Source organism: Vigna unguiculata, chromosome 8, assembly GCF_004118075.2.
Source record: "Vigna unguiculata cultivar IT97K-499-35 chromosome 8, ASM411807v1, whole genome shotgun sequence".
Lineage (NCBI taxonomy): Eukaryota > Viridiplantae > Streptophyta > Magnoliopsida > Fabales > Fabaceae > Vigna > Vigna unguiculata.
The window spans coordinates 8794791-8866879 of NC_040286.1; the positions used below are offsets into that span (position 1 = coordinate 8794791).

The window sequence follows — 72089 nt, forward strand, 5'->3', positions numbered from 1 at the left end:
CTAACTTGACTCGGTACCAATAATGGATTTATTATCTTTGAAAGAAACTAATATTTCTCAAATTTATCCTGATTTAACTTTCTTCAAGTAGAACAGATTTTATTGCAGATTTCTTTTTTTTTAATAAATGTAAAATGTATATTAGAGAGAGAAAGATGTCAAGGGATTATATATTATTCTATTAAGTCAGAAGAAAATACAAAGAATGCTCTACCAATGAAATACATCATTATATTTAATAATTCCTGTTGAATGTACGACAGGGGTACTTCTTTGAAATGATCATAGGTCAAAGTATCACGCAGAACAGGAAAAGTAAAATAGGCAATTTTATTTCATAAAAGAAAAATATGCAATAATTTCGGCTCTAATATCTGCTGTTGCATTATGTAAGAACAGGACTAATTGATTGGTTTCTGTCTTGTGAGTGCTTCAAAATCAAATGAATTAACCCCTGAAGCATAAGTTGCAATCAATTGAAGATCCTTGCCTAGCAAGACCCTAGACCTTAACCAAGTACAAATACAAGTATAAACTACGTGCATTTACCCTGTGGTCTTTGACATGTGTAGTTCATATATTTTTGACAAGTTTCAATGCTTCTGTTATTGGTTACATGAGAAGGGTTTGTGTGGATATGTTTATGGGACCCAACTGAAATGTCGCACATACCCCCAGTGGATACACATTTTACCTTATGTTTTGCTTCGGTTGATTTTCTGTTCACTAAGATGTATTTAAAGGGAAAGTGCAAACAAAACACAAAAACCGAAAAGAATATTAAACATTAAACTTTCTGCGCTGTATTTTTTTTATTATATTATTGTTATATTTTTATATTATAATAAAATAAAATAAAATAATTTAATATTTTATTAACAAACACATATATATTTATATTACAGTAAAATAAATAATTAAAATAAAAATAATAAAATTATAAATAAAACTAATTAATTTAAATTTTGATATTTTCTGAAATAATTTCTTTTAATATATGTTTGTTTTGAAATATAACTTTTGATTTGATAATGATTTTTTATTTATTTTAATTTAAAATTTATTTTATGTCTAATTGATATTTTTTTAAAATTATCTTACAAATTATTATTTTAAATATATACCAAAAATTTATTTTATTACATTAATCGTGTCACGTCTACAACCATTTCACTCAATTTAAATAACCTCACTTCCTACTTCTTTCATTTTCTTTTCCACTTCCCCTTTAAGGATCTATTGTGCGGGAAAATATTTTTCTTTTAGGATGGCTTCCATTATAGTCTTGAGCATGGAATTTCCTTTGATTCGTTCTTCATGCTTGTTTTTTTGGCTGACATGTTGATCTGCTTCCATTTCTTCAGCAAAATAAACAGATCTTAATTGATGCTGTTGTCCACGCTGTGAATGAGGACTATGCTGAAATGGCTAATGATTTCACCAGATTAGGCTTCCTGTCACCAGGGACTGATGTCACTCCCATAATTCCTGCTTTGGAAGCAATTTGGCAGAACTCAGCCGGAAAAGGACTGTCAGATTTTAATTTTCGTAGTGTCACTGGTAGGCATTTTCCTTTATTATTTAATATAAATAGCCATTACTATAATGTGACCATTCAACCTAACTTCCAATGCTTAATGGAATAAATTTTCTAATTTGATATTGAATTGTCTTCTGTTGTTAAATGGGGTAGTTAAAGTAAAAAGCCACAATGAATACTTTCGGAACATGACGTATGGACTCGTAGTTACAAGTTGTTTGGCTATGCCGTTCCATCTTATTCTTATCATTTTCCCTCTGTGGAATTGATGGAGGTTGTCAACATATTTGTGGAGGACTAAATCTGTTTCTTATACAGGAATGACAAACTAATTACTTTTTATTTATTCTGAAGTACATGTTTGGTTTGGCAATTTAGCTTCGTATCGATTTTGGATGTAGAAAAAGGAAGTTCCTCAAAGTGGTTTTAATTCACACACACGCGCACACACACACATATCATGGATCCACATTTAGTTTGTTTCAACGTTAAACCAAACATGAACTCAAAAACACTTGTATCTCTATTGTGATTTAGTTTGGTGTTTCGAATTTCTTGTAATCTAGGAACACGTTATTTGCATTTAGACTTCAATTTTTTTCACGCCCTGATCAAATTTTAATGAAATATACTGCAGGAAAGTTTAACCAGTTGGTTTACAATTATCCCATTCGAATTCCAGAAAGGTTTTCACTTGTAATTCGATCCTTATTGACCCAAGAAGGCATCTGTTTTACGCTGAAACCTGACTTCAAATTTCTTGAGGTAAAGACTCCATTTTTCTGACTTGTCCAGATTTGAAGTTCATTTGATAACTGCATGCTATTTATTTTTAGAAGGCAACTTTTTTTTAAGTTGCATTAGAAGAAAGAAAACTGTATTATATGGTATCAAAAGTAATAAAGTTCTAAATACTTTTGTAGTTCATTATTGTAAATGAATCAGTTTGAGAAACTGTCAAAACTGTCGTCCTTTATCATTCCTTATTTTCCAGTCTAATATGATCACCAGTATTTTAAATAGGTTGCGTATCCTTATGTGGCTAAGCGACTATTGACAGACCCAAATCCAGCTCTGCGTGAACGCCTCATACAGGTTAGTAATTATGTTCAAAATTATGCACATAAATTTTATTCTGAATAATTTACAATCCTCAAATTAAAAGAGACTTATTTGTGCCAATTTATATTTAAAATTTTGAAACAATTTCAAGTATCATGAGGTAAGAAGGTTGGAGATGAAAGATGAAAAAGGGGTCCCATAGTGACATACTTCCATGAAGTAAAACCATTTTAATTTCTATATTTGAATTCATAAGCTAACGATATTGCCTTATAACGGCCATTGGAGAAAAGGGTAGTAGACACGACGAATTCAATTTTGAAGCAGATAGCTAGATTTGTACACTGTAGCATAATGTCTTTTGGTGTCTTTAGTCTGTTATCTTACATCATCTGTGTTATAGTGGTGAAAGGTGACTTTGTTATATTGGCTTATGGAATAGTGAGTCTTTTGGTATTGTATTCTCTGTTACACATACTTTATCTGTGGGCTAGGGCCCAATCTCTAGCTGCTATGATGAACTACCTAGATGAATGGAATGAAATAGGTTAGCTAGCCACGTATGATGCCCGCTGATCTACTGGAAGATATTTTACCTTGATCACTAGTCAAATTAAAGGGAGGTATAAGAGTCTTGATTTGAAGTAATAGCCTTATCGTGAGTATCTAGACTCTGTGGTATCCCGATTCAAAGACGTTGAGTTCCACTACACTACCTATAAAAAACTGTTTTTAAGTCGCTTTAGCTACTCTAGCCTCTATTGTGGATATGCTTCTGGGCACTGATTTGCAATCCTTTCCTTGATAGTGCAGAAAAGAGAAATACCAACTTTATCATTTTTATGGATCTATTGGCATAATTTATTGGAACAGAATCAATAAATCTTTCTTTCTTTCACCCTTCTCATTAAATTTTAATACAATTGAGTCAACTATTCTAGAAGCTTGATTTGCTGTAAAGTTCTGTCCATTTTCTCTCTTCTCTTTGCTACCTGGGTCAAAGCACAGTAGACCCCTATGTGAAATTTTCAGTCAGTATATGAGAGATAGAAAAATACCAACTGTATCCCTTTTATGAATTTTACCGCATAATATATTTGAACAGAATAAAAAAATCTTTCTTTTTCCACCTTTTTCTTTAAATGTCAATACAATTCAGTAAGCTATGCTAGAAGCATGTTTTGCGGCAAAGTTTTGTCCATCTTCTTTCTTCCCTTTCTCTGCTACCTGGGTCAAAGCACATAGGACCTCCATGTAAAATTTTCAGTACACTATCTAAGAGATATCTTTAGCAAGTATTAAGTAGCAACCAATAATTAATCCAAATTTCAATCGAAGTATTTTTGTGATTCTGTCTTGTTCTAAGACTGAATACTAAATCATACCTGCTATGCAATTGTAAACTTATGTTGCTCCTCATTTGATATACTTTGTTGTTTCAGGTTCTATTCAAAGATGGTCTTTTCCAGTGGAAACGGCTTGAAAACCTTATTGTTCTTGCAAAGGAAAATGTGGCGAAAATGAGTAACAATCCAGCATTGAAAGTGAAAGACACGTTCGTATTTCTTAAAACATTATCATTGACAAAAGAACACCCGCATGTTTGTTTTACTTTTAAGTCATTCAGTAATACTCATTAGAGGCACATCCATGCAGGCAAATCCAGAGAAACTGGAAAGTTGAAAGAAAATTGGACCTCACTGACACAATCAAAGATGGGGCTCGCCTCTTCTTTGTTGATGAAGGAATACGTAGACAGCTTCTTCTTGCTTTGACTGAGGATTCAAAGCTTCATATTGAAGAGGTTTGTGTTAATAGTATGACCCTTTCCACTTCCTTAAAGGTCCTTAATTTTGTTCTGGACATTTCTGACTCGTATTCTATACAGCTCGTCGATGTGTATAGGTTGGTTGAAGATCAGATAGACATCCCATCTGTGGCCGTAGAAGTAGCTAGAGGTAAAGATCTAGTGAAACTTGAAATTGACTTAATTCAACTACACTTAATTATGCCTCAAAATATAACGATTTTATCATTTGCTCCCTCATTGATCTTGTAGCTTTTGTCGTGATATTTAAAGTGACTTGAGAGAATAAATTTAATTTCTTTTCACCATTGTTAAGATTTCACTCTCACTCAACCTATCAGAAATTAGGGTAAAAACTTTTTGAGATGGTCATTTTAAAGGTCATGACAATATGTGATTAAAGATTTACATTGTAAATATATAAAAAGTCATGATAGATATAACGTTTAAGATAACTATTTTAAAATCTGACAAATTTAAACGTGATAATTTGTGACCAAATGACATTGTAAAAACTCTTGTGCTTTACTTTTTTCTCCAGACAAAAGAATTTTAATATTCAATGTATGGACAAACTGACAAAAGCCTAATAAAAAGTTGTATGAAAAAAATTCTTCGAAGACTGGATTATACTTTTAACACAATTAATCCACCAATACTGTATGAGTGCAAGATGCATGCTTAATGTGATATCTTTTTGGTGCAGACTTACCAACAGTTGTGAGGGATCTCCTACTTTCATGGAGTGAGTCAGTCTTGTCTGATAGATAGCTTAATCTCTGAGCTGCCTGCACATAGCTAATACAATACTACTGTTTTAGTCAGATGAGTATACTTTACACATCTTCTATATTTTCTTTCAATTCTTTCTTATATATAGGTCCCAAGGTTTACTATATATAAAATTTTGAATGAATGTGTAGAAAATCAGTACTACATTTGTCTAGGGAACAATATTTTGTTCAGTAAATATTAAGTTGTAATTTCACTGAGAAAAGTCCAACAAATTGATACAATCGTTTAGCCTCCTTCAGCGTTATTTATTGTATAAATCTAGCTTCTGTTTGATTTTAATACTATTGGTGAAAGAAATGTAACATCAGTGAATAAAAATCATTATAATTATGAATATGATTTTAATGTTCATCCACTGCTAAAACAATTTTATATGGCGTGACAGTCAAGTAACAGTGTTCACATGTATACCCATGAACCTAAATTGACCAACTCAAATGCTTTCCTTAAATATTTTAAGTGACCAGTTCAAATCAAACTTAACTTAATCAATTTTATTATCTATTTGAGTTAGGAATTCTAACCTAATTAAACTCATTATCGATTGAGTTGGCACTGAATCAGCATGAAACCCTGCCTTTCACCATACCGGTGAGTTTTGTAACAGTTGGATGTTTTTAATTTTATTCTTTGCTTTTTAAAATTGATTGAGTCACCATAGGAGTATTTAATTATTTACCTTTATTACTAGTATTTTGTCATGTATGATGCAAATGATAGATATTAGTTTTTATATAATTAAATTCTATACAGTAAATATTTCATATAAAATGATACTATAATTAAAATTGTACGAAATAAACACTTTTAACATGTAAATTATATTTTTAATTAATGGTAAAAAATTTAAATTGAAATACTATTTTTTAAAAATTTATCATTAAAATTTAATTTAGTAATAAAAACGAAAATGTTAAATTGAATTTGAAATAGATAAATGGAGAGGAAAATCAAGTATGTAAATAGGTAAAAGGAGAGCTATTTCAAATAATTGAGAAACAAAATTTGGACTCGTCCAATTAAATTTAAAATTTATATTACAAGTATATTTGAAAAGTATTAAAAATTAAAATTGATCGTCCAAAATATATGATTAGGATAAGATGCACGGTTCAGTGAGAGATAAATATCTTAAAATTGTTATTATTTAAGAATAATTTTAATTTTCTTTTAAAATAACTCCCTGAATTGTTATTTGGAACTGCTAATTAAGGTTTATTCTAGTCTCAGTAGTATTTTAGGTCCTTATATTTTTAATAAGGATTTAATATTTTTTCTTTATTTATTTTTTATTCAATGTGTTTTTTATGTTTTTTTAAAAAGATTCAACATAGTTCATTCTTTATGTTATATCAGTATTAACCACACATATATCTATTAATATATCTACTATTTTTACGTGGTTATTGTCTAATGCAGAGACAAAATGAAAAAAAAAATGACGTGATATAAAAAAAGTCACATTAAACTTTAAAAAATATAAAAATCGCATTAAATTAAAAATAAATAAATGAATATTAAATTATTGCTATAAATTTAAAAAAAAAATTGCCAAACCTTTATTCTATATAAGAATATAGAATTCAGTGCAGCCTCACTTTCTATTAGACTTTTTTTTCGGGTTAAATATGTTTTTAGTCAGTGAATTTTAGATTTAGTCATTTTTGAAATTTTAGATTAATTTAGTCCTTCATTTCTCAAAATACGTGGATCTAATCTTTTTAATCAAATATTGTTAAGTTTATTTGATATTTTAAGTGTGTTTCATAATAATATTTGACTTAAAATTAAAACAAAAATGTGTCAAACAATATAAACAACTCAAATACAATTGTGAAATGCGTACGAAACATCAAATAAACCTAACAAAATTTGATTAACAGGATTAAATCCACGTATTTCAAAAGATGAATGACTAAATTAATCCGAAGTTTCGAGATAAACTAATTTTAAAATTTACTGAAAGTTAACGGACTAAAAATATATTTAACTTCTTTTTTCTTCTTTGTTTTAAAATGCTAACAAGTTAAAACTGAGACAAACACTTCGTTACAGGAATTTGTTCCTGTATCCTGTGCCTTCTTCATACATCAATGAACATGTTGGAAAAGTTTTGGTTTTTATGGTGTATGATTTATGATTTAAGGTTTAAATTTTTACATTACAGAATTTGAATTCTTTTTTATTGTACAATGCAAAATGTATTTAAAATTTAAAATTTGAATATAATTTTGAATTTAGAAGTACATTTTAGATTTGTAATTCAAAAATGTATTTTGGATTTTTGAATTTCACAGTCTGGAAATGTATTTTTTTTTCAGATTACAAAATGTTAATGTATTTATAAAATGCGTAGTTGGGAAATACATTTTGAATTTTACAGTTCTTAATACATTTAAAAATTATATAAATATATTTATAAATTACACAATCCAAAATAAATTTCTAAATTACATAATTTAAATATATATTGGAAATTAAACAATTTGAAAATATATTTTGAATTATACAATTCGAATACATCTTTAAATTATGTAATCCGGTATATATTTATGAATTTTCGGATTGCACAAGGAATGAATTTTCGTGTTACACAATCTAAAATGTTTGTGACTCATACCTAATCTGGACTTTTTTCTAGATACACGAAGAAATATGGAATTTCAAAAGACATGGTCCTCAACTTTTTAGGTTTTTGCTTATTGTACTCCCTCTCTTTCTCTAATGCACCTTCAATACTACGAGAATCTCAAAAATACCCTTTCTTACAGTTTTATTAGGTGGTTTTGTCAAAAAAAGTGAAGAAAAGAAGGGCAGAAAATTATTTAAAAAGAAGGCATACATAGCATGGGAAGACAATGCCTCAAGCTCATCAAATTCTAGCGATTCTGATAATGAAGAAGCAAATATATGTTTGATGGCTAATCATGATGATTCTGACTTTGAGGTAAATTCTACTTGCAATGAAAATGACTATGATGATATGTATGATGTTTTTCAACAATTACTTGTTAAATATAGTAAATTGGATACTGCTCATAAAAAGTTAAAATCTGATTTTAAAGATTTGCAAAGTAAATTTGAAAAATCTTTTAAAGAAGAAGAATTTCTGAAAAATAAAATTTCAATATTAGAAAATGAAGAAAAAGAAACTGTTGAATGTGCTTCATGTAAAAGTTACATGTTTGATATATGTATTTTGGAAAAAACATCTTGAAGATGCCTTAGAAAATAAAAACTGTGAAAAATTTGATCTCAAGAAAAATCCAAATAAGACCAAGCATGCTCATAATCATAATTTTAAAAATAAAACTAAAAGAACTCGTAGAGTTTGGGTAGAAAAAGGAACGTCTCGTTCTATGAATACATATGCATGTACTGCTACATGTTTTTATTGCATGAAAAAGAGTCATACTTCAAATAAATGCAATATTAAACATTTTGGTGTTCCAAATGGGAAGTATCATTGGGTGCTTGTTCATAAGTAGATATTTTTCTTCTAACCCCAAGGACCCAAACAAGTTGTTGGGGACCTAAATGAATTGTTTCCTTATTTTGCAGATGACTTCTAAATCCATAAGATCAGTGTGGTATCTTGACAGTGGTTGTTCAAGACACATGACTGGAGACAAAAAGAAGTTTAAGAACTTTAAAAGAAAGGAACAAGGATTTGTTACATATGAGGATAACAACAAGGGAAAAATACTTGGAACGGGAGATGTAGGTGGAGGAAATACTTTAGAGATCAAGGATGTACTGTATGTTGAAGGACTAAAGCACAATCTTCTCAACATAAGCCAATTATGTGATAAAGGACTCAAAGTAATATTTGAGAGTGACTTTTGCACTCATCAAAAGGACTCCAAAGAAGTATCCTTAAAAGGTATGAGACACAATAACATTTACTTGATTGATCTTGATACTGCATCATCTAGTGATATAACTTGTTTGGTTGTTAAAGAAGAAAATCCTTGGTTGTGGCATAAACAAGCTGCTCATATTCACATGCAACAATTAAACAAACTAATTTCTAAAGAATTAGTAATTGGATTGCCAAAAATAAAGTTTGAAAAATATAAACTATGTGATGCATGTCAAAAAGGAAAACAAGTAAAATCATCATTTCATTCAAAAAATGTGATTTCTGCATCAAAGCCTTTAGAATTGTTGCATATGGATTTGTTTGGTCCTTTAAGGACAAAAAGTTTTGGGGGAAATTATTATGCTCTTGTTATTGTTGATGATTACTCAAGATATACATGGACCTTCTTTCTCACACTAAAAAGTGAGGCCTTTAAAGCTTTTAAGAAATTTACAAAAGTGATTCAAAATGAAAAAGATTTGAAAATTAAAGTTTTGAGAAGTGATCATGGTGGAGAATTTCAAAATAAATTATTTGAAAACTTTTGTGAAGAAAACGACATTATGCATAATTTTTCTGCACCTAGAACTCCTCAACAAAATGGAGTTGTAGAAAGGAAAAATAGATCCTTAGAAGAATTAGCTTGCACAATGTTGAACGAATATGATGTGCCTAAATATTTTTGGGCTGATATTGTGAGCACGACTTGTTATGTATTAAATAGAATGCTCATTAGACCAATTTTGAAAATTACCCTCTATGAATTGTTTAAAGGAAGAAAGCCTAATGTAGGACATTTAAAAATATTTGGATGCAAATGTTTTGTCCTAAACAATGGAAAAGAAAATCTGGGTAAATTTGACTCTAAAGCAGATGAAACTATTTTCTTAGGATATTCATTAACTAGTAAATCCTATAGAGTTTTTAATAGAAGAACTTTGAATGTAGAAGAATCTATGCATGTTGTTTTTTATGAAATTGTGGACCTTGAAGAGAACCCTCTTGAGTCAATTAAAACAAATGCAGGTGATGAAGAATATTTTAAAGAAGCTCTTGATGAGATGTACCTAAATGAGAATCCATTGGCCGAACCTGAAGATCTTGCCAAAAGATGGAAATCACCTAGAGGATTGTCTTTGGAAAATGTCATTGGAGATATATCAAAGGGAGTAGTAACTAGAAATATGTCAAATTTTTGTATGACTATTGCTTTTGTTTCACAGATAGAACCCAAAAATGTAGAAGAAGCTCTTCAAGATGATCAATGGTGTATAGCAATGCAAGAACAGTTGAATCAATTTGAAAGGAATGAAGTTTGGCAACTCATTCCTAGGGATGATTCACACCAAGTCATAGGAACAAAGTGGGTGTTCAGAAACAAGCTGGATGAAGATGGAAACATCACTAAAAACAAAGACAGACTTGTAGTAAAGGGATACAAACAAGAAGAAGGTATAGATTATGATGAGACATATGCTCCAGTTGCCAAGTTAGAAGCTATACGTTTACTTCTTACTTATGTTTCTCTCATGAAATTTAAACTGTATCAGATGGATGTCAAAAGTGCTTTCTTAAATGGATTTATTAAAGAAAATGTGTATGTTGAACAGCCACCTGGCTTTGAAGACTATAAGTTTCCTAATCACATTTATAAATTGAAGAAAGCAATGTATGGATTAAAACAAGCACCTAGATCTTGGTATGAACGATTAAGTACATTTTTGTTAGAAAATAATTTTGAAAGAGGTAAAATTGATCTAACTTTATTTATTAAAAGAGTATATGAGCATATTTTGCTAGTTCAGATTTATGTAGATGACATAATATTTAGGTCTACTGATAGTTCTCTATGTAAGGGCTTTGCAAGTATAATGCAGGGAGAATTTGAAATGTCAATGATGGGAGAATTGACATTCTTTTTAGGTCTACAAATTAAGCAAATGGAAAATGGAACTTTCATTTCTCAATCTAAGTATTGTAAAGAAGTACTTAAGAAATTTGGAATGGATACTGCTAAGGAAGCAAGTACTCCTATGGGAACCTCATGCTATTTAGACAAAGATGAATCAAGAATAGAGGTAAATCAGACTATGTTTAGAAGCATGATAGGTTCTTTGTTATATCTTACTGCAAGTAGGCCTAACATTATGCAATCTGTATGTGTGTGTGCTCGTTTTCAAGCCAATCCAAAAGAATCACATCTTACTGCTGTGAAAAGAATCTTAAAATATTTAAAAGGAACTGTATGCTTTGGACTTTGGTACCCTTCAGGAGCATCTCCTAGTTTGATAGGCTATTCAGATGCTGATTATGGTGGTTGTAAAATAGATAGAAAAAGTACTAGTGGTACTTGTCACCTCTTAGGAAGTTCATTAGTATCTTGGCACTCTAAGAAACAAGCTTGTGTGGCTTTGTCAACTACAGAGGCTGGATACATAGCAGTTGGAAACTGCTGTGCTCAAATTCTTTGGATGAAACAACAATTAGAAGACTATAATATCTTTCTAAATCATATACCTCTGAAATATGATAATACCAGTGCTATTAACTTAACCAAAAAATCCCATAATGCACTCTAGGACAAAGCACATTGAAATAAGACATCACTTCCTAAGAGATCATATAAATAAAGGGAACTGTGAGATAGAATACGTAGATACAAAGCATCAATTAGCTGATATCCTTACCAAACCATTAGCTAAAGATAGATTTTATGAACTAAGAAGAGACTTAGGCATATTAGAGATCTCTTAAAGTGCCAAAAACTCAATTTCCCTCAAAAATACGAAAAACATCATCAATAATCAATTATCAATGTCAAATAATCGATTATCAGTCTCTCTTAAAATCCCAAACAATTATGGAATAATCGATTATCATTAATTTTGAGCCAAGTATCAAAACAACTCTGGAATAATCGATTATCACTTAGGATAATCGATTATCAGTTCGTCAGGATTCATGTTTTACACAGCTTTTGAAACAATAATCGATTATCACTTTCAGATAATCGATTATTACACGTCGTTGGACCAATTTATTTCAAAAACTAGCCATTGTAACGACTAGATTTACATTAAAATTCGTGTATATGGTCGTTAGAGACATTTCTCTATAAATATAAGCCATTTTGGTCTCTGGTACTCTCTTTTCTCACCTCACAAACTCAAGAACCTCTCATTTTTTCAAAAACTCTCAAAGCTTTCTTCTCCTCCACTTAAACAATGGTTGAAGCTTCTCGTAGGAAGATTCCTACCCGCAGAAGAACTGCATCTCGTGCCCCTCAACCCTCAACCCTCAACCCTCAACTGCACCTAGGACTGCCTCCATTGAAGGCTGGATTTCAGATGAAGATATGATATCTGAATTCATCACTCTATGGAAAGACAAGCCTCTTATCACTCCAAAATTCATCAAATCTCAATGGTTTGTAAATCGGCGTTTTACAATCCCTGCCTTTCTTGCTGAACAAAGGGTCAAATTCTTCACAGAGATGCAGGGCACCTATTACCCTGATCTGGTACGGGCCTTCTACTTCAACTACAAATTCAGAGATGGAGTGGGGTTTACAAAAGTGAAAGGTGTCGACATCATTCTGGATGATGATATTTGGGAAAATGTTGCTCAATTTCCCATTCATGATGACACATCTCCAATCCCCATTGTTGGCATTGAAGGATTCAACAGAATATTTGCCTATAGATCATTTATGCGAAGACCAGATCAAGAAATAGGCCGACAATTGCTAGCAGGACCTCTCAAGGTTGATGAGCGTCTACTTCACTATCTTATTGTCTGGATTCTATGTCCACATGGTACAAATCATGCACAATGCAGTGAAGTTGATCTCATGATTATTTATGCTATGCTCAATCACATTCCTATCCATTGGCCAAACATTATCCTTGACACAATGCTCAAAGCCAAGCGATTGCCTCAATATCCACTCCCATATTCTTTGCTAATCTCTCGCATTTGTGAGTACAAGGGCATCAACGTCTCCGATGAACAATCTCATAACACCACTAATGCAAACAAAATTGCAGAAAATTCCTTGAAGCAAATGAAATTTATTCCTTTTGGGAATACTTACATTCACAAGGATGATATGCCTCCCTCGGACCATGAAGAAGAAGAGAATCCTCCCACTGCTCATATCCCTCCTGTTGACAGCAATATTGGCTCATCAAGTGGGGTTGGTGGCTCATCCTTTTCTTTAGAGGATCACATTTTAAACCTAAACCAGAGACTTGAAGAATTCTTTCTCATCTCCATTACCCGACATGAAGAAGTCATTGGTTTAATTAGAGGACTAGATTCTAGGACTTCTAATCTAGAACATGAGTTTGACAAATATGATGAAGAACATGACATGAGTCAAGAATTTTAAATGTCTACATCATTGTTATTATTTTTATTGCTATTGTAAAGTGTTTACCATTGTTATTATTTCTCAATAAAAGTCATTTTATTTACCATTGTCTAATTGAGGGGGAGCTTTTCTCTTAAACTTTTTTCAAATGATCAAAACAGGGGGAGAAAAAGTTTAAAAGTTTAAACCAAACAGTGCTACTAACAAATCTATTTGTGAGATTTTTTGATTACAGATACTTTAAACATATTGTTTTGATCATCATCAAAAAGGGAGAGATTGTTGGCAAAAGCAAATACAAGTCTAATGCTGAAGCAAGATTTTGATGATGATAAAAGAAGCCTAAAAGCCATCTAGAAGTCAATTTGAAGAACATGTATTTTTATGTTTAAAGCTATCTTGTAAATAGTAATTAGATTAGTTAGAATCAACATGCAAAGATCAAAAATCTATAATTTCTCGAAAAACCAATGTGATAATCGATTATCACTTAGGATAATCGATTATCCTGAGCTGAGTCAATTTTTTTAGGATAGCACTGGAATAATCGATTATCACCTCTGATAATCGATTATCTGCTCAAAACCTTGTTTTCAGAAAATGCACTAGAATAATCGATTATCACTAGTGATAATCGATTATCTTGATCAGTTGAGCGCGACTGTTCAGTTTTTAACCTAATTTTTGGAACCCCTATTTAAGGAACATCAGAGTTACTTCTAACTTACCTTTTTGAGAAGCTAGAGTGCTAGTGTTGTGACTGCAAAGAAAGTTCTTTGAGTGTTCTCAAAAGAAGCTTTGAAAAACCTAGTGTGGGTAGAGCGATAACTTTTCTTGAGAGGTTTTCTGGGAGATTGAGTGCTGCTGCTATTGCTAGGAAGGCTAAGGTCAAGGTTCTCTATGTGATTCAGAGAAAGGTGTTCCTCTCTTGTGTGTTCAAGAGAGGTGTTTTCTTTCCTTACTCTTTCATTATCCTATTGTAATCTGATATTTGTTAGTGATTTAGTTAATCTCTTTATTTGAAGAGATTAACAACTGGACGTAGGATCTTTTGATCTGAACCAGTATAAATACTTGTGTTCAATCTTCTTCTCTATCTCTTATTTCATCTATTATTGTGTTTAAAGAAATTAATATTTAATTTAATCGATAAAATTTTGGAAAAGTTTTAAAGTATTAATTTTATTAATTAAAACCAATTCACTCCCTCTTGATTTTTGTCCAAACACTTAAACATTCCAGTGCGCGATACCAACATTACAATGATTAAATGATCTAAGGGTATATTTAGAATTTAAAATTTTTGAGGTGCAGAAAAAATCTTCTGCAATATTCTAATATGATTCAAAATATATTTTTATTCCCAAAAAGAAAAAAATTTGGATGGTGCAATTTTACATTAAGATCAAGTTATAATTTTTTATTTATTTAAAAAGTAATTAAATTTATTTTGCATAATGATGGTTACTAATAATAAATAAAACATCTGAACTTAAATGTTTGTTTCCTTTTAAAGTATGAGATAGATATTTCTAAATTTATTTTAATTCTATTATCCATTCAAATAGAAGTATCGTGCTAGGGTGAACAAGCTTGTTAAGGACAATTGAATTTTAAGGAACAGTTACAATAATTATTTTGTACTGTTCTAAAGACATGTACCCTTTTATAGGGTCAAGTGGGAAAAACATTAAGATTCACGTTGACAAAAAGGGAAATAATTGCATACAAAGTGCAACGTTATTCATGAGATTAGGTGTTATATTAATCATTGTTTCAAAGATATATTTAGCAAAAAATAAATAAAACTAACACACATTCACATGGTAGCAAAATTGACCAACACAAAGTCAACAAAAAACCAATTCATGCATGCCTTTATAGCCACGTCAATACTTCACTACTATGTCTATACATTTCATACTAAATCAACTAAAAAATTCACTAGTACACACCTACCAACAAAAATTTCCAAGTTTATTTTTTTAGTAAAAGGAGGGCATGATAAGTAGAGGAATTTTGACTTTCTAATTTTTTAAGTTTTTTTATTTATTTTCTGTTAGTTTTTAGTTTTTTTATTTTACATTTTTTTTCAAGTGGTTTAATTGACTCTTTACAAGAACATGGTTTGGGTAATGTAGACTGGAATTTAAAATTAGCGGGAGAACTAATCTTTGGATATTTAAAAGAAAATTAAAACACGTTTGAATGAATTTAGTGTCCTTACATAAGATTTCGAGTTTAAGTTTAATATATAAGAAAAAATAATTAAAATGTGGTATTCTATTAAAGGTAATTTTGGTAAAAAATAATCACGAGCTAAATTGATAAATTTTCTCTACCAATAATCTAGTATAGAAAAACTATAGTAAATAACCCACATTTTCTAATTGATTTGACGCTATGTTAGTTTTTTTTTTTTTTACAAAATAACAAACTCTAACTAAGAATAGCTTTTGGAGCTTTTCAAATCTTGCCTACCATAAACCAATAACAATTATTCTTTAACTTTTTCAGTTAAATATTTTATTTGAATTTTACTTTTTCAAAACCTATATTAAAATAGACAGTTTATATTATAAATTGCGTGAGACTTGCATTAGGTAAAATAAAATTGAATTAAATTAAATCAGTTATCAAACTCTTGAATGTGTCAAATGCAAAACTCGTTAATTGATTTGATACTTAACTAATGGATTATATGAGGATACTGCACTTATGCAGTGAAAATACACCCATGATAATCTATTAGGTAAATTCCTAATCTACTAATTACAACAGCATAACTCTGATATAAAAACAATTTTGAAATCATTTTTAATAAAGAAGAAATAACTGAATTACTGAGAGACGAACTGAGAAATTTCTTTATGAGATTAAGATTCACAGAGTTCTTGTTTTCTTGGAGATCATTCATTTGGATATTCAAGAGGATTGATGATGAACTCAATCTTGGAGGGTCAAGCTTGGATCTAGTATCAAGTGATAAATCTGCACATCCATTAGGTGTATTCGTTCCTTGCTTCTTTGTCTAGGTGCAATTGTGTGGATGCATTGCATCTAGGGAAAGTTCTTGATTTGTAGATCAAGCTCCTTAGTCTTTAGGGTCTTGAATTATATAGATGTTCTTGTAATTCTTGTAACTCTATTGATTTAATGGAATCCTCATAAGTGGGTTACTTAGGAGAAGACTGGACGTAGATTCATCTTGAATCGAACCAGTATAAAAATTATTGTGTTCTTTGTTTCTCTCATCTTTTATGCCTTTCCTAATTTTTTTAATCAGTCCATTAATACAGAACTGGAAAATTGGTTATTTGGAGTTATAAATATTAAAGAAACTTTCAAGATTCATTCAAAATCAGTAAAAAATTGAATAACCAATTCACCCCCTCTTAGTTGGGTTATATTAGATAGATCTGTTTTAACAAAGATTTTTGGATTCTATGAAATTTATTTTCGTGATAATACTATTAACCCAACTACTTATATCCTTGGAAGCCATTTCCATTAGACTTGTTCAACAAGTGTATCGTCTAAAGTTTTCTAAAGTTTAAATTTTTTACTCTCGCTTAATGGATGATGGCTTCCCTAACAAATTTATCATCCATATATATCTCTGAAATTTCAATTTTTAACTTTCAACAGCTAGCTTATTTACTTAGTGTATTGTCCAGTAAGTGTTTCATCTACATAACTTATAAATATGATGGATTTATTGATATGATATATTGGTCTCAATTGGTGTCTTATCCTTTTTTTTTTCAAGTCTCAGTAGATGCTTTTTATTTTTAAAATATAGTACATGAGTCAATTTACCAAACTAATATACCTATCAACAAATTATTCATCAATCAAATATAATCATTCAACTCACATATAAATTCATTCTCAACAAAACAATCAACAATACTACACATGATAAATTATTAGAGATATATTTCACATCATCAACTCAGTCAATCACAACATAATAAAATAATTAAATTAAATAGTTAGTTTTCCTTATCTGAATTTGAACTATTTTCTCATAAAGTTCCACAAATTTATCTCACACAAGATAATGTATTTGTACAAAGAAAACTCTGATAAAAGATTTGAACACACCTTCATAATCCTAATTGAATAAAAGTTCATGTTGAACCCCTTTTTGACACATGTATCAATCCAACATCCCTTACAAGCTGATTCTCAAAAAGGCTCAAGGAAAAGGCAAAAGGTAAACTTATTATGATTAAGATTTGATCGGATAAGATTATAATATTCTCTAACAATACTCTTATGATGCACTTTGATCTTCAAATTGATGGATGTATTGATCAAAATCTTAAAAAATGTATAGAGAAAGGAAGAAAATGGTACTTTTTAAAGAGAAGTTAGCTTTTATGAAATGAACTTCACTTAATTGATTTTATATTTATAACTCAAACTTTTAATAATACCATAATTGAACATCATTTATAAAACCTACTTCTACTATTAGATATTTACTAGTTACTTGCATCTATAATTTAAATCACATATAAAAAATTATATTATTTTGAAGTTATTTAATACCAATGCATATATATATATATATATATATATATATATATATATATATATATATATATATATATATATATATATAATATGTATATTTATTAAAAAGTATTTAATATAAATTATTTCATCATTTTGTAATTATTCTTAAATTTTAATAAAATTTGATATGAATAATTATAACAATTTAAACCTATAATTTAATAGTTGAATGTTAAAATTTTACCTTTTATACAAATTTATTAACATGACCATGTTTTAAATTAGACTAGTCCCGTAATACATGTATTTGAGACCATCTCGACTTATACATGTGTTTAAGACCATCTTGGCCTATACAGTGGCGAATTATATATGGAGCAGGGAGGGATCGTGGCCCTCCCAAAATATTTTTTATTTATTTTTTAATTATGTATATACTTTTGATTTTTTTTAATTATATGTATTTTTTAAATTTTGAAATTTTTTAAATTATAAGTAATGTATTTTAAAAATTGATAGAAATTTAAATTGTCTTTTTAATTTTTTTATAAAGCATAATACTTAATAAATAATAAAATATAAAATTAAATATAATAAAGAGTAAAAATATTTAGGTTTAATTATTTTTTATCTTTGTTTTTGTAAAAAATATGTCAAATTTCGACTAAAAAATCGGAACCAATTGAGAATAAATCAACTTGAGGACCAACTTACATTTTTGGAAACAAAAACCAAAATATTAATTAAAACAAATATTTATTAAGATATTTTTTTATTTTATTTCTCATTGTCCTTTTAGGTTTTCACAAATTTGTACTCATCTTTCAGTCTCATATGTTTTCTTTTTGTTTTTTTAAGCAAAAAGAAGTTAGACACAAACTCATTACTTTTGCTCTCATTTGTCATTTGTTCTCTACCTTTCTTGAAGAAAAAAAGGTAACTCTCTTGTCTCACTTGATAATGAACTAATAATTTAATATTTATTAACATTAATTTTTAGGCTTAAATAGTTATTTGGTCCTAGTTTTGGTCGACTTTTTTCACTTTGGTCCTACTTTTGAAATTATTTTCAATTTGGTCCTATCTTTCGTTAATTTTTTTCAATTAACTCCTTTTCGTTAACTCTGTCTAAATGGTTAACGGAACAATGGCCAGTGTGGTTATTTTGTGTGACGTGGAGCACTGTTCAATGACGTGTCTGTTATTTCACTGTGTTGGTCATTTAATTGTAATTGTAGAATCATTTAGGGTTTAAGGTTAATTGAATTGGGTTTAGGGTTGTGTTTGTGGAATTGGGGATTTGGTTTCGAATTGGGGATTTGTTCTTCGATTTGGGAATATCCTTCAATTGGCCATCTCAGATCAATTTACGCCATCCAATATTGACGTTGATCGTTGAAGAATCGTTCGCGGAGGGTTGAAGGTGTTCATCGCGGAGGTAGGTTTTAGTTTAGGGTTTGATTTTTGCTGACTATTGATTGTGATTAGTGTTGATGATTAGGGTTTATTGACGCTTTTGTTTATGCATTCGATGGATTATTTTAATTTGTAGTTGTTTTTTTCTAGTTGTGCGCACCACTGCAATGTCTCCGCAATCGCAAATTGGGGGTGAGCCTGAAACCCTAGAACCACCATGGCATGAATTGCAAGTTCGGTGAACCCAACTATTGCAAGAAGAGGAAGATGTCCCACGAGACATTCCTTTTCCGCTGAAGATGGATGGAAGACAACTACAATTCAAGAACACACAAACCCTAACTTTCAATTATAACATTTGGTTTATGCATACAGTGGAAACGAACATGTCACTGAACAACAATCCACATCACACAAAAGAACCACGCTGGCCACTGTTCCGTTAACAATTTAGACGGAGTTAAAGAAAAAGAGTTAATTGAAAAAATTTAACGAAAGGTAAGACCAAATTGAAAACAATTTCAAAAGTATGACCAAAGTGAAAAAAAAGTTGACCAAAACTAGGACCAAATGACTATTTAAGCCTAATTTTCATTTCATGAATTCATTTTTTATGAATATAGAAGAAAAAAATAATGTATTATGTGTTTTTTCAAACCAATTTTGTGACTTGATTATAATATATTTTTCTTTTAATAATTACGACTCACAATTTCTCATTAGATTATGATAAATTATTTTTTAATATTAATTTTTTTAAAAGTATGTTGATGAAGAATAAAACCATAAATTCATTCTTTAAAAGTAATAGAAGAGAAGTTGTTGGTGAAGATGAAAACAAGATAGATTTTACTTCTACACATATTTTGAAGTATTGTACTAATGATCAAATTGTTCAGTTAGATGAGTTATTTTTTGAAGCATTATACTAATGATCCAATCTAATAATCAAATAATTATATTATTTTGGCCTCTCCAAATTTTGTAGTCAAGATCCGCCACTGGACCTATACATCAAAGACCATCTCAACCTATGCATCTAAAGTTATCCCAAGTCTCCTTGATATCATCTCGGTTCATCATGATCTCGACACATACCTACCCAGGATCATCTCGTACAGTCACAAGTAGTGGCGGAGGGTTAGAAGGAGCGGGTGGGGGCCACGGCCCCCCTCCCCCAATTTTTTTATTTTTTTCATTATTTTATATTTAATTTTTTTAAAATTATATAAATTTTTAATTTTTTTAAATTGTTTGTATTTTTTAAAATTAAATTATATTCAAAATTAATAAAAATGAAATTAAGTATTTTTTAAATTGTTTGTATTTTTTATAAATTAATTAAGTATTCTTCCATTGTTTTTTAAGTTTTTCATATTTTGTATTCTTCTCTCATGCTTATTTATTTTCTTTTGTTACTAAAAAAAAGTTTGACATAAAATCAGTATTTTTAGTAATTATGTCTCACAACTTTTGATTAGATTATAATAAAATATTTTTTAGTCTTAAACTTATTTTTTATATAGGTATATTAATTAAAAATAAAAGAATAAATTTATTTTTTAAAATTGATAGAGAAACTACTAGTGAAGATGAAAACATGATAATATGGTTGCTTATCGCATAACAATGAAATGAAAGCTTGTGAATATTTTTTGAATCAAATGCACGTTAATAAAATGGAAGATGAATATTTTGCAGATAATATGGTTATTTACATTGAAAAAAGTTAACTGAAAAATTTAATTATAATTCAATTACCATGAGTTCAAAAATATGAAAAAATGATAGTCATTCTTTAAAATATGTGTAATTTCTTTGATAATTATAAATATACTAGATTATGTATTCATTTTTATTGAATTAGTCACAACAATAGTAAATATATAAATTTTGAGTATATTATTTTGGCTCCGCCAAAAATTTTGATGAAAATTCGCCATTCACAAACACTTACAATGACCAAGTTGATATCGACATTAAGTGTGAGCTAGCAAAGGTTGGGGACTAAAACATATTAGCATATCATTAGGTAGGTTAATTATGATGATTATCCACATGTACCGGATTCACCCAGGTAAGAGCCCATAATTATAGTATAAACGTGTATAATTTTCAAGGTAAATAATTAGGTATTTATTAATGCAACATTTTTATCAGTGTTGCTTACCTTTGACTTGAGTATCAGAGTGGATTGTCTTCTACATACACATCCCTTCCCAGTTTGGACTAGACCCAGATTTGAAAACATCTCAACAAAAAGTTTGAAAAGTAAGATAAAAGATGGAAGCTAAATCTTTGTGACATGTTTCAATCCTATAAGAACAAGTACCATTTACATATTATTATTATTATTAGTATTATTATTATTATTATTATTATAGTAGTAGTAGTAGTAGAAATTTAATTTTAAAAATTAAAATTTAAGTTTGTAAGTTTTACAAGAAGGAAGGAGAAACTAACCAAAATAATTAGAGAATTTTAATGAAAAATTGCCGAACGAATAGAATAAACAACAAACAATAGACCTATTAAAAAAACGAGAATACTTCAAAACAACATATTATTATAGTAAAAACAGAAAGATAATTTGATTGACATAAAGTTTAGAAAACTATATCGAGAGATCATATTACTTTAAACATCTACCTTATACCAGTCAACAAAAACAGCTACTCTGCCTTTTCAGAGTAAAATAATGATTTTAGAGGACTATCTTACATTTAATATCAATCTTACAAAACAGTTTATTTTACATACTCAATTTATTTTAAAAATTAATGTAATGAAACATTTAATTTATGAAATTTTGTTTTACAAATTAATACAAGTTTTAGATTGAGAAAAGATAACATTTATACAAAAAAAAAATTAAAGTTTTTATTTTACTGAATTTTACACTAGATATCTATTTTGATGGAGTATGATTTCTTCAATTATAAATAGACTATTTTTAAAAGGAAAGTTAGTTGATTTTTGATTCCTTTCATAAGAATTTAATGCTTTGATTGTTACAAATTTTGTTTAAATGGACTAGAAAACAAAAAAGCTATCAAGAAATTGACCACCACTGTCCTCTCAAAGGTTAACATTAATTAAGTCAATAAAGCTTTACAAACTTTATCAATAATGAATTATTATATTTTAATAAAAATAAATAGTCTTAATTAAATTTTAATATTTATTCAAATTTATATTATTTTATTGAATATTTAAAATATTTTTCCATTTCTGTGTAATTATTTTGTTTTTAAAGATTTTTTTTGTTATGAATGACGTAATTGTTACTTTTTTTAATTTCTTTTAATTTGTTGGTGAATCTGTTTCTTTCTTTTTAATTGTGTAATAAAAAGGAAAAATACCAATTGATTAATAAGTTGGAAACATGAAATGCGAAATAGCAATTATATTATCCCGTTAATGACATAATTAGATATCATAATATTTAGATGAAAATAAAATATATTTTAATAATTAATTAAATAATTTTTAATAGAAATTTAAGTAAAAATACCTGAATTTACAAAATATTTAAAATTTAATTACCTCAAATAAGATTACAGTTAAAAATGAGTTTTTTTATTAAAGATTGTATATATTTTTTATATAACAAAGTTGATAATTTCATTCGGAAATCGTATTCACAGAACCATATTTTTGTCGTGATTACGAAGTATATTTAAAATATTAAAAAAATAGTTTGACTTTGACTATATGGTCATTATAGAATTTTCATTTGCATAAAATATTAATGCTTTTATTAGGTAAAAAAGAAATCGTTAGATTAAGATTCAAATCCAATCCCAACACCTAAAGAAAACTTCAAATCCAATTAAAAATGATATGAAGAAATTGATGTTGAAAGAAGAATATTAAAGTTTACTTAAGTACTATTTATCAAATCTTGTTTTTATATTAAAGATGCAATTATTAATCAATATTATACAATTAAATATTTTATTTTTTTTAATATCAACACATAAACTGAACAATTATTCAATTTATCTGTTAATATAATTATAAATAATCTTCAAGTAACTTTAGTTTTAAAAAGTGCTTTTTAACAATAGTATAATAATAATAATAATAATAATAATAATAATAATAAATGGTATCAGTAACTAAATTTTACCAGTGTAATTTTAAAAACAATGTCTGTATTTGAAAAAAAAAATTACATTATTAATATCTTCACTAAAATATAAATTTATTTTTGTTTTATTTTTCTAAAAAAGTTAAGATCTTCAATATTTTTTGTAAGGCCCCATTTTCATATTCAGCCCTAAAGTTGATGGGCCGCCCTTGTAATTGGGCCTAAGGCCGGCCCAACATGTAAGCCCTTAGGTCTGCTCTAAAACCTAGGGTACCCTACACTTTCAGAAACTTGGTCCTTGCCTTGAGCTGCAGCCGCCACACATCTTCTGCTAGGGTTAGGTTCTTACTGTTGTAGAGTCAGTTCGAAGTTGTCTCCTACTCCAGTTCTCCCGTTCGTTCCTTGAAGCTGTTGTGCTCGTGCGTTCGGTAGCGAGGGCGTGTCGGAGCGTTTTGCTAGCTTAAATCCCAGGTACGGGAAGCTAGAGTTTCTAGTTTTGAGTCATCCTTTGATCTGTGTATGAGTTTACTGTTGGTTGTACGGTTTGATCCTTTGTTTTGATGCGTGTGAATAGCTTGCATGTGTTGTTTGGCCGGAAAACATGGCGGTACAGCGAAGAACAGTGGTGAGACCTGTTAATCTCGCCCAAGCGAGTCCATCTCGCCTAGGCGAGATGAAACAGGGAGCTCGCCTAAGTTTTTTGCGCGAAAAGTCGCCCGGGCGGCTCGCTCAATTTTTGAGCGAGCAGGCAACTCGCCCAAGCGAGAGGGATCTCGCTTAAGCGAGATCCCGTGTTGCCCATGCCCTAGTTTTTGGCGCTCTCGCCTAGGCGAGGGGGAGGCTCGCCTGAGCGAGCACGTCTCGCCTGAGCGAGACCCCTCAGCCTGAGCGAGGTGCTGGGCGAGACTGTGCTATGTATTGGATGTTTGATGTTTCCCGAGTGATCTATTTTGGTTGAGTATGATTGTATGATGGGTGATAGGTATATAATGGAGCATGAGGTATGTTTGGCATGATGCATGAGTTGAGTAGTATGATTGTATGATGGGCGATATGTATATAATGGAGCATGAGGTATGTTTGGCATGATGCATGAGTTGAGTATGACGGGTTGAGTATGATATTGGCATGTGAAATGAATGAATGGGTTGGAACCAAAGGAACACGTGATTAATATGAGATGAGACCCCAGACTCATTGGGGTGGTGATGATCAGAGGTGCGGATTTGAGATGTGATTGATAAGAGGATTAAACTTCAAGAGTTGATAAGGAATTGATAATGTTATTTAATATTCTTTTATTGCTGATTTTATGAATGTTGGTCCGTGTCAGCGTGTAGTTCCTTGGGGTCTCTAGGTGAGACCTCCGGGGTTGCGCTTCAGTGGTTGGGACGTAATTCCATGGCCCCTGTTAGTGGGTGTTCATGGTGGTGCCCCATCTGTATAACTAGGTAAGGATTCAAGGTAAGGTTGCATCCTGACACTCCGAGGAGTCAGTTAGTCTCACTTAGAGCGAACTGACTCTTGTGGTGGGAGTAGCAGGAGGTCTGAAACTCACTAAGGGCTAACCTTGTGGTGGGAGAGATTTGATTCATTATAACACTGGTATTACAAAGCTCAGGGATCGAGCAGCTCAGGTTCGAGCAGAGGTACCCACACAAGTGCAAGCATCCGCTGAATCCGACCAAGTTATACGTATCCGGATGAGTCGAGTCGAGTCGTAGTGTATTGAAAGAAGAGTCATAACATGTTTGGTTGCTATGTGGATGAGATGATGAAAATATGCTTGATTGCATGATTTATGTTGTTGGCTCTAGCTTACCCGTTTTATTGTATGTTTGTGTTGTATGTGGCCGTTTTTCCTTGCGATGATCATCAACTTGGTTGATGGGAGCAGTTGGGCGAGGTTCTCAGGGTCAACAAGCGAATGGTGATTCCGCTGCTTAGCCATCCGGGCTGGAGTCTTCCTTGTGTTTATTTAGGGCCAAGGCCCATGTATTTCTTTCCGTATTTCTACGCTACATTCTACGTTGTATTCGTATTCAACTATCATTCTTTTGTTGGCATCGTGGTGTGCCTAGTTTTGTAGGGGTTGTGTTAGGGACCCCAAGACTACTCTGCAGTACTATTATCGCGTGACGTTTCCTTTAATTCCGATTAATAATTAAATGGGACGTTACATTTTTAAGTTTTTAATTGTTCAGTTAATATCACTTTATTTTAAGATTTTCTTAAATGTTTTGCTTCCGAGCAAAAGTTTTTAAATAAGTTACATTTTTATCATCTTTAACTAACATCCCAAATTTTCACAACTTAAATCAATTTGTTATATTTTATTAACATTAAAGTTTGTAACTTTATTTATGTTTCACAATTTTAAATTTAAGATTTTTTACCTTATATCAAGATACTTTTATAAGAATTTGTTTTATTACATTCATATAAACTGTTGGCAGGAAAAGCCGAGAACGAAGAGAAAGAATTATGCATACCAGGTATTCTATATAATATCTCAATGGTATATTATTTTCAACAACATTTACATTACATAAAGTAACTCTTTAGTTTTAATTACTTAGATGATATCCACCTTGGTAAAGGTGTGTTAATATGATACTTGATTTAAAAAAAATGTTAATTGTATCCCAACTTTTGAAAAAGTATTTCAATTATGTTCTTTTTAGACAAAAATTATTAATGTCGTTAACGACGTACCACGTGTCAGTCTGTGATTTTTTTTTTTTAATTTTCTTAAATTTTTTTTTGCAAAAAAAAATGTCATGTCCTAGTGTAACATGTGACATTGTTAGTGTCACGTGGTAATGTAATGTCATATACCAGTGTCACTACCAAATGTTATTGTGTTGATTTCAATTTAGTCTCCACCCATGTCTTCGTGATTCAATTTAGTCCCTACTTATGTGTATCTGATTCAATTTTGTCCCAATTTTTTTTAATGATTAAAATACTTTTTATTTTTCAATTTTGTCCCTACCTATTACATTACCACGTAGGGATGGCAATTAGGGCCCGGCCCGCATAAAAAACCCGGGGCGGGCCAGGGTAGTGAGCCCGCAGGCCCGCGCGGACCCGGCCCGCAAGCCCGCATAAAATTAAAAAAAAAAACTTGCACTTGTCTATATTAATTACTTCTTTTATGGACTCTTGTATTAACGTTTCAAATTCTTGTATAACTGGAAAAGACAAGTATTATGTAATTTTTAATGTGCTAAAATTTAAAAAATACATTGTGTATGTCATAGTATGAATATGATGAAAATGTTGAATTATCAATTTATCATCTAATTCCCCAAAGTCTTTACTTAATTTTGTGAACTTCTTAAAGTTTCCCAATTTTTAAACATTGAAAGTTTTATCATAAAAAAAATTAAAAAAAAAAAAGCGGGCCAGCCCGCGAGCTAACGTATATGCGGGGCGGGCCAGAGTATGCGGCCCGCAGTGTGCGGGCCTTATGCGAGGCGGGCCTAAACGCGGCGGGCCAGCCCGCATTGCCACCCCTATTACCACGTGACACTAACAATGCAACGTGAGGGACCTAACATGTGACATTTTTTTTTTGAATTTTTTTTAAAAGTTAAAAAAAAACACAAATTGACACGTGGCACATCGTCAACATCGTTAGTCATCTTTGTCTGAAAGGAACCTAATTGAAACATTTTTTTTTCAAAAGTAAGGATGCAATTGCTACTTTTTTAAAAGCGAGTACCATATTGACACACATATACCAAAGTGAGTACTATCTGAGTAATTAAACCTAACTCTTTATACGTAGTTAGCCGACACACTAACAAAAAGTTAACTATGTTGAATTATAATAGACACAACATTCTCCTTTAATTCAATCTTGTGAACTAACCACACCTAGCTCAACTCTTAACATCTCAAACCTTTCCTTCTTCAAAGGCTTGGTTTGTCAGTCACTTGGATTTGTGTTGGACTACATATCAACTTCATCTTCCCATTATTAACTTCCCTCGAAAAATGGAATCTAGTTTCTATATGTTTACTTCTTCTATTTGATATTTGGTAGTTGGCCAGATTTTTTGATTTGTTATCAACAAACAACTATATTGGTCTCTCAATCTTCACCCTTATTTCAATCATAAGAGAATCAAGCCACATAGCTTGACATGCAACATTTGAACTTGCGATATATTCAACTTCACAAGTGGATAAAGCAATAACAAATTGCTTCTTGCTACACTAAGAGATTGATGCACTCATGAACTTAAAAACATAGCTAGTAGTACTCCTTCTATCATTACTATCACCATACCAATCTACATCAAAAAAGCCAAACAACTTCCCTTACAACTGATCAGTTTTAGGAAATAAAATCCCAAAATCCAAAGTTCCTTTGATGTACCTTAACACCCTTTTTGCAGCCAGCACATGCTTCTAACATGGTTAGTGCATAAACCTATTGAGTACTCTAACCTGAGTGATCCAACCATCTATTCATAGAGAGTGCCATCAATTTCCTCTCCATCATTTTTTGATGTTGGGATATTTACCTTAGTTGGTGTTACTGCAATGTTGTAGTTTTCCATACAAAATTTCTTCAACATCTTTGTTGCATACTTTCTCTGGTACAAAATGATTCCTTGACTGAGTTCAATAAACTTCATTTCAAGGAAGTATCTCAACATGCCAAGATCAGTCATTTTAAACTCAACCATAAAAAATTCCTTAAATTTGCCAAATTTTGTTTGATCACTTTCCATAATAAGCAAATCATCCACATATATGCACATTAACAACAAACTAGTCTAATCTGAAATTTTGACATATACTCCATGTTCTACTAGACACTTCACAAACTTATATATTAGCATAAACACATCCATCATCTTGTTCTAGGCTCTCGGGGCCTGTTTCAAACCATACAAATGTTTCCTCAATCTGTAGACTTTGCTTTCACTCCCTTTAATTACAAAGCCAAGGAGTTGCGTGATATACACTTCCTCTTCAAGAAGACCATTCAAAAATGCAAATTCCATATCCATTTGAAAAAAAGGCTATCCTTTTCCTTTTTCCATTGCAATTACTAACCTTATAGTTTCAATTCTAACTACAAGAGCAAACACCTCCGTGTAGTCTAGACCTTCTTTCTGTAGAAAACCCTATGTCACTAATCTTGCATTTCTCTTGTCAATGCTTTAGATTTAGCTTCAATTTATAAACCGACTTAACATTAATGAGTCTTTTATTCAGCGACAAATCAATCAGCATTCAAGTCTGACTTTTCTTAATTGAATGTAGTGCCTCCAACATTACAGCCTTCTAGTAAAGCAAAGTGAACCAAATCACCCTCATCATTCACCGCATTATCAGGATATACTTCAAAATCAACCAATGACCATGGCAATCTTCTTTGTCTTGGTTGTCTCGTTTCTCTTTGTGTTTGTTGCTTCACATGCATTGTGTCATCACCTTGAATGCCACCATAATTTTCTTGATTGCCACCAGAATTTCCTTTTCCATTTCCAATAACTACTGAGACACTATGGCTTCCTAAATCACCATTCAGATTTGTCCAGTCCCATGAATTTTCCTCATCCAACACTACATCTCTACTTATGTAGATTTTGTTGGTTACGGTATTGTAAAATCTATAAGCTCTAGTAGGATGATATCCTACCATTATCATAGCTGCACTTTTGTCTTGTAACTTCTTCTTTCTCCTTTCATATGGCACATGTTTGTAAAAGCAGACCCATAAATCTTCAGATTATTTACCACTGCTTTCCTGCCAAACCATATATCCTTTAAAACCTTACTTTCCAAAATATCTATTCTCTCCCAGTGAAGGTCACATATTAGAATATACAACATGTAACACACATTTAACTCTCATATTCATACATAAATTAAAAGCATTCATAGGTTGTTTTCCCATCAAACATTCCTCACACAATTTCATTTAAATAGACACCTCAGGAAAGCCAATCACCATACTCTTAGAAGCTAATTTCTTTATGCACCAAACCTTTTGTGCCACAACCAACTCAATTTGTCTGTGATTGTGGCTGAAAGATAGTGTTGCTCAACAGGATACAACCCTGTATGAAACGTCCTATTTTTTGACAGTGGGGACTTCAATACCAATTTTTTTTTCTTGTAGCATATACCCCTAATATATCTTACTGCATTGTCGGAGAAAAACCCTTCTCAACTAACTGTCCCACACTCAAGATATTGCACTTCATTCCAGGAACCTACAACACGTTTTCAATCACTGTAATCTATTTCCCATCTTTCTTGATTACAATGTCACCAACTCCTTCAACCTCAATCACATTGTCATCTACAAGCCCGACTTTATTGGTTTTGCTTGTCCTGTCATATGGTTTGAGCACCCTATGTTGAGAAACCAATTCTCAGTTATGAATCCTTCTTCACTTGAAGTAACCATCAGCACCACGAGTTCCTCATATGAATCATCTTGGGAAAAATTTTGTCTCTTCTTCAAATTCTTTTTTTTGCTTGCCTTAGCCATGCCAACAATCTGTAGCATAGTGCTCCCATATCTCACAACTATAACACTGAATTTTTCTGTGATCTTGATTCCACTTTCCTCCTCTTTTGCCAAAATTGTTTTCAACAATCTTTATTTGTTATATACGTTGATCATTTCCTCCAATATCTTGTTGATTTAAAGAACCACCATCTTTAACAAAATCACCACCATTTTTATTATTCTTCCACCCTTTTCCATGCGAACAACTACCTTACCAGTTTTCATAACATTTCTTGACAAGAGTTAACTCATGAGCTTCAAACGACCCCTGCAACTCCTCTGCTGTCATCTTCTCTAACTCTTTCATCTCTTCTATTGTCACAACAATGTAATCAAATTTGGTTGAAAGTGTGTGCAATATTTTCTCTACCATATTGTTTGTCACAAATTCTCCACGTGCTCACATTGAATTCACCAAGAGTTGCAGTCGGTTAAAATATTGTGCAACATTCTTTGACTCAAACATAGATAACAACTCATATTGCCTCCTGAGGACTGCAATTTCACTTGGTTTTCTTTGCTCCTCTATGCACCTCTGGCAGAATATCCCAAGCCTCCTTTGTTGTCTTTGGTTAGGAGATCCTTTCAAAATTCACCGTATCCACACATTAATGTATAAGACACCAGGTCTTGCAATCTTTCTTCTTGTTTGCAACTTCGTCCTTCTCCTTTGCACCAACTTTCATAAACTCCGCCAATTATTGATAACCAAGAATGAATTCCATTCTTATAACCTGATGATTATAATTCTTGATATAAAATAGGGGTATATTGGACACATATCTTTAACTAATAATATTATTTATTTTTTCAATAATTTAAAACTTTTCTTATAAATATTAAAGTAATTCACTTTTCTATTTTTTATAAGAATAATATATATATATATATATATATATATATATATATGTATGTATATATGAAAGACCCCCTTTTTGTTTTAAAAAGGTTTGGGCTGGTTTTAATAAAGGGCCTAGGGTCAATCCACTTGTTACCCCCATAATCCCCCTCCCAGCCACTCACTCTCACTATGTCTCCTTTCCAGAAACAGTTCCCCTTCTCATTCACCGTTATGAAGCAGAAAGTTCTGCTAGGGCATAAGCTTTTTCCTCCTCTGAGCTTATTGAACGCTCTTCCTCCACGTAAGTCAATCCCTAACCTCTGTTCCACTTTCGTTTTTTTTCGTTCCAAAGCTTTGGTCCTATGTTGTCTCTGTCTTGGTCTTATTTTCACCTCCTTTGGTTCTGTTTTCCAGCTCCGTAAGCTGTAGTCGTGTCATGGTGCTCTTATTGTGTTAGCATCTTTCAAGGTAAGGGAAGCTATAACTCCTTCTTTTTCTTTGAAATAGAGTATACTTATTTTCATTCTGGAATGTGCCGAGTATGTCTGATTGATGATTGCATTGAATGAGGATGAATTTCATGTTTGGGTATCTATGGGTTAGAAAATTTTAGGTAGTTTAAAATGCAATTGGAATGAGAGATATTGATTGTTGCAATTGTTCAGTTCGGTATCATCTATAAACCACTTTGAAATGAGTTTGAGAAAATAAAAGTGCAAGATACCAAATTGTGCAGTGGAACAAGTCAAAATCTCACAACAAAGAAGCATATGGTGTGGCACTACCCATTTTTCCTACACTGCACATTTTTCCTAAAATGAAGGTTTCTACTTCGTTAACCGTTGGATCGAACTGAAATTTTAACAGCTGATCTTTAGCACATAGTTAGTGACTTTGGCTGGTCGAATCTTGAATCAGAGCTCTATAGTGAGATTCGTTTTTATCGCAAGGTCCCTGTAGTTTGGTTGTTGACAACATTGACCTTTGTTGCTTGTTTGGTGCATAACTTTCTCTATAGTTATTCAATTAAGTTGGTTCTTGTTGCATTTGGTTCTTGATTCAATAATCTTTAATTTGAATATAAATACAAAGTTTTTGGAGTTTTACACAAGCTGCAATTTTATTTCTAAAATTCCAAATCGTTTGCATAATGTGTTTTTAAGTTGGATTGGATAAAAATTATTAGAATTAGTTATTTTCCAAGAGAGACATATGTTGTATGATTTTTAATATGTGTTTTCAAATGCTTGTGTGAGAATATAGGAGATTCCATGAGGGAAATCCTATTTGATTTAATTAGTAATGTGATCATTGATGTAAGGAGTCAGTACTAGAGGTTTATCCTGATACTCTAATGCTCATTCAAGACTCATGTAGAGTGGAATGAGTGATGTGGTGAGAGGGGCAGGAGGTCTTGTCTTTAAGAACAACCCCATGTAGAGTGGGATGATTTTTAATATGTGTTTTCAAATGCTTGTGTGAGAATATAGGAGATTCCATGGGGGAAATCCTATTTGATTTAATTAGTAGTGTGATAATTGATGTAAGGAGTCAGTACAAGAGGTTTATCCTGATACTCTAATGCTCATTCAAGACTCATGTAGAGTGGAATGAGTCATGTGGTGAGAGGGGCGGGAGGTCTTGTCTTTCAAGGTAAGGATGCTAGAACTCCTTCTTTTTCTTTGAAATAGAGTATACTTATTTTCGTTTTGGAATGTGCTGAGTATGTTTGATTGATGATTGCATTGAATGAGGATGAATTTCATGTTTGGGTATCTATGGGTTAGAGAATTTTAGGTAGTTTAAAATGCAATTAGAATGAGAGATATTGATTGTTGCATATGTTCAGTTCGGTATCATCTATAAACCACTTTGAAATGAGTTTGAGAAGATAAAAGTGCAAGATACCAAATTGTGTAGTGGAACAAGTCAAAATCTCACAACAAAGAAGCATATGGTGTGGCGTTACCCATTTTTCCTACACTGCACATTTTTCCTAAAATGAAGGTTCCTACTTCGTTAACCGTTGGATCGAGCTGAAATTTTAACAGCTGATCTTTAGCACATAGTTAGTGACTTTGGCCGGTCGAATCTTGAATCAGAGCTCTGTAGTGAGATTCGTTTTTATCGCAAGGTCCCTGTAGTTTGGTTGTTGACAACATTGACCTTTGTTGCTTGTTTGGTGCATAACTTTCTCTATAGTTATTCAATTAAGTTGGTTCTTATTGCATTTGGTTCTTGATTCAATAATCTTTAATTTGAATATAAATACAAAGTTTTTGGAGCTTTACACAAGCTGCAATTTTATTTCTAAAATTCCAAATCGTTTGCATAATGTGTTTTTAAGTTGGATTGGATAAAAATTATTAGAATTAGTTATTTTCCAAGAGAGACATATGTTGTATGATTTTTAATATGTGTTTTCAAATGCTTGTGTGAGAATATATGAGATTCCATGGGAGAAATCCTATTTGATTTAATTAGTAGTGTGATCATTGATGTAAGGAGTCGGTACTGGAGGTTTATCCTGATACTCTAATGCTCATTCAAGACTTATGTATAGTGGAATGAGTCATGTGGTGAGAGGGGCAGGAGGTCTTGTCTTTAAGAACAACCCAAGGGTTCTTGTGACGATTAAACAGACCAACCTTGTGTGGTATGGTAAAACCCATTGACGATGACTCTATAGGTAGTAGAGGCCACCACAAGTGCAAAAATCACCAAGAATCATATATCAATGTCTAGATCCGGATAATTGAGTCTAGAGTGTCATCATGTGTGATGAGTTAGTTGATATTGCTTAGTTTGGTGTAATTCGTGCATTGTTCTGTAATTCTTTTGACTATTATATATATATATATATATATATATATATATATATATATATTTCTTTTTCTTTTTGCAACTAGCTTACCCTTTCTCTTTGTGTTTACTTCTTGTTTCGCTTTTCTTTTTGCAATGATCACCAATCTTGGTGTGAGCAGATGTGAAAACTTCTGGTGATCATGGGAATGGCAGAGACGGTGGTGTTTAGTGTAGACATGTTTGTTAACACTCTTTTAATAACGATAGAAGGTTGATTCTCATATACATCAGTCGCGTGCTCTAATTTATATTATAATATGAAATGTCTTATTTTAATAATTTTATACTATTAAAATAAGATGTTACGAGATATATATATATATATATATATATATATATATATATATATATATATATTTATTTATTTATTTAATGAATTAAAGTAAATTTATCATTTTACGAACTAAAACATTTATTTATTTGTTAAACTCTTTTAATTTTAAATCCAAAACTATGTGTATGGCACTGATTATTTTTTATTAATAAGCATTCCATTGAAAGTATGTTAAAAAAAATTGAAAGAGATCAAGCTACATGATTAATTTTGTAATAAATAAAAATAAATGTAAAGGGTCTTTTGAAATAAAAAATACTCGTTAATCAATATGTTAAGTTAAATTGACGAGTCAATACTCAAAATAATATAATATATATATATATATATATATATATATATAAAAGTAAAAGATTATTAATGTAATAATTAATAAAATAGACTTAATTTATATTTATATTTAATATTAAAATTATTTTTAATCAATATGGTATCTTTTACTTTTAAAAATTTGATATCTAAATTTGTATGTATCCAAATTCGAATTATTCTATTTAAAAATATAACTACAAAAGTTAAAGTAACATTATTGATGTATACTAATTCTAATAATATGTAATTACAATATTTATTATTATTATTTGTATGAACAATAATATTGTATAGTGATATATATGAAAAATGATTGATTATAAAAGAAAAATAATATTTTTATGTTATTTTACAAATACAAAATTGAAAAAAAAAAAACACATCACTCATACATACGCACGATATAGCACTAGTTTTATATATATATATATATATACATAATTTCTTGCAGACTATAATAACAATCTAAGATTTATAGATGATAATAAATATATAAATTTTACTTATAAAATATAGACTAGATAGTGCATGTATCGAATACAAAAGTTTTAAAATTATTATTTGATTAAAAATATGATTCTAAAACAATTTTTAATTCTGCAAGGAATTACAATGATATCACATAAGTTTTATTTGTTGGCAATATAAATTTTGAAAAAATAGTCAAAACATCTGATCGTTCAACTACAAACTATTACATATAATGGATAAATATGTTAAATTTAATAATTATTATGTTGAAAATGGTATAAACATGATTTCTAATTAATTCTTACTAAAAGATTACTCTTTCAAAATATAGTCAGTAAATTCTATTCTTTTACAGTTGACAAAAATTAAAATCTAAAATAATTAAAATCTAAAATATAACGCAGACCAATAATAATTTTTTCGGAATAAGTTGATTGTTATAAGTCTTTCCCTTTTGTATATTATTATTATTATTATTTATTTACTTATTATTATTATTATTATTATTAGTATAAAAGAAAAGAAATTGAAGAATTGTACTTTGAAGGGAAAGAGCAGAGAGGGAGAGAGAGAAAGCGCGTACCTTTTCACATTAGTGCTGAAACTGGCATCCCCATTTGCACCAAAGATCGCAGCAGCAGCAGCAGCAACTACACTTGGAACTGAAACACCAATCCAACCCCTTCGTACGAGGTTTCTCTGTTCTGTTATGAATTCTCGTGTTTAAGGTTTGGTGGCCTTGTCTTTCCCCTTGGACCCTGTTTTTCAATGTACTTTGATCACTTTTGTCTCAAAGTTTGTCACTTTTTTGCTTCTTCTTTTATGGGTATTTGATTATTTGCTGGGTCCGCTTCACTATATGTCTTCCTCAGGTTTGAGTTTTATCATTTTTTTACCATCGCTCTGGGATACTCTTTATTTCGGATTGGTCAACTTGGTCATCTGTGTATAATGATAATAGTAATAATGATAAATTTGGCTGTCTATTTTATTTTTCTTCAAAAATGGATGTTGGGTGTTTTTTGTTTGAGTTCTTTAATTCGTTGTATTTGTTAGGTGGGTTTGTGTTTTGTATCCATCTGAATCACCTGCTTCGTTATCTGGTAATTATGTGTTTTAGTATCAATATGGGGTCACTTTGTTTTATTCTGTAGGTGGATTTTCTGCTATTTTATGCGTTGACAGGTGTTCTTCTTTGGTTTTTTCCCTAAAATTTCAGATTTGGATGAAGTATTGTTTATGAAATTTAACTTCTTATGATCTCTTAAAGTGACAGTGTTCTCTGGCTTTTGGGTTGTTTCTGTATATCAGTTTATTGGTCAATCAGTTAGTATTAGGGCACTTCATCTCTGAATTTTGATTTTGTACTAATTTCTCTGAGGAACTTAGAGGAATACGTAATCATGTAAGTATATCTTTAGACCTGAATAAGTTCAGGTTTTTGATAGGGCACAGTTGAGAACTAGGAGTTTGGGAGAAAAATGAAGCTTCAGAAATTACTCTCATCTGAAATGCACAAAGTTTGAGAAGTAAACCTACACCCCGGGGCCCTAGATGGTTGACAGATACAGCAAAAAACAGCTTTACAAGAAAATATTCTAGAAGACAATAATAAACTTTTTTAACACTCCCTTCAAGCTCGAGCATAAATATTAGTATGCGCCAAGCATGTAGCATATGAACTTCATTTGAGGCCCCCTTATAGATTTAGTCAACACATTTTCAACTTGATCATTAGAGCTGATAAGTTTAGTACTAATTTCTTTCGACAACAACTTCTCTCAAACAGAATGTCAATTGACTTCTATGTGTCTGGTTATTTCATGGTACACACGATTTAGAGGCAACGTGAAATGCATCTTGGTTGTCACAATACAACTTCGTTTGTTGAATGTCACAATTTCAGTTCTTGGAGAAGTTGTTTGATCGACAAAAGTTCATGTGTGACTGAAACCATTGCCCTATATCCAGCTTAAGCACTAGATCAAACAACAATGTTATGTTTCCTGCTCTTCTATGGTGTTCTTCTAGGAAATCTATTGTCTCCAAGAGATATATACTACCTAGTAGTGGAAGGCCTATTTATAGCTTCTACACTAGATCAGACAACATTGTTATGTTTCTTGTTCTTCCATGGTTACTCTTCTTGGAAATTATATTGTCTCCTATAATATACAATACCGAGTAGTGGAAGGCTTATCTATAGGATACCTTGCCCAATCAGCATCACAATGCCCAAAAAATTGGATATTTCCTTTATCTTCATACAAGATGAAGGACATTGAGTAGAATGAATACCCTTGGGAAGAGAAATTGGCCAATGAATCTCTTCATCATTACTTGGAACCGTTTTATGGATAGCTAGATGATAGAGAAGGACATGGAGCAAAATCACCATGCAAACTTGTACTAGCTCCTTGTATCCGACATTGGTAAGGAATGAGAGGTGGTGAAGGTGGTAAAGGCTTGGAATCTGTAGGATAATGACATGGAGTTGTATCCAGTTGAGAATTTTAGGAGGAGAAGTAATCAATGAATGGTAGAGGTTAGACTTGTTGGACAAAGGCAACATCTCGCATGGAATAAGAAAAATAAAACAGTCTCTTCAAAGCTGACACTAGCCAACATGTAATACTATTTAGCAACACCCCTTTCATAGCTAAGAATAACCAAGAAAAACACATTTGATTGTTCTTGCAGAAGTTTATCTAGCCCGGAGACAAGACTACATGATGAAACATGAAATAAAAGTTTATTTGGAAAAAAGAACGGAATGAGGAATTTTGCCTTCATTAACATTGTGTTGGAAGCGTGTTGGATTATGTCCAAGAAGTGTTGGAGTCACAAAAAAGGGTCTTTTAAGTTTGCCACTTTAACAAAGTGTCTGGCATGAGTTTGTATTGGACAGAGACACGACATTGAAGAGTTGTGTGAAAGTTTCATACCTTTCAGATGATCTATTAATATAGAAAATTATGCAGTCTGAAATAGAAAAGGTTGATAAGAAAACCTACACCCTAGGACCCTACAGGTACAACAAAAAATAGCTTTACAAGATGTTCTATAAGACAATACTAAAATGTTTCTAACAAGCACGTTCAAAACATTTTTTTTTGTAGGAACATTGTTCTGATTGGTTTTATGTGTTTGCTTGCAGTTGCACACTGAAATATTTAAAGGTGTTTAAATTCGAAGTACCTTTGCTATCCATTCTAAATTATATTGTTTTTGTCTCTTTCCAGGATACGGTTTTCTTGATACATTTTTAAGTTCATCTCCAGGTTTTGATCTTGAAGAATAAGGAGCATGTAATTGACTACCACAAATATGGTTTTGTTATAACTGAGCTGTTTATGGTTTGAAAAAATCATGGAGGAGATTGAGTTGAATATGCATTGGGACGATGTAGTCTGTCCTATATGTTTGGATTTTCCTCATAATAGTGTTCTTCTCCAGTGTTCATCCTATGATAACGGATGTCGTGCTTTTGTTTGTGACACAAATCAATTGCACTCTAATTGTTTGGATCGCTTCAAAAATTCAAGCGGCGTGCCAGCCTCTCTGGTGTCTTCTACTGCTTCTGCTGAAAATACTGAAAATAGCAATGCTAAGGAATCAAATGGTGAATGCAATCTGACTTGCCCCTTGTGTAGAGGTGAGGTTTCTGGGTGGATTGTTGTCGATAAAGCTCGTGGTCATCTTGATGAGAAGAAGCGCTGTTGTGATGAGGTGCGATGTGCATTCATGGGAAGTTACTTGGAGCTACAAAAACATGCTCAGCTTGAACATCCTCATGCACGCCCATCAAAAGTTGATCCGGCACGCCAACTTGACTGGGAGAATTTTCAACAATCATCAGAGATCATAGATGTTCTAAGTACTATTCATTCAGAAATTCCCAGAGGGGTGGTTCTTGGAGATTATGTGATTGAGTATGGAGATGACGATGCTAGAGATGAGTTTGAGGACTTCCCTGGAGATGAGGGCAACTGGTGGACCTCATGTATTCTGTACTTTGACAACTTCAGAAGATCAAGAAATAGAAGAAGAGCAAGAGTCAGTCACACAAGAAGGGGTAATCGCCGTTTAAGTTATGATACTTCAAATTCTGATGAAGGTTCCGTCGCATCTGTGGAGTATCCAGATTATAGGATAGAAGAGACTGATGATGATTTTGTTAGTACAAGTGGCTCTTCAAGGAGTAGTGCTGGTTATCGCAGGTGTATAGACTTTTCTTTCTTTGTTCACTTTTACAACTCATGTCTTTATTTTCTGGCTTGTCAAGCTTTGATGAAGTTGCATGCATAACCTTTTCAATGTTTCTTTTGGTACCGTGATAAATAGTGTTCTGTTGCTAAAGATCAATTCTTTTGAAGCTTAACATTCTAAACAAGTTACCATTTTAATTCTTGTTACAATCCTCCAATGTCAATACTCTAACTTTCTAATCGAATGGTGTTTCATCTGCACTACTGCAAAGCGTGTGATTACTCAATTGGAAAAGAAACATGATCTTATGCATTGTTAGCAACCTGAGTTTTTGTGGTTTCATTCAAATGTTACAGTTGTAAATTAATGTACTAGTTAGCTATTTCAGGTTATTTTGGTAGTTTTTAACATGCTATTGTATTAAAAAAAGAGCATGGTATGGTGCTGCATTTTTCTTTTTCCAATGTTAGTTTTAGAAGCTACTTTCTTTGACACTTTCAAGTGTTTGCACATGTTATCATTTCCCAGTTATTCAGTATGACTTAAGGACCGACTAACTGTATTAGATTAAGTGTTTTATTTTGATGTTTGAACTTTGAATTATAATTTCAATATCCTTATCTCAATCTTGTTATTCACAGATCCCATAGACGCCGGTCCCGCTTTTATGACAATTAGGTATGTTTTGGCTGCTCAAGATTTTATTTTTGTTAAAAGTGCAGAACTATGGTGGTAATTGTAGATTTCCTTGTCTTGAAAGTGCACAACAAAACAATGGTGCTGATGGCTTTTGTGAATTTTATGAATGTTTGCAGACAGTGTGTGAAAGCAAAACTTGAAGGAACATGAATCAGACTGTGATTTGTCATGCAAAGATTACATTTTAGCTCCTCTGTTGCTTGTAGCCTGAGATATGATGATTGGAGATCTCTGTAAATTTGATACTTGCATGTGGTCACATACTCAGTTTCATTTGTTTTATACATTTGCCTATTAATTTCCTCATAGGCAGCCACAGTGATATAGCTAGCATTCTGCTGCATAACTATGGAATAATGAATTTTTTTGATCTTATTTTGGCTGTACATATAGGATATACTAAATTGATTGTGATATGTGGAATAACACAGATGCTAGCTTCTCTGTCACTGAAAAAGTATTGTATGTTATTTCACATTTACTAATTGCTCATGTCACTTCAAATGTTAGCACTTACATTTCTGTTTGAATTCAATTTGGTTTCTGTTTGTAACTATGCATAGTTGTTTATGTCAAAATATCTTACAAAACCATTTTTAAGGTTTTTGTGCAGATGTAAGAATTGTGCAGTCTTTGCCTATAGCAGTTATATAGATTTGTAGAATCAATTCCTTACACTACATTTCAATCTCAAATCTATAATTTTGGTTAATTTAAACTTGCATATCATTATCCCAATCATGTTTAATGGTGTAAAATTAATTTTATTAAAAATAAATTCAAATAAACTTTAAAACAAATAGTCCAAGTAAGAGCATATCTGGTTTAGGTCAAAATTAGTTCTACATACTCTGGCGTGTTTTATTACAAAATCTTGTGTTGAAATAATCTAGGGGATTTCTTTTTGCACCCCTATGTTATCCTTCTACACTCATATATATGAAGATTTTCACTTTGTTCTTCTAGTTTAAAGACTTTCTTAGGATTTTGCAATTCCGAAACCTTTTAGGTTGTGCACAGAAGTCAACAGTGTTTTTTTGAATTATATAATCCAAAGTAATCTTTTGTATACAAAAATAAATTTTGGGTTGGGAAGTCCAAAAGTCTTTTGCATAAAATATGTAATTTAGAATTACATAATTAATATATGGTATGTTGAGTTTTCTAATTGGAGAAAATGAGATAAAAATATAGAATCAGAAGAAGACATGAGGAAAGACCATCACCGATGACAAACCGGATCATCTTTTACATATCTTCATAGTGGTGCAAGAAGAAACCATTGGTGCAAAGAAAAAAAAAACCCATCATCTAATTGTTTAAAATCACATTTTATATTGGATTGTTAATGGTGTGGGAATTAATATGGTTTATAACAGTGAAATTTGGTTTCTTCTTTTGCATGCATGTTGAAAGTTTTAAATTATTTTCTTGTATAGTATTTATACTCAAATGTAATAAATAACAAATTTTAATATAACCAATGCAAATATTTCTAGAATTTGGTGATATATTTTTTTAAAAGAATGAACTGAATTATTTCGATGATATATAAATACTTTTCCTTTTTTAAAAAGAACGAACTAGATTATTTTGGTAATTTTTTTTTCAAGTAGCACTCAGTGATAAATTGTTATGTCCACAAGCATTATTGATTCTTATAATCTTTAAGTATATAAATAATTGCAGTTAATTGACCTCAGAACATTTATTTTACTACTACTATATAATAAAATTAAAGTAATCAAGGAAAAACCTTCAGTTATGTGACCGAGCAATTTCTCATATGTTGACCTTTAACTACAATTCATGGGTTTCAAAGTACAGCATCACATCACAGTTGAAACAATATCATTTTAAAGAAAGCAAATCCGGTAACATTTTCATTTCAATTTTGGAATCCGTACTACATTTTTCTTCCTATTTGAAATCCATATGGTTTGATGTCATAAAATCACAACTTGGATTTTGGAAAAAGGAAACCAACACATGATTTATGAAAATGAAACACTATCTAAATTATTCTCAAAAAGCTTAAACAAGAAAAAGAAGTAAACAACCATCAAAATTGAAAATTGCAATTCCAACAGGATTACAACTAAAACTCCCACTCAATATGATCCTATTGTTTTCATGTCTACAAATATCACCAATAAACTATGTTTCCTTGAAATGATATTATAACCCACTTACCTAAAAACAGCACCAATTAAAGGTGTCCTTATGGTCCAGATGTTGATGAAACCAACAACAAAAAAAACATGTAGAGTACCTACTGTCTCTCATTAGAAAATATCAAATCACTCTAGTTTCTTGAGATTCCTTGTGGATGATTCATGAGATCAATAAATTTAAAACTGCTTCAGAAAGAAAACTGGTAGCAATGACTACCATACAGCACCAATTAAGTATTGAGGACTAATATGGGACATTCTTTGGCAGGTTTCGGATAACATTACTCTTCATTGCTATCTTGGTACGCATATTCTCCACACCTGACCTACTCATTTCCTTCAGCACTTTCATCCTCACAATTTGCTCCCTTGATTGGACAGTGGTCAAGCCCATGCTCCTGTACCTGAAATAAAAGAGAAAAAAAGAATCGCTCATCATCATGTGACTATGATTTGCTTTAATCATCAAATGTCCTTCAGCATTACAAAGAAATAGAACACAATGTTTGGAAGGTGAACCTTGAAGCCAACGCAGCAGTAATGGCCATACTATTTGCCGGTGATGGACGGGGTTTCTGACGATAGTAACGCAAAAATTCTCGAGAACCAAGTGTTCTGGTTGATGTTCTATCACCAGATTTTCGGGTGATTACGAGCTCAGACCCACCAACAAGTTCTACATTGTTACCTGTTTCACCAGATACAATGATCTGCTTGCCCTGATCATCCACATAACTGAACAAAAAAAATTCTACATTATACATTGGAGATTGATGTATAAGCCTTGCCATATATATAGAGATAGTTAACAAAGAAGGGTGAGATTAAAATCAAAGCAGTTGGAACTGTACTAACCTACTGCTGTAGTCATAGAACTCCTCTAACTCTACCTCCTCCTCATCATCACCATCACCAAAATGCACTTTACAATGGCTTTTTGCTACCATATGTTTCCTGACTGCTTCTAAGCTGCTGAAAGGATAACATCGATCATTGCAATACAGACACTCGTAGTCCCTTTTGACCTAGAAAATGAAAAAGAGAAATTAGGACCAAACCAAACTTTTATTTTGTTTGTATGTGTGTGTGGTAGGGGTAACAGAAATATACCTTAAGGCCAAGATATGTGAGGAGGCCTTTTGGATCCTTCAAATACTCAACATCTGGAATGAAGAATCCGTGCTGCTTGTGCATGTGAACCATGCAGTCTTCAATTGTTTTGTGCTTTTGATCACACATAAAGCAACATGAAGGGTCTAACTCAAAGTCATCCTCATCGTTGTCATCTTCATCTTCATCTTCATCCATATCAACATTTTCACCTTGCTCATTCACATTCAAACCTGTCAAGGACTTTGCAGCCCCATCAGCCAAATCATCTTCGGGATCAACCTCCTCCCATTCATCCTCACTTTCTTCATTTTCAGAGTTATCTACCTCTCTTCTAGGAGGAGGTCTATTCACAACACGTTGTGCAAGTGGCTTAATTATTGCCTTCTCATCTGCATCACTAGTTCCTTCAGAGGCCCGCATCATATGACCACGAGATTTAAGGTGCTCAGCATGAGCTTTTGAACTTTTATAATCCTTTCCACAAAGACCGCAGGTATACATCATGGGGGTCTCACTCAATTTGTTTTTCTCTTGAGCAATCACAGATTGCCTAGCCAGAAACAGTGCTTCCGTCACACCAGGAACACCAGCCACCTATATGTATTAAAAAAATTAACTTCAATTTAAAATTTTCAAGGAAACAAACCAAGCTCTCCCTGGTAAATTGAATACTCACCAAATCCTCCCCTCCCTTATTGGAGGGTCATATATAGTTAAGGTACGATAGGAGTATATCTTAGTTATACAACAATCACACATAGATGGATAAAATTATCTTAATCACCCATTTCAATCACATGGTTGAAATTTGCTTCCTAACACTCATCTCTTTTTCAAATGATCATATATGACCATTAAATAACTCCATAATCCTAATCATATGAGATAAATTTACTCCTCTAACTTGACATCTCATATATATGTGTGTGTGTCTCCGTTTGCAACATACCCTAATCTGCTAAATATTTGCAAGCTTGACAACCCTATTCATATAATTTGGTAAGCACTGAACTTCTCCAAGAACCTAAACTCAATCAAACTAAGCACTGAACTTCTACATCAGTTTTCTCATCTAACTTCTCTCAATAAAGAATTACATAAGTTGATTTTAGCTTACAAGAAAACTCAATTAATTTTACTTTTTATTTTCTGCTCATAAGTGCTCCAGCATATTATCCAAACAGAGTCCAAAACCCCCTCATAAACATACCACAACAATTACTCCATGAAATGTTAACACAACTGATTCGAAGCAGCTTAACCCAGCCCAACATTCACCGAAAACACATTCCATATTACAACACAACTCACCCAAAACAAAATTTACGAAACAATAACAAATAAATGAATGAATAAATAAATAAAACATAACCCAAGACGCATCTCTCCAAAGAATTCAGCTAGTAAAATAACAACCCTAACAGAGAAAACCTTATTTCATTGCATATTCTCAAAGCTTTCAATCTTTGTGGATTGAAGCATACAAATAAATACATAAATAAACAAAGAAATCGATCGTGAAAGTTGAGAAGAGGAATAGAACCTTGCGTTTGAGATTGTAGCGGTGCCACTCGGACTTGTAATGGAGCTTTTGCTCTGTGTCATCCTTGAACTCCGTGTTGCAAGCGTTGCACGTTAACCCTGGCATGCTTCGGAGATGTTCACAATGTTTTTTTTTTCGATTTTTTGATGAAACTGAAAAGGCGAAAGCAGAAACAGAGTGTATATATATAGACTCACACACACACACGCGTGAGCAAGAGGATTGAGGAACGGTCGGCGAAACGGCGAAACGGCGAAACGATGATGAAGAAGGTTTTGCTCTCAGCGCTTGCGTCATTCGTTTAGGACCCGTTTAATATTCTTAATGGGTCTTTTCTTTTGGGTTTTTTTTTTCTTTCTGCACTTCCACAATTTCTTTATGCACTCCCAGTTGTAAAAAGTGACTTCAGGAGAGGCTTTTCAAAATTTTCAAAATATGTTTTTTGGAATGAAAATTTTGAGGTGGATAATGGTATTTTCACGTCCAAATTTTTTTACACCAATTTGATACTATTTTCTATTACTTTTCACTTTTTTTTTATAATGCAAATTTTCTTTTATGTCAAACAATATTTTTCTTTCAAGAATTAGATTTTTGGAATACATAAAATATACTACAAGACTAACTTTCATACATAATACCTTTCAGAAGGAGTTTTCAAAATGCTTTTTCTTAAAATAAGCCTTTTGAAACATATTAAAAGCATTTTAAAAAGAACTTTGTAAAATGATTTTTTTTTCCACGTGTTTGTTTCTCTCTTCTCTTCTTCCTCTGGAGTGGTGGTGGCATGGCAACCTTGGTGGTTTGGTCTACTAAGACAGGTTATTTTAATCTGCCAGTGTGGGGTGTAGAAAGCAAAAGCCTTTCTTTTTTTTCTCTTAGTTTGGGGCTTTTCCTATGTGCACGTCCCAATATGTGTGAAATGACCAAATTGTCCTACTACATTTATTGCTAAAAAATTATTCCCTTCAGAATATTCCAAAAACATCAAAATTAACTTTAACAGAATAATTCTAAAAACAACCATACCAAATGTATAATAAACCATTTCACATATATTAGTCTAAAATTTCTAAAATGTTCCAAAATATTAATTCTAAAGATAAAAAAATTAGTCTGAAATGTTTCAGATTATATAATTTGAATGTAAAAAATATTTTCAAATTGTAGAATCTAAAAGTAAAAAATAGATTGTATAATCTAAAAGTATTTTTAACTTTATACCATTCATAACTCATTTTTTAAAGAAGAAAATGACTTTCGGACTAAACACTAACAAAGTCATTTTTGACTTTAAAATTGTATAAAAAATTAAAAAAGTTTAAATATATTTTTGTTCATTAATTTTTATATGTTATGTTTTGATTCACTAAAGTAAGTACTATTTACGCATATGGAAAGACAAGTGTGAAAATGTTTGGTTCAGGTGATTTGCATCAAAGTGTGGGTGTTGATTTGCGAATGATCTCTGAATTTTGGCACTTCCTCAATAAAAGAGATATGTAAGAAAAGTCAGGTCATCTCGTTAAATTTACGTGATTGTCCTTGTAATTTAACCCACTACAATTAATTTTTATTTACTTTTTTTTATTATGCATGAAAGAGCTTAGCATGTGATGGTATGCAATTTCATATGCAGAGAAAGATTTCTTTCTTTAATGAATAATAATAATATTAATATAATATTAAAAATAAAATAAAATAAAATAATTAAAAATAAATTTAATTTTTTTAATTTCAAATTGCAACTTCAATTTCATTTTAACATTAATTTTCCTTTCAAAAATCAAATTTACATTACATTTATCATAAGGGCAAAATTGTAATCATACAATTTCATCTATTAAAAATAAAAATTAAATAAATATTATCAATCACATCATACATAAATCACATTATTTTTTCCTTAATCCAAACAACTCATTTTTATTTACAAATCAACTCAAATCAATGCAAATTCACATCCAATCCAAACACAACATCAGTGAAAATCGAAATTAGTCATTCTTTAAAAAATTGACTAAGTTTAGTGCCTCAACTTTATAAATACGTAAATTTAGTTATTTTAATCAAATTTTGTTAAGTTCATTAATGATTCAAACATGTTTCTCGATTAATATTGAAGCAAAAATATATCAAATGGTATAACAAGTCAATGTTATCATGAAACACATTTGAAACGTCAAATAAACTTAAGAAAATTTAGCTAAAATGACTAAATCCACATATTTTTATAATTGAGAGACTAAATTGAATCAAAGGTTTGAAGAGAGATTAATTCCAATTTTTTCTTAAAATTAAAGAAAAAAAGACATATTTAACTCGAGATAAAAAAAATGATTTTCCTTTTTCTTTTTACAGAGAGTGCAGGAAAAGAAATTGGTCGTAGTATGCGTTTCTTTGGCCCAATAAATCTTCGATTTGTTTTTACAGAAAATAATAGCATTTGGCTAATATTCTTAGTTTTCCTGAAACATATCTAAACAATATTTAATTTTAAGTTTTTCAAATAAATGTTATTTGAGTATCTAAATTTGTTAGACACCCTTATAGTTGTAGCTGAAATTAGAAAAGTGAAAAATAAATATATGAAATTGAAATTTGTTAGTGAAGTTAGTTTTTGCTAGTTAGTTTCTTTAGATTGATAATAAGTTAAAAATTTTAGCCACTGTTATAATAATAATAATAATCAATAAGAAGAACAAGAATTTTGTAAACTAAATATTATAGTAATATCAAAGTACAACATGCTCAAAAGAATTTTCCTACATAATTAGTTCATGGCTATATCTATATGTCAATATGGTTAATATATGCATGGTGTGGTGCAATGTGTTATTATGCAGTTAGTAACCAGGGAGGTGCAGGAAGAAAAACCTTTATTTCTGTTTTATCTAAGCAGAGCATAGAAAAAGTTAGTTTTGTTAGAAAGTAATAAAATACGTTTAAAATATAAATATGGAGTGTTTTAAATTTTGTTGGTTATATTATGTTTTAAGTTAACCTTTTTTAACATTTCTTGTTGTAAATACGATTTTATCTACCCAAAAAGTTAATCAAATTTGTTAATTTTTAACGCCACTCTCTTCATCCTTAAAATTTTTTTTGGGTCAAATTGGGTATGCTACTTTTTCTGAATGAAAATAAATATCAAATGTAAGGATAAAAATATTTTAAAAACTTTTGGTAGTCAAATTTTATTACAGGAGAGGAGACGAGACTGAAGTGAAGGTCTAAAAACCTGTCTATGAAATGCTTATTTTTTTCTTTAAATTAAAAAACTGCAAATAAAGGTGATTAGAATATTATCAAAGTGATACTTACAGAAAACGAAGAAAAAGTGTCTTCGTGGTGTGGCTGTAGCTTTCAACACGTGAAAATGACACTGACAAATTGATCAACAAAGTAACAAGTTTCATGTCCTTAGTAAATTAAAATATAAAAGAAACTAAAAAGGGAGATAGAAAAGTGAGAAAGAGACACCCACAAAAACATCACTCAATTTTTAAATATATTATTTTTATCGGGTGTTAATTTTTAATATTTTATTAGTGGAGGAGTTTAACTCGCAATCTTTTTATTTTTCTTTCAAAACCTATCAAATTCATCTCATATCTCTAAAATATTAGTAAGAGGAGCTAAACTCAACCTCTTTCTCTTTTTTCTTTTACTGTCTTAGTGAATTTTTAAGTATCGTAAAAGATACATAATCTAAAATTATCTAAATTTAACTAATTTTATAAAATCGAAGTGAAAAATAAAGTTTACACTCACTCGTAAAACTTCAATTAGCTCTGCTATTATTTTAAGAAACAAATTTTAAACTTAACTCAAATTTATAGAATTAGTTTGTAAAATGAGATTATCTGTTTGTATAGTGTAAATTTGTCTCGATCGGAGATCTCCAACCCAATGAGCTTTTACTATAAAATATATATATATAAATGGAAAAAGAAAAGATGCATAGAAGAAGAGGGTTAGCATTGACCTTGTGGGGGTGGCCATTGAAACCGTGGTATCAAACACTCCCCCACACACAAATGATGAATTTGTATACGGATCTATAAGGATGTTGTGTGGTTCATAGAGAAACAAGAAAAATCAGAAGACTCTCAAGGGAGTGAAATTTCTGGTCTTGAACACCCCTTTGGTAAGATTTTCACATGCAAAATTTTTAGTACACACACATATATTTATACACAAGTCTGAATGTGATTATCTTTTGCATGATAATTGATATTATAATGATTTGTAGGGTTTGAGAAGACGTAGGGTACAAAATATTGTTGAGCATGAGATCCCACTAAGAGAGCAAAAGGCCAAGAGAAAGAGGAGTGAGGAAATGATGAAGGCACTTTTGTTATGGGTTTAGTGGGATTTTAGGCTTTAGTGGGTTTTTGTGGATATTGTGATAGAAATTATGAGTCCCATGACTCTCTTTCACACACACATTGACACCACCAAACCAACATGCCTAAGATTTAGATTCTTGTGTGATATAAAAAGTGACACTTTGAGAAGCAAAACGGTCCACGCCTTAATGGTGTTGGACATGTTTGTGTGCAACCCTAATAGTATGTGACAACCTCACATGCCACTTAGACCACACATCCAACACCCCTATCCTTTCTCTTTCCAATTTTAGTGCATCGTATAGGGTTATGTTCTTACAACCAAATTTGTAGCTACACCAACATTAAATCAAGATCGGTAGATATAGTTTATTAGGCATGTTGTATTAGTTTTCATTTATGATAATCTAAATGAATTTATCAGAGAAAAATCTATTTTAATATTATGCAGTTAGAAATCACTTGTTTTCGAGGATATTTATTTGAGAGATATAATAATTCTAAAGGTACCATTTTATTGTAAAATGCTAAATTTTTTAATGTGTAATCAATGGAAGATTTAGATTTATTTTAATTTCTACAATCTCTCATCAAGGAGCTCTCTTTCTTGAGAAAAAACATTACAACCACAAGTACCACATGAGTGAGCTTCTAATTTGTCTACAAGTAAGTGTAATTAGTGACATATTCGTGGGTTAGTTCAAGGGTTGTACTAATGTGAAAGGATTTACACTTCAAAAAGAGATTATAGAAAATATAAGTACAAGTTTAAGTCCTACATTGAACAAAAATGAGAAAGTTGAATATTATATATAAAAAAAGACTCAAATTCATTGACTTAAAGTTTTGGATTAGAAATAACGCCAATCTCTTATATAAATTTGATTAGTATTTCATTGTAAGATGAGTCAATAACCTAAAATCATAAGTCTTTCTTATAAAACATGTCCAATTATAATATAAGAGTAATATAAAAAAAAATCATAATTGAAGACACCCTTAAGAAATTATTTTTGTTAAAGTACATATTATATAGAAATAAGATTCTATGTATAAACAAGATATAAATTTTGGGAATCCTTTATATTTATTATAATAGAAGATTTTTTAAATATATGTGTGACGTATGATGGAATCCTTTACTTTTAATAGGAGATAGAATAGTGAGTATGATGGGAAAGTTTGACATAATAGAAGAGAAGATGAAAGTGGTAGAGAGTGTAGTAATTGAAAGCACATAAAATGTTTTTTCACTTTGTGAAAATTGTTATTTGTCTCGTGTTTAGTGCTTTTCCATCTTGTGACTACTCTCACTCACGAACTTCACAACTCATCTTCTACTTTTGGGTTTTCCTCACACTCTCGTGATTCTCAACTTTTCATTTTCTTTTTCTTCTACACAACAAATAAATTAAAAAATCGATTCAACTTTTAATTTTTAAGTGCCATTTTTAAGACACTGTTAGCAAAATAATCTATTTATCTATCACTCATCTTCATCTAGAGTTGATTTGATTTACAAGCAAAATTATCCATTATAAAAAATATAAAACATAGATTAAATCAAATTTATTTATTTAACTTCCATTCATCTTCTATTTCTCAAAATCCAATAAATTTGTGGTGTATATATATATAACAACACACATGAACCCTAAAACTACTTGTGTCAAAATCAACTCTACCTAATAGCACATACATTATCAAATACCTGACAAAAAAAAAAAATCCAAATTAAAGGAAATGAAACAAGGGTATTTTGAGGGATCATATAGACAATTAAACTAAATGTTAGGTTTATTCTGTTAGGTTTATGGAATCTCATTAAAAGTGATAAGTTATAAAAAAAATCCAATTATCCATTGGGCGTTTCAAACTTAAATATAAATTCTTTGCTGGATTTGATCTGATTTGTTTTCAAAACATATTTATTTTAATATATTAATTTTTAGGTTTTTTTTAATCTGGTATAAAAAATTATGTTTAGTTTTCAAACTAAATTATAAATTATATTATTTCTAACCTTTATTCTAACAAATTACATTTAATTATAACATATTGTTTATTAAAAAAATATTTGATACGACTTTCATAAAATTTAAATACGAAATGATTTATAATTTAAATTTAGAATATATTTAAAAATATTAAATTGAATATATTTTGATAAAAGAATAAAAGGCAACACCAAGATTAAAAATCTTAAGCAAATGAAAGTGGCAATTCAGAGAAGAGTATTTATGAAGTACCTAAAACAGGGACATTTGCCTAAACCTAAGCCCCTTTGAACTTGACAGTTAGGGTCCTTTCACACTGCATCATGTATCTTCCAGATCCAAGTGGGGTTCTTAATAAGGATCAGTTTCCATCCACATTCTCAATATTTTTTTTTTTTGTGTAATTTATATTGTGATTAAAATTCATGCCAATCATATTTTTAAATAAGTAAATTATGTTCTGGGTTAATAAAATGAGTAATTTAATATTTTTGAAATACATAAGCAAACTTGTTTGGTTATACCAAAACTTGGGTATTATTTGTTAAAATCATGGGTGACTTATTAGGTAATCTTTTGATGAAGACTTTTGTCTAACTATGAATAATTTTTTTGACCTTAACTTACCCTTTCACATTGGAAACATCTTTCCCTAAAAGACTATTGTTGTTTATAAATTATACCACTTTTGTGAGGTTGCCACTTGATGTATGTTTTTCTCTAATAAATTTTTTTCTTGTCAGAGGATCCATTAAATTGAGGTTTAACAAACCTTTTACTACTTTAGTTTTTTCCAACAAAGTAGGGAACTCTCCACAACAAACATTACAATCACCCTTTATTTGATCTCATGCCGTAATCCATTCTAAAAAATTTTGTACCTCCAAGCCTTAGAAATAACTTATATATATATATATATATATATATATATATATCACTACAAAAAAAATTGTTAAATACGACAGTTATTTGGAATATAAAATGGCAGTTATGATTGTCATATTTTGCGCAAATGGTGGGTATAGTTACCGCCATATATCCTGTCGCCACAATGAATAATATGACGGTTTTGGGCGAAACGCCGCAACACCCGTCATTAAATGCGCTGTGCAAATAATGACAGTTTTGACTGTCATACTTTGTGTGCAAATAATGGTAGTCAAAACCGTCGTAATTTGTTTATTTTAAAGGAATTCTAATGTGAAATACGACAACTAGAAATGGCATTATTATCACTATATTATCATGTTATACGACGTTTCAACTGTCATAATTTGAATCTAAATTTTATTTTAAATCATTTTTATTTAACCTGCTTTCCATTATTGTTTGACCTGTTTTTTATTATTATTTAACTTGTTTTCCATAAAATTAAAAAAAGTAAAAAATCACATAGACAATATTTTAATCATTAATATTTTCATTCGTAATTCATATTAAAGAAGTTGATATTATGGAACACCATCCAAAATCTACTAAAATAAGCACAATTACAGGCATGCTTTACTTATCTAGTATGTGCATGGTTGTGAAAAGTTTTAAGATGTTACAACATATGATACTAAATCAGCCTAATTTGGATATATAGATATATGACCCATGTACTGTCACTACAAGAATGTTGAAAAATCTCGTCGGCCAAAACTGGATGCAAAAAGGCAAAAGCCCACGCCAATGTTGTGATGGCGTCAGTTCAACGTCAAGGATTTGGATCGCGCGAATACAGTGGATGCAAAACCCACGCACAATCCTGTGATTTTGAAAAAAAAAATCCTCTTTCAAGGCACATCCCAGAACATGCTTGTCATTCCCAAAACCTGCTTTTCATTACCAATTTATTAATAACATTTCGAGCAATGTAGAATGTCATATAATTCATTTAAAATTAAAATTGGAAACATAAAATTAATTTACATTGTTAATAGCTAATTAAAGGATTGATGACTTATTAAATATGATAGGTCAACTTCTCTAATTAATCACAACTAAGATAGATAAAATAATCAACAAGCCACAAAAGAATGCAACTGTGATTTTGAAAACTAAAAATCTCTTTCAAGGCACATCCATTAAAGACCAACCTAGTGGCTATCAACACACCCCTTTAACCCAAAATCAAAGTTTACGAAAGACGAGTCTTAGCACTAAACCAAAAATATATCAAGAAACATTAAACACACATGTACTACAAAGAAACAAAATTAAAAATCTTCTAATAACCCCATTGCACACAAAATAGAGCATAATGTTTATTAGATAAAAAAATGTAAAACTTCAACTAGTATCCATTGCAAAATTGTCAGAGTAAACAAATTAGGTATACATGCTTCCGATTATTTTCACAATTTAAGTTTGAAAATCCCATCCTCAGTGTATTAAACTGAAGCAGGACACCGAAAAATACTTATTAATCAATGACTTGCAAGGTGAAACAAAGCCCACTAAAACACCATGCTTCAAACTCTTTTGCATAACTTCATCAGGAAAAAAGGAAAAAAGGAAAAAGGAAAAGAAAAAGAACAACTAAAGCTTAAAATCCTAGAAACAAGAAATCCAAGTAAACTATTATATATATAAATAGGTATTTAAACCCATGTACATACTCCACTACAAAAAAAAAAATGGATATTTGTGGAGGTTAAAATTACAATTTTTATCGATTAAAAATCGTCACAAATGATATTTCTAACGGTTTTAAAAACTCTTAGAATTACACATGTCAAAAACAAGTTGTGAGGTATTGTTGTCAGAAAAGAAAAAAATAGCAGCGGTTAAAAACCGCTACAAAATGTAGTCTAATTTGATTATATTTTATTATATTTTGATGGTTAAAAAGTATCATAAAATGCATGATTTTTGTACGGTTAAATACTGCTACAAAATGCATCATATTTTGACGGTTATAAATTGCCACAAAATGCAACATATTTTGACAGTTACAATCCGACACAAAATATAACATATTTTCACAATTAAAATCTGCCAAAAATTATTTGAAATATTTTTAAAAGTCCAAAAAATAATTTTAGGATTATATAAATACAACATAAACAATCAAATGCATATACATATATAACAATGCGTGAATCAAAGCTGCAAGAGATTAACAAAGAAATAAAAGTAACTAGTTGTTAAGAATCTAGATGAAAGACATGTTTCTCTTCTTCACTTTCACGCATTAGGTCCCAACCATCACCTCCAAGTTTCAAAATTTTCACTCTAACTTGCAACATTACTAACTTATTCTCCATGTTATTTGTCTTTTTCTCTACATCTTTTACAAACAATTCAGATGGGATAATAATTCATTATTTACGGACTATAACCACTATAACCGCTATGTTTTTTTATCAGTAAAGGATTATAACCACTATGTAATCCATACCTTACATGACCCCAATTGTTGAAGCATTCCAAGGTTTATCATTGTTATAATTACTACATGACTATAATTCTTACTTTCAGGTGAATATATATCAGATGATATACCTATAAATATTATTTACAGAAGCCAAAATTCAGAAACCAAGTCCTTGTCTTCTCTAGTAAGTTGAAATGTTTTTTCCACACACTGCATAGGGTTGGTTATGAACAATTTAAACAAGAATATGGTTAAAGTAGTCAAGTAGAAAGCCACATTGGAAATTATATTTTAAACATAGAATAGATAATCTTTTCACAAGGTCACTAATTTGTGTATTGGAAAGAAAATGAAGTTTACCAAACTAGCACCACCTAACAAGAACTTAGTGAAACACAAAGAGATACAAAAGAGGAAAAAAAGAAGAAGAAAACATACACTTCTTTAGTTTTCAGTTTAGGGTGCTCCAAACTCAGTTTCGGAGTAGACTAAATTATGTGACATGTGTGGTTATTCAGCAACTCCTTGTTAAAAAGCATGTCTCTTTCGTTTATAGCTCCAACATCATCTTCACTGAATAGCACACCTAATGTTTTACCCCTAAATTAAAACAATCATGAAAGGATTTTTTCCCAAGGAATAAAAGTAATGGAAGTTACAAAAATAACCAATACAATAAATGTTATTATCCTATAAATAGACATCTACTTGACATACAAAAGTAAAATGATAAAAGAATTTTGAACGAGTACAAAATCTCAACTTAAATTTCAAGTAGACAAGCACAAATCAAACCTTAGTGGCAAACTAGATCTTTTGCATAAAGGTTTTTTCTTCCCTGAAAAGTTGTTCATTGAATTTCATATTGCGAAAAGAAAAACAAACCCAAGGTCAAAGCCTAAGATGTCAGGAACCAATAAAAGAAATGAGAAATAATTTTATAGAATAAGAGGAAATTAAGAATAAGAGAAAAAAATCTCCTCCATGGGTTTCCCTTTCCACAAAGAGTCAATTCAGAATGTCAATAAATCTGAATTTATCTAATCCTTCCTCTCTTGTTTACATCTAACAATCGTTCTAACTAAATACCTCATTTATATTTAACTATCTTAATTAACTTAATCTTCTCCTTATATCCTAACCATTATTTCGTTCATAGTATTGAAATATCAATAAAATTAAAAAGTACATTTGCATGACTTATTTGCTCATTGATAAAGCACAATTCCGTGTTAGAGTGTGTATTCAACCAAAATTAAATTATGCCTATTTAAGTTTAGGAGGATTATGCCTCATAAATTAATCCAAACTTAAATAAATAGACTGATGGCCTATTTAAGTTGTCGTAGTTGTCATTTTGACAATCTCCAACTAATACAATATTGACTTATGCTAATGTGATATAGTAACAACTATGCTACTAAAGTGCAATAGCTATAGTCTCAATTGTTGACATGTGTCATATATAGAAAATTTGGGGGAGGAGGGGTAAAATGTTTAGGGAATTGAAACACCATCTTTTACCATATTCCAACTTTCAAAGCAACTTTCATAGCAATAAACATGCACAACAAAACAAACAAAACCATTTTCCCGTGTCTTTTTAAGGTACAACATGCTTTGATGTCAAAACTTTAACATAAAAAAACCAGTAAAGATATACAAACATATTAACTTATTTTCCATAAATAAATACATAAGGCTTTCAATATATTATTTTCAAAACATCTAGAAGGATAAATATTTGGAGAACTTCTTCAAATGTTTCAATTCTACACAAATTCTAATCTTATACACCAAACCAACTCCTATTAAAATTCTGAATTCCATATTAATATAATTGTTCTTGAAAGGCCGAAATATACTCTATGAAGACCTCTGCAAACAACTCTTCAAGCGTACTCCCAACTCCAACTTCACACCTTTAAGCCAAGATATCTTAGTTCCGTGTCTCCTCAAGATCGAGATGGGGTGTGCTTGTAGAAGACAATCCAACACTCAAGTCAACTAAGTGCACAAGATGATAATAAATACTATAAAAGGGAACATCATTAATTTACCTCGTGTATTATGCTATTTATATTACGTTTGAGTTCTTACTTGAATGGACCTAATCCACACACTTAATCACCTTGATTAACTTACTTAATACTTTGCTAACATGTTTTAGCTATTTATCTTAACTTAATCACAATCATCCTTGTTGTTGTCTTGGTTGACATCTTGTTATGATATCCGAGTACACTTAGGCCGAGATCATCTCAGACCAAGTAACTGAGATGTTCTCTGAGATGATCTTGGGTGTGTATACTACAATTATAATTATCTATAGCTTCCCTTCCCTTAATTCTAATGTTTTTTCAAAAAATTTCTTGAAAACTTAACAAATCTAGTAAAGTTATAATTTGTTTTCTAAATACTTTCATAAATCGAACTCGTAAATGTAGTGGAGATTTATTTATTCTTGTGCATCACATCAGACATTATACATGTAATAACTCCAACCTTTTACATGCAAGAAAAAAATAAAATAGATAGCTTTTAATAAAAGGAGATAAAGAGAATTTAGTTAAAATCAAAGTCTTAATAACTTTGTCTTATACTCTACTACCTTCTATTCCATGTGCTCTAATTGAAGAAAAATAAAAGACAACTTCAAAAATCTTAAAAAAGGTAAAAAAAAAAAAAAGCTTTATAACTTAGAGAAATAAATATCTTAAATGAATAAAAAAATAAATAAAATTATACATTATCTTTATAACTTTTAAATAACAAAATATTCATTCTATCTAACTTAAACTTTCTCCTATAAACTAACAAAAATGATCCTTATATCCGTAAAGCTGAAAGATTAAGAAAATACAATTAGTTAAAATAAAAATATAACTTTCTTTGATTCCCTCTCACGTATAACAACTTATTAAGTAATCTTTTCTATGTGATTTTCGTTTCCTTTTCTTTCTTTATTCTTTCTTTCCAAATTTTCTTTAATATAAGAACTTAATTTTTTTTCTAAAACTAAACAAATATTAAATATTTATTATAAAATTGAAATAAAAATACTCATTTACTCCTACAAATTTATGTTTACTCAAAATACATAAAAATGACCCCTTTTAACTTCTATACATACTATTTTTTTTATCTCTTTAGTTTCCATGTTAAAAAGATATAATATAATAATAACAATAACAATAATAAAAGAGAATTACAATAACATATGTAAATACTAAAGTAAATTATTTTAAAATATAATATGGATTGAAATTATATATCACAAAAATTATTTAATTATTTTTAAATTCTAAAATAATTAATATGATTTACTGTGTGCACAAAAGTATTCTTGGTGCACTATTTTCTGAAATATTAAAGATGCTAAAACATTTCTTTAACAATGAATGATAGCTGTACCCAAAGACAGTTGGTGCAAAATGAAAAGAGAAAACAACTGCACCAGATGAGTTCACATGTATTGAAATTGAAGTCTTCTGATACTGATTGTGCCATTAATCATCACTACCACTGAAAATAATACATTTATTTCCCTTTTTCTGCAATTTTTCTATTTGAGGCCATTGCATTTTCCTATTATGATATTCTATTTAAGCGGCTGAAAAAAGAGAAGAAAAAAAATATAATAAAGCAAAAATACTGGTTTTTAAAATGAAAAGAAACAAAAATAAAAATAAAAATCCTGAATGTTGGTTTTAGAACATTATTTGAGTTCAATCTTTGACAGAAATAATCTTCAATAAAATTTTATTCCCGTTTAAACAAGATTAATTTGAGGTGAAATAAAAAAAAAAAATGAGAACTTCTTTGTTTTTCTACCTTTTCCACATTCTACTCATTTCACCTATTTTGTTAGAACTAAAAATATTGTAATTACTATGCATCAAAAGCCAAGGACCACTTGAAGAATATATGTACAAAATATTAGGCAACAAATGCAAAATGGTCATTGACTTGTATGTGTACCATCATACATCATATCTATGCATTATGACTCTCCATTTTCGTTCAATCTCAACCACTTCTTGCATTGTACAATTTTATTCTATCACTAAAGATACCTAAGACTTTTTCCTTCTTTCTTTTGAACCATAAGTACTCACATATGATGAAGAATGTGTCATGACAATGGAAACCCTAATTAATATAATAAAATTTAAGGCTTCTCATTGATGATTTCCAACCCTAATTTGAGTTAAGATTGTTGAGAGAGATAAAACATGTCTTTGCTAAAGCAACACAAATCATATTCATTGTATTTTGATCATACTCATTGTATTTTGATTATTCATTTGCATTTTGATGCTTACCAATATGTTGAATTAACTAGAGAGAAAGTTCTATGTTTTGTTTGGACGAGGAAATTTAAAAGGATAATTCATTTATTTCAAGAATTTAAAATTTTTTATACTAAAATGACTTGTTTGGATAAAATAATTAGAAAACAAATTAAAATTTAAGGAATGTTGAAAGGTATTTCAAATGAATAAAATAGAAAAAATTTCAAATACCCTCAAAAGTATAAGAAATTTGAAATTTCACTCCATGATCACTCCATTCATGATGGTCGATCTAATTTGACCTTGGCCGAAGGTCGAGCAGAGTCGTGCCAGTCCAGGGTGAACGTCGTGTTGAGTTGGCCTAGGTCGAAGATCGAATCACACTAGTTTGGGTCGATGCTCAATTTGAGTTGGCCTGTGCCGATAGTCATGCCGAGTCAACTCAGATAGAAGGTCGAGCCGAATCGAGGTCAAGCCGAGTCATCATAGGTCAAAGGTCGTAATGAGTCAGCTCAGGCCTAAGTTGTCGCTTCATGCCTCTTCTCTCAAGATGGATGGTAGTTAGGGGTTTGCCCTGCATGTGAAGGTGGAATGGTGACAACAACCTAGGACGAAAGTCTCATCAAGGAGGACCTGAACTATTGAGGTTTGTTGCAGAAAGAGAAAACGGGAGATGTCACTACTGGCAGAGAAGGGGAGAAAGTTTGATGCACCAAATAATATAACAAATTATATTTATGTTATCCAACTACATTAAGAGTTTCAATATTCAAAACCATGTATGAATATAGTCATAGCGAACTCCTTGCTTTCTTCCATCTCATAATCACCTCTAAATCCTTGCAATAGCACATGTCCCAAGGACAAGTCTTTCATACTTAAAATAGAGTTCTTTCTTATAAAAAAATGTACACTTTTTTTCTTTCATACACATTTGTAATCATGTCATCTACTAATTATCCGATGCCTACCACTTAGAACCTCCTTTTAGATTTTAGATTGGGTTCACTAAATCAAAACAAAGTATTCAAATTCTAATCTAGCATGTTTCGCTTTAGTTTTCTTGAATTCATATACATTAAAAAAATGATTTACTATTTCCTTACATTCAAAATACAATTCAAAATTTATTAGATTATTTTGATCAGTAAGAATTGATCTTCCACTTCACTATTCCTTTGACATAAATGATTTTCTATAAATGTCCAATAAAGAAGTTGCCAACAATATTTGGATAAATAAAATAATTATTATGAAGGCTAAATTGTTAAGTGTTATAAAAGTTATTTTAATATCAAAGTAATAAGGATTTCTTATTAACTAACCACTTTTTTTATGTTGACAATATATAGAAACTATATTTATAATTTTTTTATATCTAAAATATCATTAATTTTTTAAAATAAATTTTTATAAGTGATTATAGTAGGGTTGACACGCATTAGATAAAATTTACTTTAGATTGTATTTAGTTGGATAAAAGTTCATTATCATTATAAAATTTAATTACAAAATTCAATTCATCCCGGTCTACTTGACAAAAGTCCATCCATTAAACTTGTTTTTTATGAATGAATATTGATTCCATCAAAAAACATATGTAAAAGATATTAAAATGCATTTTTAAAATTATGTTTTCATAACAATTTCAGAAATAATTTATTCAAAAAAATTTAAAATTCATTTTGCAAAAGTCAAGAAATATGAAGTAATTGTTTATTTTTCTATTTTTTATAGTTCTTTCTCTATCTAACACGATAAGTATATAAAGACTGGAACATAATATAAAAAAAAAGGACGTAAAATTCAAATTTTAAAATGATAAATAAAGAAGACCTTTTTTTATTTTCAAATCAAGAGAGATAGAAAGTAGCATAAGAATACCTTTCCTCTATCAACAAATCAAATTAACAATTTACATTCCAAACAAATAAGAAGACATTAATCCTCTAAAATCATGTCCATATAGAAGACAGATAAATTAATTTGAGAACAAATTAATAAATAAAATAGTATTACTATAATCATTTTGAAATGATCACCTAATCGGAAAAATGTTAAAAAAAAAATAACAAAAAGAAAAATTAAAGAAAAAAGAATTGTACGTCCCTTGACTAAAAAGATGTGGTGGACCCAATTGCGAATAAAAGCAATAGCAGACAATCCAACATTTGACTTTATCATCACATTATAAAGTGTGCCATTGTGAATGGTCCCCTTTAAGTTAGGGTATTTAAACTTTTTAGCAATCAATTTTTTTTAATTATTTCAAATATTTTAAAAAAATTATTAATATTTTAGGAGATATTTTATGATTGGATTGATTTATTCTATTACACATTTTAAATATTTATATTATATATTAATAATAAGAGAATTTTAAAAGTATAATTTAATATATTAATAATATTTTTGTGGTCAACTAAATTAATCTGCATAACTATGTTAGATGAGTCTTCTATTAAAAGAACATAATAATAATAATAATAATATATTTATAATTTCGTAGTGACAAATAACATAAAATGTTCAATGTATTTTTCTTTATTTTTCACCGATGATATGTTTGAAAATGATGAAGACTAATTTATTTCAAATTGTAAAACTTATTAATGTGGTGTTCGCCCTTAGAACAAAGTCTTCTGCCTTTATATGGTAAGAGAATTGAACTTGACAACATTTTTAACTATTTATCAAGTATATTGGTAAATGATTTAATAATATAGTTAAATGCAATTTTCATATTTTACAATATTATTATTTTTAGACAAAAATAATTTTTGTGATTTCAAGTTATGTTTTTTCGTTCTTATGTGAACATTTTCTCAAAATACTATTCATTGAATTATTTTAATTTTAATAATTGACATATTGAACTCTGACTAAATTAATTATATTTTATCTTATAACTTTTTAACAATATTATAAAAGCTTAAAATATCTTAACTTTTATAATTAATATTTTAATTTATTTGATCAATATTATATAATATTTAGAAATCATGTTTAAATGTTTTTATTAAACTAATTTTATATTTTTAATGTATGTATAGAATTATAAATTTTCATATTTTAATATATAGATTCGTTTTGATTAATATATTTTTATTTTTACTTTTATAATGAGATAATTACTTTTCAATAAATTCAACATTTTCTTATTCTTTCAAGAGAACATTTAGTTTAAAAGAAATTTTATGACTGAAAAATAGATAAATAAAATTTATCTTTAAGACTCTTATGGTCTTAACATTAAAGCACCTTAAAAAAAATGATTGGACAAAACATAGTCTAAAGTTTTAATCACAAGCCAATAATGTCAATATCCTCTTTTAACAATCACTTTATTCTTAGAATATTATTGTTACCTATTTTTTGAGATTTGTGAATATTCTTAATATTTTAAAATGACTGGAACTCTAAAGAATATGACTTTTGCCGCGTGTTGACAAGAACAATCGTCAATAGCTCATAATTCATACCAAACAATAGTCAATAACTTCACTTTTTTACAATTTTATTTCTTTTTCATAACATTTTTTTTTAAATTATGTATTTATTTCTAACTCGACAAAATTTTATACACACAATGTTAAAAACAGATAATTTGTTATATGAATTGTATCATTGTATACAGGGGTGTTGCGGCTTGATTTGCGTAAAATTTGGACAAATTTATTATTTAATCCGCTAAAGAAATATCGAATTGGATTGAGATGATTTTTTCTTCTTTTATGTTAAAATCAATCCAACTTAATTTACTTTTGATTGAATTAAGTTAACTGGGGGCAAAGTTTTCAAAAATTTTCGTTTTTTTTTCGGGTAAAAGTGATAATTTTAAAATATGAAGATTACTAAAAAAATAACACAATTTTTACAAAATTTTATTTAATACTTTAAGAAGTATCAAGTCATAAAAAAATTGTCCAAATTAATTCGATATATGAAAATATGACAATTTATTGATAACATAGATATATAGTGAGTCTCACGCTATTCATGATGAATTTATTATTCAACTCAAGAAAGAGTATATTAATTTGGATTAGATGGAGTTAGTGTAACACCTCAAAGAGAGAAATTCTATTTATAAATTGCATACATCATAGATATTAAGCGAAATTGACCAAACAAATATGAGACATGGTTAAATATACCAAGGTATAATTATAGTAATTTTTTTGAAATTTATAAAAAAAGTTAGTTTATGCGTAATTCAAATTCAAAATCAAAAGAAGAAATATGATTACATACTACATAGTATATTTATACATGATTACATACTACATAGTATAATTTTGAATAGTCAAACATTTAAACTAGACATACATTAAGCTCAACAAACATGATTTGATAAAAAAAACATAAACAAGCATTTCTAGACTCAACATTTGAACTTATGCCTTGACTTGGATACAAAAAGCCTTGCACCTGTCATAAAATCTCTTAATGGATTATAAAAACAACTCTTGTTTCACTTGGCCTAACAAACCGATTAAATTCCTCTTTATAGGGTAAGTTAACTTATGACATCAGTAGACGAGGGGTCCCACCCTTAATCTTGCTATAAAAATCTTTTTCAACTCTCACCACCTAGACTATAATACTCTATGTGAGTTTGTAAGCCTAGTAGAGTATATGATGGCTTCTAAACATGTTTACCTAGTTAATGCATGATACTAAACTAGCAAAGATTTGCACTTCTTCCTTAGAAGTACAACCCTCGTATAACAAAAAATTCAATAATTTCCATTGTTATTGTTTCATTCCTGCCTCTACTTTCATACTCATGACAACATTATAGTTTCATAGAACACAATCTTCTCGACAATTCCTTCACATTTGTGTTACATATGCATAAGATCATCGTGCTCACATGTAGTGGTATTTCAACATTTAAATCATACTCTATTCAAATAAACTTCATATATCATCCACAACATGTATATGTAAAATTATTTCATCACATTGACATGCTTTACATTTCAAGTCACACACATCTATCATTCACAATATACATTCTTTATTCCAAGATCAAATCAAAACACAAATGTGTACATGACAACCCAACAACATCTCAAGTAGAAAAGTTCTACACAAAGAGAAACCTAAATGGATCAATCGTAAGAGACTTACTCTTCTAACTACATTGTAAAAACCTAAACTGGACATACCAAGGTCAAAATGAAGAATCAAATAGATCTGTTGTGAAAATTTTAGCTTGACCTACTAGTTAACAAAAAGGGAATCCCATTTTTTCCGAAATGACAAATACCAGGAATATAGGGTGGCACTCGATTCTACAATCCTTAGAACTCACTGATTTGATAGCGTACAACGGTCCAAAAGTTGCACCCAATGCCCCATGGTCAGTGGCTACTGTCTAAGTGGTGTTGACGGCGTTGCAACATCGCCCAATGTTATACTAGAACTGAAAACTTCATCTTTGAGTTTTAATTAAGAAAATTGACTCTTCTTGAGTTATTCCCTATTTGTAAAATCATAGTATCACTATGTCTTAGCTCAAGAAGATCAAAGACCCAAAAATCAAGATTTTATAAAAACAAAACACACCTTTTGATACCAAATTTGATAAAATAACCCATTTAGACTAAGGATAGGCTGCTACAGATAAACCTCAATTTCACAACATCATATGTCATTTCATCAATCAACACAATTTGCACACAAATCAAACACATGATCACAATATTTACAACTTATTGAACATAAATTGAACAAAGTACCATAACATCTCAATTTTGTTTACACAATCGACATGCATTCCTAATTAAAATCAAAATTAAAATCACAAGAAAACAAACTAGTTTACCTTACTTGGTGTGACAACTCTAAAATACCGAACATCTCTAACCTCACAAGATGATCTATCTACACATAAAAACATCACATAAACGATCATATCATTATGATCACTAATTAGTAGAAAATCACATTGAGAACTCTAAGGACACATGCAATTAGAGAAAGAGTGCACATAAAAAAGATAACATATTTGAGCAAGGAACAGAGCAAAACATCTACTTACTCAAAAGGAGTAATTGATTAGATAAATAGGAAGAACTCGCCAAAATGATCACTCCTACGATCTCAAATCTTTGAAAAGATGAACAAAAGTTAAGAACAGGTAAAAAAAGGCATAAAACTATAGAAAAATAGTTTCTTAAGAGACGACATGTTAAAATAATGAAACTCATTAAAAAATCTATTTATACTAAAATATTTTATTATTAAAATATTACAGTGTTTCCCTTTTATAATAATCATCACTACTCTAAAGTTATTTACTAGGTTCTCACACTTAGATTGAATCGTAAATGAAATTCCAATATAATTAGATTGAATTGAGTCAAGTAATTGGGTTTCCTAATCTAATTAGCACATCTACTTATAAACATCAATCTAACCATTACATAATAACAATTTTTTTAGGATAAATTATATTTTTAGTCCTTAAACTTTCAACTAAAATTGCATTTTGTTTCTATCATAAGCTTTATACCAATTTCATATTCACATTTGATGAACGAATGTACAATGTTCTCGATCACCCACGATGTTAAACAATTTATAATGTGGCAAACAACGTTTTTCCCTTTTTTTTCATGAATTGGGTATTTTGATGGTTTAGAGTTTGACATGTTATTGATTTGGGTGAAATGGCATTCGATTAATAATAAACGGTTTAACTCTATTAGAGAACATCATATATTCATTTATAATATATAAAGATAAAATTAATATAAAGCTTATAATAAAAACGAAATACAATTTCACTTGAAAATTTAAATACTAAAAGACATAATTAATCATTTTTCTTATCAATTTCATGCTCAAATAAGAGAAAATAAAGACATTGAAAAGGAGATGATTTTGACTAGTTAATATAGTATGGAAGGTAAATGAATGTGCATTAAGTGGGAAGAAACTGGGAACACAAGGTTCCACATGTTGAGTTGCATTCCATCATTAATATTTGTTTGCAGTGTGATTAACCTAACAACAGGGCAATAGCAGAAAGGCACTTGGTGACACTGATATGTACCAGTTGTACCTAAACCCTAGATTTCAACAACTCTACAACATCATGCATGGAAAATACCTTAACATCCCTGCTACCAAGTACCCATGTAACATGTTTGTGTCATCATGTGGTGGCAGAGAAAGAAAACATGTCTTCTACTCAAATTTAGATACTTTCTCATCTTCATATTGTTCTAGACAACCCTATTTCTCTTCCTCAAAATACAATAAATAAATACACAAATCTTCTTCATATTTACGTCTAAAATATCTACATGTACGCACTTATTTTTTATTTACCCAAATCACTCATTCTCATTTTACTTACCAAAACTCAGAAATTGGTTATCTCTACACCTATTATTATCTTGGTCAAATTCTTATACTTTTGCACGTGAGAGATCATTCGCTGAACTATCGTTTTCTCAATTTTTTGAAATCTGTTTTATTTACTTTTAAATCTTTTATTTTTTTAAAAAAATATTTAAGTTTGAATTAAAATTTTGAAATATAATTTTTTTAATATTTTATATTAAGTAAAGATTTATTTTTTCTTCAACAAAGAGAAATATTTTAATATTTCTAATTCCAAAAGTATATACTATATATATACTACTCCACACACACAAATATACAAACATAAAAACATTACATATGAGTATTATTATTTATATATATATATATATATATATATATATATATATATATATATATATATATATATATATAATCAAATCCTTAAAAAATAAGTAAATATGAACCCTCTTTATGTAAGACCCGCTTTCTTTTATGCCTTTTCTTTAAAGGGCTGACCCATCTTGTGGGCCTAAGGGCAGGCCCAAAGGAGAGGATCTGACCTAATATGCCCCAAAACCCTAATTCTGTGCTCTTTCCGTAAAAACAGAACCCTTGTGCCTCCTTAAGCAGCCACACTCTCCGTTAGGGTTTGCCTTCTCGCAGCTTTCAAGTCCGCTCAAGCTGTTTCTACTCCACGTAAGTCATCCTACATCTCGTGCCGCTCAGTTCTTGGTGTCTTTTCGTGTTTTACCGAACTAAAGCCTCTGTGATGATCTTACCGTGTGTTATTTCCATGTTTTTCTAGCTCCTAAGAGTGCTCCTCGTTTTGTTGAGTCTGTGTCTACCATCGAGGTCCCATATTAACCCTTTCCAAGTAAGGGAAGCTAGACCTTACCATATCTTCGGTAGAATCTGTTTGTTTTGATGACTATATGATGTTGAGCAGTCCGTGTGTGAAAATAATCGGTTGGAAATGCCTGTTGGACTGCGTGGGTGTGTGTGGGTTACTGTCGCTCGAAAGAACAGTGGCGGGCACTGGTTTTCTCGCCCAAGCGAGCATGCCTTGCCTAGGCGAGACTGATAGAGGCTCGCCCAAGTTTTCCTGCATGAAAGGCCGCACAGGCGACCTGACTTAGTTTTTTAGCGAGGTACAATCTCGCTTAGGCGAGAAGGGGCTCGCCTGAGCGAGACCCCGCAGAAGGCATTGTTCCCTTGTCGCGCTCTCGCCTAGGCGAGATGGGATCTGCTTGAGCGAGAAGGTCCCCCTCGCCTGAGCGATCCCTGTTAGCTTGGGTGAGGCAGCGAAGAGATTTTTGATGTTTTTGATGAGTGATTCATTGATGTGTGGTTTGCTTTACTAGAAGGGTTGCGTGATGATGGCATGATTAATATGTTACGTTTGAAATGGAAATGGCATGTTAGTTGATTGGGTATGAATTGAAAAGCATGAGTTGTATGAATTGTTGATTTTACATTATATTTATATTATGATAAATTCTTGATTGGTGGGTGGAACATGTTTAAAGGATGAGTAGGGCATAATTCCATGACTCTCGTAGTGAGAGATCCAAGTGACACCTCATCATTTGGACATAATTCCATGGACCCTCTTAAGGGGAGTCCCTGGTGGTGCCTCGACAAAAGGACGTTATTCCACGGGAGGTCGTGGTGGTGCCTCAGGGCTAGGGCGTAATTCCACGAAGGCCACATGGTGGTGCCTCCTGTCAGGGTATAATTCCGTGAAGGCCTCACGCTGACGCCTCAATGTTAGGACGTAATTTCACTACCATATGGTGGTGCCTCAGGTATATATATCCAGATAGTCAAGTCTTAGGTTTGATATGGATGAGTACTTCACATGTGGGAGTCTGCTATGTATGTTTGAATGTTAATGGTATGTTGAGTGTATGATATGATAACTTCTTTGCTAGCTTACCCTTTTGCTTGCTTGTGTGTTATGTGTGGACTCTACCTTTGCGATGATCATCAACCTTGTTGATGTGAGCAGATGTGAGAACTCTTGGCATTGGTGATGGTAATAGGAATGTTGCAGCTTGACGCACTAGACAGGTGTTGGGCCCACTGTGGGGCCCATTACCGACGGATTCTCTTATTTATGTTTTCTTGTATGAACAAGACCTAGTATCCCTAATTGTGTTACGTTCAGTATATTTCTGGTTGGGCCAGGTGGGGCCCCCTTTTCTTGTAATCTGGTTTTTGACGTGTTGTATATGTTCCTACCCTAAACCCTGTACTCTCTGATTATTCAAGTATGTGATGTTTTATTAATTGAGGTCATTCAGTTTTTGGGACGTTACACTTTATATTTATATGGATTCAATTTCTAAACTTTTCTTAATACTTTCTTTTTATCAAGAGGCTTTAAATCTAACTCAATCTTACACAACCAGCTTGTAATGTGATATTTGTACTCAATTATAAATGACCTTATCTCTAGTTAGTGTGAAACTTCTAACACTTCTCGAAATATAATCAAACCATTCAAGATCAAACCCTTCACCAACAACATCTCCTCTAAACAAACAACTTAAAAGAGGAAACTAAAACCTTAGCAGGGAGTGATATACTTACCAAAATAAGAAATTGATTGGTCCATAAGGTTCTTTATCGTTCAACTTCTCAAAAAGATAATATAATAGCACATCAACAATTAGAATTTTCTATAGCCTTTGAGAGAGTGTAAAGAAGGGTTTTATTGATATAAGTTTAAAATGAACTAATAAATGAAATTCTAACTTTTATTCATAGATTTTCATATCTCTATTAATCTAAATTTCAACTTAAAATTAAGGATGACAAATGAACTCATCCTCACAAGTATCACTTATTTCATCTTGATTTAAATTGGGAATCTTCGCGTTAATTGACTATGTATATGAGTAATACATGATTTTTTAAATTAGGTATCAGGATGAGGATGTGTAAGTACATATCTACCTCGCCCTTCCCCCTATATCCATATGATTTTTTAAATTGGGTATAGGAACGAAGATGTGTAAGTACATATCCACTTCAATCATGTCCCTATATTTGTCCCCATTTTAAATTGCTAAAATACCTTTAATTTGTTAGGTAACTTTTGTTTGATCCTTAGATTCATGATGTATTTTTAAGCGTACATTTGATAATTTTTACTCCTTTCCATATTTTGTTGACATTTCTCCAATTGTTATTTCATACACTTAATTGACATTTATTCAATTATAATTTATTTTATATTTTAGATTGGAGAAAAGAAAATGTATTTCCTTTTGATGATACTTGACAATATCATGCTTTCTTTGTTGTGACTTTTATTTTTTGTGAAAAATATTTAATTAATATTTGAAACTATAAAGGACAGGTACATGTATATCCATTCTCCGATGGAAATGGGTCACACTTGTCTCATCCCATTGTCATCCCTACTTGAAATAAAATTGAGTCTTACTTCTCCCTAATAACAAAAGATTTCATCCTCAAAAGTTAACTTCATACGGAAAAGATAAAGATAAAGAATCTTTCATCTTATCTAGCTCCTATGTAGAGTCTTGTTGGAACAACTACCTCTAGAAAAGGGATTGAATAGAGTCTAAAACTCTTCTCTCAAACTATTGGACTAGATCGTCTTGTAAATAAGCAAAACAAAACAATACATAGATGATTTATACTAATTCACCCAAGCACATAAACTATACCAATTCTTTCTGAAGACAATTTCTTAAGAGATTCCACTAATCAAATGAATGATTACAATAAGAACATAAACCACTTTTGATTATAACGAGTACATCAACCATTCTTTATTATCTTGTCTTAGCCTCACCCCTAAGACCAAAACCTCAAAACAAGAAACAAAAACTTTCAAAGAGAGGGAGCTTAAGCTCATATGGTTACTTAACGTTGTGAACAAATTCAAAAGTTTAGCTCACCCATAAAAAGCGCAAATGATAAAATATTGTAAAGCATTGGTGTTTTATTCAATTCAACTTGATCTCTTTATATAGGTCTTGAAATGTGTTCATTGCTTCAATATTTTTGTTTGATATGATCTTCTTCAATCATCCTTATCAACTACATTGTTAACACACATTATTCCTTGATGAATGTTGACTATAAGCTTGTTTGGGAAGACTTTGATGCTTATAAACATATATTTTCTTACATAAAAAAAAACATGTAATGAAGACATGATATGATTATAATTGAAGTTGTAGCACATTTATTTTATTTCATTATTTTTATATAGATGTTGTGATATATAAACTTTGAATAAAAGGTGTTAGATAAAAGTTCATAATCCCAAGTTATTTTTAAGTACTTTTATAAAAAATTGTAATACACGGAGCTGATTTTATCAAAGCATCAAATCATGGCAAACGTAAGTGCTTTGTATCTAGACAAATATAAAACACCTTATGCACACATCTTTTCCTAATAAGCTAAGACTTGGACAAATGATAAAGGTACATAGCTTTTAAGCATTTGATGGTACAATTAAGATATATTAAATGCTTATTCTACATTCACAAAAATAATTTCTTCTATTTATCTTACAAAAGGATCTCGTAAAGACTTGTCCACATCAAAGATCTCTTGAAGATTGTGCTAAAATCGTTCCACACCAACAACCATTCTAAAAGGAGTAAATGTCAAATCTAATAAGACCATCAACCTTGTATGATCCTGTTTTTTACTCCATTTTGGATAAATAATACTTGTTTGTTTAGCTAGAAGTGATTGAGGTTCAAATAGTACTTATTTGTTTAGTCAAGAGTGACTATATTTCAAAGAATACTTAGATTTTTTAGCTAGAAGCACATCAAGCCACTCTTGGCCTAAGTACAAAATGTCAATTGTGGTAGTACAATAGTAGCATATGAGAGTTGGTTTAACTGCCCTAACTATGGCGGAATATTTTTGAGATGTCAATGAGCAAGATTTACTTCTATTTATCGACAATATCTTCCGCTTCGTTCAAGTAGGATCTGAAGTATCTGCCTTATTGGGTCGAATGCCCTCTGATGTGGGTTATCAACCCACTCTTAGTATTGAAATGGATTCTTTACAAGAAAGAATCACTTCTACCAAAGAAGGGTCCATAACTTTTATTCAAGCAGTTTATGTACCTGGAGACGACTTAATTGACCTTGCTCCTGCTACGACATTTACACATTTAGATGCTACTACTGTACTTGTTTGGTGTTTACAAGAAAAATTTACAAAAAAGATATATGAATTAACCACTTCTTAGTTTAGAGTCTAATTTCACATAATGAAGATACAAAGAATTTTTTTACTCTAAAGTTGGCTAGCAAGTGAACATTTTCAGTAATAAATTAGAAACTTGAGAATATTTTTTGCACACAAGTCTCATACAATTCTTGTATGTTTCATTTGGTTTTTCTACACAACTTCTTTTCTATTTATAGACTTCCTAAAAAGGATCTTTGTAGGTTGCATATTTTTCTTTATCCTTTGTGTCAATATTTTTTTTAATAAGTTTGACTTACTGAAAACTTTCACTATTACACTTAACATGCATGGTAAATGACACTTTTACTCTCCATCTTCTTTTGTACTTTTGACAACTTTAAGTATTCATACTCAAAGGGTTTGTATGTTTTTTCTTTTCAAAATAACCTTTGAGTGTGAAACTTCCTTCAAATGTAAAAGTTCTTGCATCAATAATTGTGTCTTATGGTTTTCAAGTTAAGCTTTCTTTGCTAAATTGAATAAGTTTTTTATCTTCAAATTTTTCATTTAACACTTCTTCAAACACGCATCTAATTATTTTTGTATGTGTTTAGAGCTTCTTTGAACATGTTCCTAGTCTTTGTGTTCTTTCATCTAATGTTTCTTTAGACTTGTGTCTATTATTTATGTTCTTTAGTCTTCGTACTTTTTTGGACTTTATCTTGTCTTCATTTATTAAAATCGAACATTTCCTTACACATGCCTCTCTTTTTTTATACATTGTGTATATGCTTATGTATAGAATTATCTCTAAATTATATGTTTATTTATTCTATTTTTATATTATATTTATGTCAAATTATTTAGTCCTATAAACTTACGTAATCTATAACACTATAAGTAATTTTATTAGACACATAAAATCTTTGGTTTTATACCAACACAAATAGTTTTGTTACCTGTAATTCTTTATT

General features: G+C 30.6%; 3 protein-coding genes across 5 annotated transcripts in view; 2 read left to right on the forward strand and 1 right to left on the reverse strand.

Moving 5' to 3' along the window:
* LOC114193205 (protein ACTIVITY OF BC1 COMPLEX KINASE 1, chloroplastic) overlaps positions 1-5448 on the forward strand; it is a 9382-nt gene extending 3934 nt beyond the window's left edge. The window contains exons 8-14 of the mRNA XM_028082923.1: positions 1365-1560; positions 2178-2305; positions 2564-2635; positions 4045-4157; positions 4259-4406; positions 4491-4560; positions 5116-5448. Coding sequence (XP_027938724.1) covers positions 1365-1560; positions 2178-2305; positions 2564-2635; positions 4045-4157; positions 4259-4406; positions 4491-4560; positions 5116-5180 — 792 coding nt within the window. The 3' untranslated portion in view covers positions 5181-5448. The remainder of the gene's footprint in view (positions 1-1364; positions 1561-2177; positions 2306-2563; positions 2636-4044; positions 4158-4258; positions 4407-4490; positions 4561-5115) is intronic.
* Positions 5449-35381: 29933 nt separating this feature from the next.
* Positions 35382-40247, forward strand: LOC114194449. Of its 3 annotated transcripts, none has more exons than XM_028084666.1 (4): positions 35382-35563; positions 38078-39055; positions 39686-39722; positions 39860-40247. In XM_028084666.1, the coding sequence occupies exons 2-3, from the start codon at positions 38205-38207 to the stop codon at positions 39720-39722; spliced, it is 888 nt and encodes a 295-aa protein (XP_027940467.1). In that variant the 5' UTR covers positions 35382-35563; positions 38078-38204; the 3' UTR covers positions 39860-40247. The 3 variants fall into 3 exon arrangements, with proteins under 3 accessions (XP_027940467.1, XP_027940469.1, XP_027940468.1); XM_028084668.1 differs by having other exon boundaries at positions 38117-39055; XM_028084667.1 differs by having other exon boundaries at positions 35382-35521.
* Positions 40248-41790: 1543 nt separating this feature from the next.
* LOC114195269 (cytoplasmic 60S subunit biogenesis factor REI1 homolog 1) lies at positions 41791-44864 on the reverse strand. The gene is made up of 5 exons (XM_028085675.1): positions 44574-44864; positions 43028-43624; positions 42773-42942; positions 42437-42652; positions 41791-42321 (listed from the first exon to the last, which is right to left on the reverse strand). Exons 1-5 carry the CDS (start codon positions 44676-44678, stop codon positions 42162-42164), a joined length of 1248 nt encoding a protein of 415 aa, XP_027941476.1. The 5' UTR covers positions 44679-44864; the 3' UTR covers positions 41791-42161.
* Between the last annotated feature and the right edge of the window lie 27225 nt (positions 44865-72089).

Excerpts from the sequence above, each read along its gene's own strand:
- LOC114194449 (XM_028084666.1), top strand. The coding sequence starts at position 38,205 with ATGGAGGAGATTGAGTTGAATATGCATTGGGACGATGTAGTCTGTCCT. Across the intron at positions 39,056-39,685 it reads AGTAGTGCTGGTTATCGCAG|ATCCCATAGACGCCGGTCCC; the intron begins GTGTATAGACTT and ends TGTTATTCACAG.
- LOC114195269 (XM_028085675.1), bottom strand. The coding sequence starts at position 44,678 with ATGCCAGGGTTAACGTGCAACGCTTGCAACACGGAGTTCAAGGATGAC. Across the intron at positions 42,653-42,772 it reads TTCTATGACTACAGCAGTAG|TTATGTGGATGATCAGGGCA; the intron begins GTTAGTACAGTT and ends TTTTTTGTTCAG. Across the intron at positions 42,322-42,436 it reads ACTGCTGCGTTGGCTTCAAG|GTACAGGAGCATGGGCTTGA; the intron begins GTTCACCTTCCA and ends CTTTTATTTCAG.